General features: G+C 32.9%; 1 protein-coding gene across 1 annotated transcript; it reads left to right on the top strand.

The window, feature by feature from the left end:
• Nucleotides 1-31,076: 31,076 nt before the first annotated feature.
• LOC127841183 (uncharacterized) lies at nucleotides 31,077-46,672 on the top strand. The gene is made up of 10 exons (XM_052369844.1): nucleotides 31,077-31,095; nucleotides 32,168-32,266; nucleotides 34,543-34,647; nucleotides 35,829-35,933; nucleotides 37,933-38,003; nucleotides 38,289-38,414; nucleotides 41,065-41,213; nucleotides 41,576-41,799; nucleotides 42,660-42,814; nucleotides 43,238-46,672. Exons 2-10 carry the CDS (start codon nucleotides 32,187-32,189, stop codon nucleotides 43,324-43,326), a joined length of 1,104 nt encoding a protein of 367 aa, XP_052225804.1. The 5' UTR covers nucleotides 31,077-31,095; nucleotides 32,168-32,186; the 3' UTR covers nucleotides 43,327-46,672.
• The last annotated feature ends 25,417 nt before the right edge of the window (nucleotides 46,673-72,089 follow it).

Below are 72,089 nucleotides of genomic sequence, written 5' to 3'. Positions count from 1 at the left end.
TACACGAAAATTGTTGTAACTATTTCAGAACAACCTCTAACGTCGATGTACGGAAATTTACTAAAATGAAGTCATTCCATAAACGTTTCCTTAATTTGTGTGGGATTGGATTTATATATATATTTACGTCGTATTTTAGTGTCAAAAATTCAAAGACTTTGTTCTTCGTTTATTATGATTGTTTTAATTCTTACAGCGAGTAGGGACTTGGTATACAGAGTTTATGGCAATGTCATCGTGATGCGAATAATTTGAAAGACATTCTGAAATTGAACAATTGCCCAAGTCTCAAGAAGATATACCGGACCAATCAGGGAAATCCGACGATGAAGTAAGTCATGTTTTCTAAAATTTAAACGAATATTACGTGTCAATGTTGAGATTTACATTGTAACGGTTTGCTAAACGTTTAAACATGTTTAACTTTAATAGTATGTACTGCTCTACAAAATACTATGTAATCATTTATAGAACATGCCATCACTTTCACAGGTCAAATCAAAGGTGGAAATTCAATGCGTGTTATTTACCACACAACTGAAGGCCTGTCCAGTTAATGTTGCAGAACGACTCAATAGGCAGTTGAGGATAAAAACCATTTTTTGGATCGCCGTGAGAGGACAAACGAGCGCCTCTCAATTCAACAGATACATACGTAGCTCAACTTTATGAGACTCTTGTCAAATAGTAAGCACACCGAACAATTAAACATGTGATTTTTACAAGACTAAACACTATTTTACAATCATACATTGATGTATATACAAGTAACAAACATATATTTGAAACTCCAAATGATAAGTGTATATCTCAGTTTTATAAAATATCAATTATGTCGACTAAGTTCAAATAACTAATGGAACATGAAACTTGAAGTATTTTGTATAAATTCGAATAAGTCATTTTAAATGACATCTGTCCAATTGAAATATATGTTTAATTTTCAAGATTTTGAATGCTTTTAGAGTAGTAATACAATATTTCATTGATACTCATAATGAATTCATTACGTATACGTATGCATCACTTTGTTTAGGCAGAACGCATCACCGGAAACTGCGCACTGGCCATTGCAGAATATTTGGGTGGCTACAGATGAAGCAGCAGAAGATAATGATTCATTCAATCCAAAAACACGAACTTCATCAAACGAGTCTCACATTTATAAAGGTAAACCAAACTATGATATCAATACAAAACTACCTTTTGTTAGTTTAGGTATTGGAACTAAACACAATACAATACATTTTATTAAAAAATACAAATATAAACTGTAGTTAGGTTTACATATACTGATGTTACCATTCTCAGGATTAATACATACTATATGGGTTATCCACATAAAACAGTATTGCTATTTTACGCACGGGTTATACAACGTAGAGTTGCCCTCACATAGGTAATACAAACTATGATTTAAGGTCATAAATCGACATATCTGTACAAATAACATAAGGAATACATCCTTTAGTAAAGAACAAGCTACCTACGCGAAAACAAGTATGTCGGATCAAGCAAATTATTTTACGTCGAATGAGTTAAACATAAAACAAGATGCTATATGCCATTACACACAAACATAAGTCTCTGTTCTTAACGTTTAATTAATGTGTTTGTATTACAGGCGCAAAAAGAATAATTGACGTAATCCAAGACTTCATTCATATCTGCAACACGACATTCAAACAGTCATGCGGGAAATATGTGATAAATGCGAGTAGACAAACACATTGAAATTTAAACACTTTCTTTTATTTTAAAAGCATGATTGCTTCTTATGTGTTAACATATATTATTATATTTAATAGAAAATAGACGCTATGCAGGTGATCCTACAGTTGTTGTTGTTCACCTTATTTCGATCAGCCTGTGTTTGTATTGGTAGTATTTAAAATTTTATTCACCTTGATAAGTTTAGGTTATATCATATCAATACTATGTAAGAAAGTGTATTACCGATTTACAAGCTATTTAAGGTTGGTCTTAATTGCACCGCTAGTTTTCGGAGAAAATCACACTTACCGGAGTTGGGACTCATTCGCATATTAAGACTTTGACATTACTCATGATTATTAACCCAGACAACACACACACACACAAATTGTATCTTAAATAAACATTAACTTAATAAGCTTAAATGCATTATTAATAAGTAATTACTAAAGATAAGTATGTATGTATTTTATTATATGTTACATTTATTGTAAACGAAGAGGTAAAATATTATATTTTAGTGTTGATGTGCTTATAACGTTTAAAAAAATTGTATCACTAGTAACTTGTTTTGAAACTTGTGTTTGAAACGACAACTTTCATTAAAAATAACTGGGTATATACTACAAAATATCAAGAGTTATATATTGGTATTAGAACTGTTTTTCATAGTTGAAAAGTAATTTCGAGGTAAAATGGCGTCGAATGTCACTTATTTATGTGTTAGTTTCGGTGTTTGTTTAACAATTTGTTCGGGAAAAAAAAAGTTTTTAACTGAAAGTAGATTTTATATACGAACATTCACCAAAAGAAACGACTTTGTTTTTGTTGTATGCTTTACTGAAATAAATAAATGACATTACGCTAGAAAAGCTTAAATTTATCAGGTGTGCATAAGCACGTAATCACAGTTTGTGTTAAAGGGACCGTGTCACAGATTTTGTCGTATAATGAAAGAAAACAATGAAATACTAAATTGGGTTTGAGCGACTGACTTTTGGAGTAAACGTCTAGCATTTAAAACTGTCGACCATTGCAAATTTATAGTATAACTGTTTCCATGTAGATATCATAGCAACAACGAAAATTTGCGAATCTGACTTTGTGTTTAACTTTGAGCAATTTACCAAATGATGAAAAGGTCCCTTTAAATGTCATGCAGTAATGTTGTCAAAAGTATGGTAAAATAAAATGGAATCGCTGTAGCTAAATGTAGCTTTGATAATGTGTTAAATTTCTGTATGGTTATATATGTTATTTGCATAATATACTCGCATATGCTAGAAAAGTTATCTTTACTGGTCGACCGATGTTGTTATTAATATAGTTATTTTTCTTATGTCTTGACTACAGTCAAACATAGTGTATCTTATCGTTCACTGATATCCAATTTGCGTAACTAAATAAGCCAATAGACCATATAACTACTTATGACCCACATTTATTATGATAGCCTAAATCGTTGTCTTTTCTATAACAAAACGAGTATTATCGTTACCCTGTTCCTCTAATGTCGCGGGTTGTCAATCCTAACTACTATTTGACATACCGCATTTTATATTTTATCTCTTCCACACTTAATCAATTAATTCCTTATGACAATGTTTGGTGTGTTGTTTCTTTTTCAATATGCAATTCACTTATATGTAACATGCATTACTTTGTTTAACATGTAAGAAAACTATTTGTTATTTTCAAAGTATTTTCTCGCTATCAGTATTTATCCTTTCTTACAGACGAATGGAATAGTGCTTCGTTCTATAATAGTCTTATCAGCTTCTAGGGAGAGATTGCTATTGAAAACTTTTTAAACATGTGCATGCCTGTTGTTTTGATTCCTAGATGTATGCTGATATGACTTTATATTATGGAAATATAAAATTATATTTATATTCTTGTTTAGTGACTTTTTAATATACCTATTTATTTAAATTTCTGTTTAACAGCACACACAATACTAATCAATCGAAACACGTAGTATTGCATTCAAAAGGTATGCCCGCTATATGCAAAACATATCAAACACTTGATTTTTTCTGAACCATGCTTTATTTGACATTATCGCACATACCGCTCCATATCTGTATCTAACATAACCTTAATAAACCGGCTATGTTTGATTAAATTCCTGAATCGGTACAATTGAAAGTTTTTAAGTATAATGACATAAGATCCAAAGCTCATGAGGGCACTGAACACAAAACATCAGTCCGGACAGTATAAACAGTAATCCATCACATGGCTTAAGAATGCATTTTAAAACGCTTAGTTAAACACCATTTTAAACACCTAACCACTACAATTTCTAAAAGACAAATGTATACGAATGACAATGACGATAACTCATTCACATTACTTTAAAGAGGGTATGAGAAAAAATAACGTTATTTACGAGAATAAAACATGTAAACAGGCACATGTAATCATACAAATATACACAGGTCGTTAGCGGGTGGCTATGATATATATATATATATATATATATATATATATATATATATATATATATATATATATAAACAGTATTTTTTTTTCTCAGGGACGTTGTTTTTTCTTTATATTTCGATTATGTATCATTGAAAATTATGTTTTTACTAAATAAAATAATAACCACACACTTAACACCTGTGCAAAAATAAAGTACTACAAGTTCGCAAACTTTGGTTCATAACGTTTATTGCTATGAAAATATTTAAAGACTATCAGACCTATAGACAACAGGCACATGTATGCATAATAATAATATTGACAAAATAGCTTCTGTTCAAAAGGTTGTTAAAAAAAAAATCGTGTCTGCGCATATCTGTTTGGCGCACTAATTGCAATAGCTCAATGTTGGTGACATACATTTGCCAGTAGTGTAAAAACAAAACTAGAAGCCCATGATTAATAAATGCTTATGCTTATATCTAAAATGAATATACTTGAATGGAGGTTATTTCCACACTGGCATTTGCAATGAATAAGCTATAAGAATCATAACCGTGGTTAGTGTTTAAATTGTGTTTAATGTATCCATACTGTAAAACTGTGTTTATATTGTGTTTAATTTATCACACTGTAAACAATTTGATGTCAATATAAAGGTATGGAATCGTTTCTGGTCATTTGTTTTTCCCACATTTAACATGGTTCGTCGTTCAAATAACAAATTTGCCAGAATTCGAATACTTTTTATTTACATTGTAATTGTCTTGTGTCTGCATAAAACTTAGTTGATGTCCACGTTTTTTATTCGGTAGTCGCATTCGTTAAAGGTATAATTGCAGAGCGCAATTGTATAAGTTTAATTAATTACAGTGTTGTTTCATACTTGTTTATGAGGACCGTTAAATCTTTCATTCAGTATGCAGATATTAGATAGTCCTAAATACAGTGATCATTCAATGACCACGTGAGCGCTGTTAATTTGGGTATCGGCTAAATTCCTATTAGGTCATATTCCGTTACAAGCATGTGGCTATCACATGCTAAATTAGTAAATAGTACGAATTGTTCTAATGACATTCGCTTTATAAGGTTGTTCAGATTTATTTTTATCATAATCATACTAGCGATTGCATACGTATACCGAACATTTATCTCTAAAACCAATGTCCGAATTATTATGTAACTGTTAGCATACCAAACCATACATACAAAACTACTGACGATAGGTTTGTAAATAAAGACGAATGATAAGATGTTAAAACGAATACACGAACTAAAACGATCATTTTTTTAAAAGTCTTTGACATAAACGACAACAAAAACATCATAGTTTTCATTCGGTTTTAAATCAACATGCTTATCCTTTCATGTTCTATATAGATATTTTTTTAGTTTCAATCTCGTTTTTAATTATGTTCTGTATTGTACAAACAGTATTTAGTTTTCCGCAAACAAAGGATTTACGGTTGGAAATGAGAATATTGATTATAATAATGTTGAAGAAGTTATATTTCCGTTATATGTTAAAAATGTAGGTCGGTGCATAAAACATCGGTCCAATCCCTCTGTAAATCCAATGCAGTCGTAGACCGTTGACCAGGTATCTCAAGAACAAACTCACGCTTTCGATAAACTTGTGAGCAGTTAGTACTGCATCTTGAGGTCAAAGCGGTCACTTAAGGTTGTACGTACGTTTGAAAACACTCAGGCCATACTGCAAATGATGACTTTGACGTGCGTGCAACTTACGTCAGACGCACGGCGGTCGCAAAGGCACAGTGTCGTCAAAAATTTTGAGTATGACGCGCTTATGACGCAGTTTATTCGCATGCTTACCGCAACTCCCGTTTGTTAAAGCCACAATATTACAAAGGAAACATTTGTCTAAAATTAAATAACATCAGGTAACTGTTTTAAATTTAACAGATACACAATATATGTTTACTTATATATGACTACCTAAAGAATTTCGCTGGGAAAATGACGTCATTTCGTCAAAGAAAAGACGTCATTTAACATAAACACTGAAAATTATCGATATTTTTCACTGATAATTTTCATTGTTTGAAACAGTGAAATTATCAGTTTTAATTCACTGATATGTCTCTATAAACCACCGGAAAGCATAAAATAAATATAAAACAACAATGGAACGCAAAACCGTAAAACAGTTGAAAAAAGCTGCCAAAGACCTAGGTCTGCGCAGATATTTGAGGCTTAGAAAGCATGAGCTGATAGCGGCGATGCGAGGGCAACCGAAAGGGTTTCACTTCTCGACGAGCCTGTTCCGGTCATTGCAGTACCAGTCTTAAAGCCTGTGCAGGCTAAAAAGCCTAGTTTGATAGAGAGATTATTTAATGTTGCGAGAAAGAACACGCCTGAGCCCGTAAAGAGAGCAATACAGAAAAGCTATGATCGGATACTTAAACATACGCCAGAGTATGTAAAGAAAGCGATAAGCGAAAAGGTTGAGGCTCTTAGCAAAAAGATGAACGCGCTTAAATCTGAAATCGTATCTATTTATAAGCAAAATTAAAATAACACGCCGCAAATAAGAGAAAATAAAACAGCAATAAAACGTTTTGCGATACAACACGTTATTGATGGAGTTCAAGGAACTGATGCTATAACATTTTTAAATCTTTTTAGGGCTGAGGTTGTAAAGTTCCTGAACAAACATCGACAAATAAAAATGAATCTAGTGCTCGTGTGTGTAATGGAGCGGAATTCCATGTTACATGAGACTGTTGTAACCGAAGAAATACCGTCGGTTTCAAGAACTGAAATAGTATTGGAGGGAACTGATGTCGACGAATTGTGCAATACAGCATCAGACTAGATTTTAAAAACCCATGGCCATGTTTCAAATGCAGGGTAGCAATTGGAAACTTAAGTCCGTCATAAGACTGGAAATTAACACTATAGATTATAAGCCATTAAAAGGTAATTCCTACATACCATTGCCGGATAAGTTGGCAGCTAAAAAAACAATTATGAACATGAAGAATAGAGATGACGAATATTTCAAGTGGTGCGTCACGAGAGCGTTAAATTCTGTCGTAAAGGATTCCGAAAGAATAACAAAAGAATTGAAAGAACAAGCAATGTTGCTTCAGTTGGATGGCATTGACTTTCCAGTGGAAGTCAAGAAAAATGTGATACGTTAATTGGAAAGAAAAAAACAACGTTAACATTAATATATTCGGATATGATTCTGAACAAAATGTTTACCCACTCATAACAAGTAAAAACAACAGTGAAAAGGTAATAGATTTGATATTGATTTCGGATGGAAAAACAAAACATTATTGTTGGATTAAAAACTATAAATGATTGGTAGCAAAACGAACCGAAACAGGTCACAACACGATGCACTATTGTAAAAGATGCTTGACAGGGTATCAAAAAGAAGATGCGCTGAAAAGACATTAAGAATATTGTTCTTCGCACGATGTTCAAAAGTAGTTCTCCCTGAAGAGGGTTCCGACCCGTACCGTTTGAAACATTACTGTCGGTCTATGAGAGTTCCATTTCTGATTTATGCATACTTCGAATCGTTTATCGAGCCTATAAGTTCTTGTAACCCATATCCTGCAGAGTCGTGTACGCACAAGTACCAGAAGTATACGCCGAGCGCGTTTTGCTACCACGAAGTATGTTCTGATGGCTCATTGTATAGTCAATACCCCGTAGTGTTAAGGGCTAAGAATGAAACGGACGATGTTGCACAAATATTTGTTGAGACTTTTGAAAAGAACATTACGAACATATATGACCAGTTTAAAACTCAAAAGGATATGATCTTTCTAAGAAACGATAACACTGTAGACGATGCTGCGACCAAATGTCACATATGTGAAGGCGCTAGAGCAGGGTTTAGAGTAGGACGCACCGACGATAGCTTTAAGAAGGTTCGTGACCATTGTCACTTGACTGGAACGTTTAGATGAGCCGCTCATACAACGTGTTATTTTGAATACAAAATTCCAAAATTGTTCCCAGTATTACTACTCAATCTTTCTGGATATGACAGTCACTTATTTATTAAGAAGCTGAGAAGCGTTAATGGTGAAAAGATTACATGTATTCCCAAAAACGAGGAAAAGTACATCTCCTTTAGTAAGATGGTTGTTGTCGATAAGTTAACGAACGAAAACGATAAGGAAGTTGGTGTGACTCGAAAAATACGGTTTTTGGACAGCTATAGGTTTATGTCTTCGAGCTTAGATGTCTTATCGAAAAATCTGAAAGATTAACAGTGTCGTCATTTGAGAAACCACTTTCCAGAGGGTGAGAAGTTTCATCTTATGCGACAAAAGGGTGTCATGTGTTATGATTACGTGGATTATGTTGAGAAACTTTCAGAAACAACACTACCTTCTAAGGAAGCCTTCTATTCGAAGCTAACGGTTGCGGACATTTCTGAGAAAGATTATGCACGCGCGCAGAAGATATGGCATCTATTCGGTTGTCAGGCATTGGGAGACTATCGAGACGTGAACATCACCTCTGATGTCACTCTGTTGGCTGATGGTCTTTCGGGACGCTGGCCTGAACAATTCAAACTCGATCCCGCATGGTATTATACAGCACCGGGTTTAGCAATGGATGCGGATCGTAAGATAATGAAAGTTGAACTTGAGCTTATAAGCGACTATGACATGTTGCTCATGATACAGCAGGGTAACCGAGGCGGTGTGAGTACCATTTCAACCCGATTTGCTCATGCCAACAACACGTACATGTCGAAAGCGTTTGACCCGAGTCAACCTTCTTCGTAATCATATATCTGGACGCAAACAATCTGTACGGATGGGCCACGAGTAAACCACTTCCGACCAGAGGCTTCCGCTGGATGAGTAAAAAATAAACTCCATAATTGGAAAAGCATTTCGAATCAAGAAGGGCAAGGATGCATTTTGAAAAGGGACTTGGAGTATCCGGATGAGCTTCACGATATTCACAATGATTATCCACTCGCCCCTGAACGAATTGTCCCCGAGGGGTTAAAAGTTGGAAAGCTTATTCCCAACTTAAACAACAAATCAAGGTATGTCGTACACGATGAAAACTTGAATCAGTATGAGAAGTTAGGTCTTGTAATAACTAAAGTACACATAGGAATCATGTACAGAGAAGAAGCATGTTTAAAAGAACACATCGACTTGAATACCAAGCTACACACTTAAGGTGCCAATGACATTGAAAATGACTTTTTCAAGCTCATGAACAACAGCGTCTTTGTAAAACGATGGAAAACCTTGAAAATCGAGTCGATATCCTTTTGGTGACGAGTAAACCAGGGGCCTTAAAACTATCGTCAAAGTGCAACTACGATAGGTGCACCATATTCGATGAAAACTTGATTGCAATTCACATGAGACAAACCAAGTTGAAGTACGACAAACCCGTTTATCTTGGGATGGCCATTCTAGACTTGAGCAAGACACTCATGTACGATTTTTACTACAAATACATCAAGGCTAAATATGGAAATGATGCAAAGCTATTGTTCACAGATACGGACAGTCTGGCGTATGAAATAAAATATGAAGGTTTTTATGCCGATATCGCGGGTGATGTTGAACGACTGTTTGATACGAGTGACTATCCGAAAGATCACCCCTCGGATATTAAAACCGGAGTCAACAAGAAGATAATTGTTATGTTCAAGGATGAAGCTGCCGGGAAGTAGATTGAACAATTTATCGGTCTGAGATCACAGATGTATTCGTACAAAATGTTTGGGGGTAAGGAAACCAAAAAGTGAAAGGGGGTGAAAAAGAACGTTGTTGAGAAGACCATCTCTCACGACGACTATAGAAATACGCTATTGAGTCATGATAAGTTGTGTAGAACCATCCTACAAGCATGACCTATATACAGAACTGGTGAACAAAAAAAACTCTTAGCGCCAACGGTGATAAACGCGTAATACAAGAAGATGGAATAAGCACAATGGCTTATGGACATAACCGCCTAAGAAAAAAACAAGATGGGCAATAAATTTATGGTTGATTCCAAATTGAAGAAGTTTAAAAGCGTGTGTGAACCCAATATTCCCATTAACAGCACGTTCTCAAGCACCTCACAACTTATTGACGTTGCAAAGCAACTCAAAAGCTCAAACGTTAGAGTATGGTATGTCCGTGAAAAATATCCGCGTCAACCCAACATGCCGGATACCCATTGGACTGCATAGATACAGTGATGAACGTGTCACATTTGATACTTATAGTTTAGAGCATCCGATTGAAATTGTAACGTATCTTAACGATCGAATGAATAACAGCAAAACGACACTATACAAACTGAGTTTCAATACGGACAAGAATATCAATGTCGAAGGAGTTGTGTTTCCGAACGTTCCTCTATCCAACTTTCAGTTGATAGATGCCGCTAAACAATTGAACATTGAACACTTTAGGGATGCCTACGTTCGCGATGAACTTACAAAAAAACTAAAGAGAACGAGTGGGGTATTCTGAATCTGGGTTATTCAAAAAGCGATGGTACCCTTTGGACTGCCTGGATTAAAAACGGTCATGAAAAACTATACTTTGACAGTTATGGCTTAGCGCCTCCAGTTAAACTCGTAAGGTAACTAAAGGATCCTGTGTATTATAATAGCGAACGAATACAGACAGAAGGCGAGGTGTTTTGCGAACACCTTTGTAAGCGTAAGCTTTCAACATGTCATAGACTCATTAAATTGATTTAAATAAAGAACACGTGTGCAGATAAAATATGTCGATTAACATATTTGGTAAAGCCAACGCCAAATCATCGCAGCGAGCTGAACACATTAATATGGACAATCACACTCTAATCAATGTATCGGATCCTGCTCATGCTCAAGACGCTGCAACAAAAAATGATGTAGATCATCGAGCAGTTTCAAAGTCCGGAGATACCATGACTGGGGATTTAAACATGGGTGGCAGGTCGGAACACGGATTACCTGTTCATTATCCGACATTGTACAGTGGACATGAAACACCCAGTTGGATTTAAGTCAATAGTTTAGTGAATGAGGCAACTTCTTCTCATAAAAAGTATGTCGATGATCAAGACGCTGTCGCTAAACATTATGCTGACCACTTAACAAAAAAAATGTTATTCGGGTTATATTCAAGTTTTGGAGGAGAATATTAGTAGAACGGGATTTGTTGCCACTGTAAGTGCAGTGACTGATAATAGATTTTGAGCATACGGCGCATTTAATAGTCTTAATGCCGATGCGTCTAATGGAAGTTGGGCCGCACCTGCAAAAAAGGGATGGCTGCAAATTAAATGTCCTGAAGCCGTTACCATTTGGAGAGTGGCGATCAAAGCTCGATCTATTGATGGTAAAAATATAACTGCATGGGTATTTTCTGGAAGCAATGATGGAATAACATTTACACCACTGTTGACATCTCAAGTCATGTTGCGTGGCTCTGCTATTGCTCCTTCATTTTTCGATATTTCGACAACGACAGCATACGAGTATTATAGACTTGATATAACAGCGCGTTCTGATAAACCGAAGCTCCTCTCGGCGTTCAAGTGATGCAATAGTACGTTCTAACCACTGGATAACATTGACACTGAAAGCCTTATCGACCTGTCATAATCATTTTCAAACCCATGTTAGGGGTTAAAAGGAACAGTTAAAAGTGGAACTATTTTTTACGTGACACAATCGGTTGTTATTCGGTCGTCAGGAATGGAATGTTGTGTACATGTAGGAGGCTCGGCAAGAAAATTATATTGTTATGTCAATAAATCATTTGTCTTTCCTCGCTAAATCTCGCCCTATTTTCTTTTGCTAAGCCTCATCGGTTAACCTTTCTTCATCTCGGCGCCAACCATGTATTCTCTATCTATCTGATACTGAATTTTTTCAGAGCAGTTGATGTTTTGTTATAATTCGATTTTTTTTCATTTCAAAATAATAAATATTTTTACTAATTAATATGATTGCCACACGCTAACGACCTGCGGATGTAATACTGAGGAATTCTGGGTACATGGCACTGTGGTTGCAAATACCATAACAATCAACCTCATTTATATCCTGGATGAAATTATGGGTTTTTTAACGTTAAATTAAATAATGACTAACATTTAAGTCAGCTGTTGGACCTATTGTTAAGACCATCGGAAAGTCATGAGCCTACGTTTCATTTGACTTCGGTAAGTGTGATAAAAATCCGATTGAAACGACAAACATGACGTATTTTGGGCTTCTAAATTTACACCTACATCAGAAGAATTCATATTGAAAACGCTTCGTGAAGGGGTGTTTTGATTGCACGTGATTAACCTACAAGTCATAGTAAACTTCCATATGCTAAACAATGACATGTTATTAAATTCGCTGAAACGTATACTTCCGGTCAAGGTTGCTGAAGAACTATATTTTAAAATACAGAATTAAGCGACAACCTTTTAAACAAAGGACTTTGTTTAACGGTTATAAAACAGTTATACAACATTTTAATCGTATGTACTTTCTATGCAATTTTTGTTAGTATGCTGCAACATTTATTTATTTGAGAAATATTTACCGAACAATAAACGAAATTTTGATTTTAGAAAAATAATTTGTTTCAAATCGTTCAGTTATTTAATGTCGTTTAAGGTATTATTAACAACACTATTTGTTGGATTATTTATTTTAAATAATTAAACTAGCTCGGAAACCCCTTTGAATAAAACAAAATCCTTTCGAGGGATTCGATCTCGAATCTTCTCGAGGTTACTGCAAGCGGCCTTCCTCTACTTCATTTGATTTATTGTATAATGTCAAAGATAGCTATCGTGGTTTGCTTATTACCAAATGTTTGTTGTTGTACACGAATACGCAAATACATCGGAATGACTGATATACACGACATAAGTCGATGTCTCACAAGCTTTATTACATGTTATAATCGGAAATGACGTCCAAGTACAGAGGGTGACGATCACGATTGCGACGTCCAGACCGAGACAGGTATTTTTCGCCGTTTTGTACCCTTAATTACTTGTATAAATGTTGTACATGCCACTTGTTCTCCATCCGTATCAGCAAAAAAGTGAGTATGGTTTTACTCGTACTCATATTTGCTCTTTATTTTATGAGAACTGCGACATGCTTCCGACGCTGCCCGAAGCCAATCTCGCGTTCGCTTGTAAATGTTTGGATATCTACGCAGGAAACTCACGTGTAATGTATTGAGACACAAACAAAACAAACGTGCATTGTGCATCTCATTAAATCAATGTTGCTAGACATATATAGATATAAATGGCTGATTATTTTGGCACATACATGTCGATTATTAACATTTACAATAATCACAGAAGCTTTAATCAAGTTTACTTAAAGCAAACACATATATTTAGCACAAAAATATCACAGATTAAATTGGCTTCATGAGGTATTACTTTGAGATACATGTACATACTTTAAAGCTTTTAAAATTTTCACAGAGGTATAAAGCCAATTACCTTAAAAAACAAAAAAAACTTTTACATATATTACTTATATTTACAATTTGCACAGAGGCTTAAAACAAACACATATATTTAGCGCAAAACTATCACAGATTAAAATATTGTAGTCTGACAACATCTAGCGTTGAATTTTCGGCTTTTGCTATTAGGAGCACTGATTGTTTATGTGTTAACTTTATTTTACTAAATATTTGTCAAAATTTGTGTTGATGTTTAGTGTTGACTTGGTTTTAACATTTTCAATCAAGACATTTGCCCAAAGATATAATTGTTTCGTGTAGTGCGGCGTATGATCCCACTTCTGAGATTAAGTCATGTCTGACGTGTCGCAGAGCGTGGCGTCACACTTGATGTACAACCAGATGTCTGGTCCGGTCATCTGGAACGCTTGGAACACGAACCTGGTCGCATGATCCGTCTTTAACAGGAAGTGGTTGTTTTGATCCATTTTGCAATTAAAAAAAGCATTTAATTATTGGAATAGCGAGTATGTTGCTGATTTTTTAAGTTCTGAAATAATGACTTAATTATATTATGAAACGCTTGCTAACTAAACGCACTATATCATATGTTAGACACCAAAATCCTTTACACATATAACATGCACATATAAGTTTACACATATTCATTTTATATGCATAACATCATTACACATTCAGTATACTAAAGATTCTTCACATCATCGTATACTGTATATATAAGATTAGTTGGCATTTGTTTATCTGAATGTTACATTGATCGTAACTGTACGTGTCGAATATCGACAGAAGTTTTTTTTAAATTAACATAATAATAAACTAAACGTTTATAATAATATAATCATTTTTACTCGCATTTCTATAGCATTATTTAATGCAAATATGTAATTAAAAATATGTGTAAAACTAGTGATTACTTAGCTTAAATGATTTGCATACATTGTACGGATATAAAATTTTCGCACACGATTTTTCAGACCCGAACCGCGTTACATTCCCTTTGAAAGTTGAGAATTTCTGTTGACACGTTAAACAAGCCATGTTTGTAAAAGAGGTCTTCACAAAACTGTATCATAATTATAATGAGTGAAATAATAACTTTAACAAGGCGTACAACACATTGTTATGAATCTCGCGTGTGTGTGTGTTCCGAAGTTAATGATGTCATTTTGCGCCTGATGGTGCTTTATGTAAGGACCCGCTGTTTGTCCCAGCAGTCCTTCCTTACAAATACCATAACTTACACGACACACGAAAATTGCGACGAATTTCGAGGTTTTCTGCAATTTCCCTTTCTTTTTGTTTAAATAAAGGGCATTTTACTCTTGGAGTTTTCTTGTGCTCTGGAGAGAAACTGGAGTACAAAATCCGACCTAACAAGTAGGCTGATCTTTAATAAAGCGAAGTCGGGAATGGATAGAGTACCTGGGTTGCATAGGTGAGAAGCTTATTTACTAAAAACGTCTCTATTCGGACAGAAAAACTGATTATCGCTTGAGGTTTCATTCCTAAATTTTATACAGAATAATTTGTGAGAGCTACCTAAACGCATAACAAAGTTTTCACGACGTTCCTAGCGATATTTTACAAGCATAACAAATGATGATGATACCATATTGTCTGCGGACGACCTGAATCGATGATTAAGCAAGATAATTGGTTTTCAAGAGATTATTCAAAGTTCGTGAAAGCAATATACTTAATCCTTTTTGGCAAAGCTCTGAATACAAGGTTTTTAACGTTGTTAACATCCAATCAAATGTTAAGACAGTTTACCACCAGAATTCCCTATAACATAGATGAAATGTTCGAATTTGAGAAATAAAGAAATCAGAAAAAATAAAACGTTACGTGTTGTCGTCTTGTAAAGGTCTTTACTATTCAAGTGAAACAAATGCATGCAAATCTATAATTAAAGCTCAACGGCTGTGCACTTCATACGTACCAGAAACAGTTGTGGACTGTTATTTATAGGAGTAAACGTGTCATCGATGTACGTCCAGCATGATTTGGCGAAGCTACAATAAATTATAAGCCGTAAGGACCTAACAACGACGCGCATGTCAACTCTATAGGGAAACTGAATATCAAGTGTAAGCAATAACGGATCATAAGTATCTGAGATATTCGCTCGGAAACAAGCGAAACATTAATATTCCAATGGAAATAACTCCATGAACAATAATTGCAAGAGAGCGAAAAGACGAGGATGCACGTGTTCAACCAACTGGGATTCTGCATATTATACCTCTATTATGTCCTGCATCTTTCACTCTCCCTTCCGCTTCTCACATATTTCCTTATTTCACTGACTCACTCACTCACACACTCACTCACTCACTCACTCAAGTCCACAGAAGTCTACTCATCCTCTCACGTACTCTCTCGCACACACACACACACGCGCGCGCACACACACACGCACGCACGAACACACACACACACGCACACGCACACACACACACATACACACACTTTATGGCCGTGAAACATAATTAATATATTTGGACCCTCATATTTCTTTCAACAGAAACGTGTAAGTAATATTTAAATTAAACTTGTTTACGGGAGCTATTTTTTCTATTTGAATTTATTAGTAGTTAATGTGTCTACTACTTACGAGTTTTCATTAAGATTTCTACTTGTTGTCACTATCTTGCATTAATATAAGTTTTACAGCACACTGGAAGCCAATATCATACTTTGATTTTATTATAGACAATTTAACCGAAGATTCGTGTGCTGCATTAGTGATAAAACGACGAATACCACATACATTGTTGTATACACCGCAATTAATTATTAATTTATAAATATATATACATATGGGTCACATGATGGTCAATGAATATACGATGGCAGACGATTCAGACTGTAAGAAACAGTAGCACAAGGCGCTTTAAACACAAAAATACAGGACAGGAAAATAATTCCGAGCCATGTATTGTACGATATCTTGGATTAAGGTCATACTTTTCAAGCAGCCGGCAGGGAATCCGACCTCACCCGCTCCCCAAGCATGTTTAATAATAAATGATTAACAGATCGGAAAACAATTGAGAACAATGTAGTACAGAAAAAAAACACATTTGAAACAAAAACAACAATCACAACTCAAGCGATATTTCGAAGTAACAGATTAACAGAGTGAACACAAACAATAAGAATATGTTAATTTAACTCACCGAAGTTCACAAATCAGTCAGTAAAATCACCAAATACCAGTAAACTTCTCGAAACATATGGGATATAAAATCAATCAAATAAATTCCCAATAAAATTCGTTAAATCAACACATTGAAACAAGAAGAAAACAAAACACTGAGCTTCAACACACATGTATAGACACACAGTGAGAAATTAAAGCAATGCCCGTAATTTTTCAGCATAGAGGGTGCTCGACGAGGTTTGAAAACACATTGCGAAATTACACTTATTATACAAGAACTACGGGTTAGTCATTAAAGAGGTCAACGGTCAAATTCATAAAACATAATTACTTATGACATGTAATAACTGATACATTTATCTCTGTATGATAATGAAAATGTTAATCGATATGATTTAGCAAAAGTTTTTTTTACAAAAAAATACAATTAACATACAATTTACGAAAAATTTCTTTCTTTTAATAGACCCCTCAACACAAAAGGGAAAAAAAAATCAAGATACATTTTCAATATATTAATTTCAATAAGATTCACATGAAGAAAGCACAGAAACATTGAGTCGTGCCGATAAAAAAGAATTGTTTCAAACGTCTTAAAGAAAATAAAAATGATTTTAAGGCAGATTCTTTCTTGAACAAATTGAAGTGAACGTTTAAGGTAACTGAATGTTTTCCAAACAAGATCGAAACGGGACGCAAGAAGGTTTTTCCAGTAGTTCAAACGAATTAACACAAAAGAAATCAACAATGTGTGAGTTAAGCTGTGCTATTATATAAACTGATAGATAGAAACATATTCGACTCTTTTCAGCAGTTATAACATAACCTCCACACAAACAAATATGCAAGACACGTAACCTCTGCCTCGCACCACCACAACATGCGTTCGTCTTTACGACCGCTACCTATACGATGACTTGGAGCAAAGCGCGCCCCTCCATATGTCGCCTCAATAACAGCCGATGGAAGAGATGGAATAGCATCCCACATTCTCCCAACGCCGCTTAAGTTATATCAGATACTCAAAAGTCTCCCTCCAATTTAATTTCGAAACGCCATATCGATTCCATCCATCAGCGGTAAGTTAAGAAGTCACTTCGCATATATTTACGGATAAAACTGTACATAAATACTTACATTCCTGAATCAAAGTCTTGAAGACATTTTCTATAAAAATAAAAAGACTACAGATAATTATGACCACTAAAACTAATTGCATGTCAAGTGTATTCATTCCTTTAACATACAAAATTATTTAATCTAGTAATCACAAATCTCCAATACAGATTCAATATATAACAATGAACATCAATAAGCTGAGATAAACTTGAAAGACGAAGTCGCTTAACACGACACAATGCTTCCAAATACTAACATGTCATCAGCACCAAAAATAAACAATTTGGATTAAACGTTGAGTAGAAACAATCATATAAAAGATCACCTTTATTGTATTTTGAATGAATCCTTTCATACAATCTAATACATTATTGAAATACATATGAATAAGTTTATAAGCAAACAGAACGTCAGAAACAACAGTTAGAAAACCACACAAACAAAATTAAAAACAACGTTAACAATAATACCGACACAAACAGCAACATAAACATACAACAACATAAACACGCCAAAGCACTTTAAGCGAAATAAACAATCCCATGTAATTCACTGAAAACTAACTAGGCATGAAGAAGTTGTAATCTTATCTTTGAACAATCTATGTAGATATACTAAACTTTTCAATCACGTTATTTAAACACCAATTGTACAATTATATAAAAGGAATATTTATTTGTTTAACCAAAAGTCCTTCGTTTGAGTCTATTACTTTTGTATTAATGTCTTGTTTCAATTTAAAAATACCGGTCTAGATTTAATAAAAGGAAATTATGTTCATTTCACTTAAATATTTGTCGAGAACAATTTTTAAATAGGTTATGTTCCAAAACGCTTAGTAAGCATGGAATAAATCCCATCAGCTTGGTATGAAGGTTAAATGGTTACTCTTATAATTACTCGGATTGCATTTGTGTCGCTATGATTACAATCAATTTATTAAAAATTATTTTTTCATTTTATGGCGTGTTAATCCCGGCATAAATTCGTTAATCAACGAATACAATTCCTATATAATTTGGTATATTTTCACATGCTTCTGTGAATTACCGAATCAGATGCACATTGAGAATGATCATAAAAATTAATTTCATAAACCATCATCACACAGGTTTTCTGGCATGGAAATCAAACTCGAGCTGCTAAGATGTGTAGCCCAGCGTCCGTTTAAATGAGTTTACCGGCCTAGCAAAGCTTATCCATCCAGTATGAAATTATTTTGCTCTAAGCTTTGTCTTCGACATTGAAGACAAATTAAATCACATCTCAAATGTAGAATCTAATCTGTTTAGTTAATATTAAAGCCTTGACTAAGTTGAGATCAACACGTTGCATGGTTCATACAGTCATTTAAAAATGCACAGATCATATTTGTTGCTTTATGGAGATGCTATTTGAATATATACCTATGTATAACAAATACTGGTGTGTGTTGGGTGTCAAATACAAAGGGAAGACATAATTACAGTAACCTCCGCGCAGAGATTCGACTGGGTCCGAGCATAGCTCTTACAAATCACTCCCTTTTAAAGCAACCACGCGGAGATAGCCGAGCAACATGGTATAATGATTCACAATTGTTATTATTTTTCATTTTGTAATGTAGGTAATTATTTTTTTTATAATGAACCTAAACCTATACACTATTTTCAAAATATAAAAGAAAATGATACCACTTTGTACAATATAATACTGAAACAAAACCATAAAATCCATCCAAATCCGGAAAGATTTTTTTCCTGTGATGGCAGTGGTTATCGCCAGTAACCGAGAAGTGATAACCGATGCGTGCAGTTAATTAATTGGAGTCACTAATGTATTCGATTTCCGGGAACAAACTGGAAAATTGAAAGCCGTAATTAATGTACAGGTAACAATAACGTTGTCATGGTTGATATATTCCTCCGCAGTTTCACTTTGTTATTTTTTGTGTAAATAATACATTTTTATTGCTTTATTGACTTGCTAAGTTGTCGTTCATCGCAATTCTTAACTTTGTTATTTTATGTTAAGAATAAATGCTTTATATGTTGCTTTAGTGACTTGCGAAATTGTCTTTTATCGCAGTTATCAGCTTTTGTTACTTTTATTTAAAGAATACATGCTTTATTTGCTACTTTAGTTGCATGCTAAGTTTTCTTTCATCGCAGTTCTCAACTGTGTTTTTTATGTAAATAATAAATGCTTTATTTGTTGCTTTAGTGACTTGCTAAGTTGTCATTCGTCGCAGTTCTCAATTTTGTTGTTTTTATGTTAAGAATAAATGCTTTATGTGATGCTGTAAGAACTTGCTGAGTTGTCTTTCATCTCATAAATGTTTATGATAAATGGTTGTGTTTCGATTAGTTGTATCGAACAACTTGATTGTGTGAAGTTCTATTTCACTATTCAAGCGCGCTCGTGAATTATTTATCAATTATATGTTCAGTTTGCGCTTGGGGTATATTTTTTAATGCATCTCAATGTAATTTATGTACATTGAGTAGCCCACACCAGATTATATGAGTAAAGGCACATGAAAAATTGTGTCCAAGATGACGAAGACATATTGCAGTTGAAGTGATTCACCCAAAATAATCACTGACACTTCCAAGGATAATATCCACCGTTAGCGTAAAAGAGATCCGGCAAACGTTTATTGCGACAAGTTAGTTAATTAATGTAACGGTTTTTACTTTTAAATATGTTTTTGATTAGCTTAAAAAAGCTGAAGTTGTGCTGCGTATATTTGCGGTTTTTTTCTTCAAGAGTATAGCAGGCCCTGTGTTTTTCTCCACGTTCTTTACGGTACAGTGAGTTGGCTGATTACCTAAACTAAGGTATTAAAGGGACCTTTCTCGCATTTTGGTAAATTCACAAAATTGAAAAAATAACAGGTTTCGGATTTGCGAATGTTCGTTGCAGTTATGATTTTTGCGAGGGAATAGTATTACAGAACATTTACCACGCATTAAAATTATTATACTGAAAAAAAAACCACATCCAACCCCCAACAATTGCTGCACAAGTTATTTAAACTGATTTTGGTGGGGTAGAATGTCCTGTTTATCATATCAAAAATTTACCCAAATAGATTTTCCTGATCTCGAGAAATGCAACCGAAGATTACAACCTGCTCACCCTACACAGCTGATCTAACTCTAATGAGAAACATTGCCAATTGGATGGTGGCCTTGCCAGATGTGAATATTGATGCATTTCAGGAGGTTAGAAACAACAACATGATACGAAATATCAAAGGAAAGTCGACCTTTGCTAATAAATTAAAACAAAAAGGCAGAGCCAAAACTCTTGGGAATGGCTCCGCTGTTAAGGTTGCTAAATACCGTGCTATTGATTATGCCCTTCTGTTCGAGCGTTTCTTTGAAGTGTCAACATCTGAAGATCTTTCCCTAGAAGACGTATTGCCGTGTGAACTAAGCCCCATCCTCCTGCCCTCTTTGAAGCCAAGAATATACTAGGTAAAGCAGCCAGTGAGGCTGTGATGAACTGTATTCCTGAAAAGATAGTTTCGTGCTTGATAGTGGCTCTTTGCTTCATCGTTTACCATGGGAAAAGGGCGACACATATAACGTAATAAAGAAGTATGCAGATTTTACTGTAAGGCATTACGGTCAAGCGACAGTTGTGCTTGATAGTAAGAAAAACGGTCCTTCTATCAAATACAATATACACCAGAGACAAGGTCAAATCAACAGTAGGACGATCCCGTCATAGCATCACAACGTTAATCAGACCATCTCATTCCGCTCTGATGTAAACACACATTCAAAGGAACACATCGTTTAAATATTATCCTTTTGAAAATAACTTTAAGGAGACGAAGTGTGCAATGAGCTGCTCTTTGTTCACGCTAACGCAACCTGTGATTCAACAGGAATTTCAGCGTCGGTAAAAAGTCAGTCTTTCGGAAATTAATAAAACCTGCGCCAGACCGAGTCTCTTGAGGACATACCATATCTTGGCAAATGCTTTATGGTGGATCTCTGTGATGGAAAGCCCAATGGTTCCTTAAAATCACAGCGCCAAAATATTTTCACAAAGAAAGTTGCTACTGCTAAAGTATTTGTCACATCTGTGCAACTTCCCCCAACATCATATGCAACAGTTTTTTTCATTGCCATTGCGTATACTATCAACTCGTAGTGTGGATGGGGATTGCAAACAATATGATACCCACTGCGTGGATATGGAAACAGGAAAATGACTTATCATTTCCAATCATGACACAAAGCAATGCTGCAGTCGACGAGCTATTGAAAAGCAGCCATTGCAACAGTTCTATAGGATGTAAATCCTCTCTATGCAGCTGCAGGCACTATGGACTCACCTGCACAGCATGTTGCTCTTACCAAACTGAAAACTGTGACAATCCAAACAATTCACAACAGGTCTGTACTGAAGATGAGGAGGACAACATGGACAGTTTAAAGTCTCTATACCGTTCAAAATCAACAAAAATTTCGTAAAGTATTTAGTAAAAAAAAAGTTAACTCTTAAACAATCAGTGTGCCTAAAAGCAATGGCCACAATTTCAACGCTAGATGTGGTATGATTGCATAGATTTTTGTAAATACAAAATGCTCGTTTTTATTTATTTGTGACCACAATAAATTCCATGTTAATTTCCTGTGAATATATCTATTGACACGACACACGAACACTAAAATCGTAATTTGTTAAAACCATAATAAAAACGAGCATTTTGTATCAACAAACATCTTTTTTACCAGACAACACCTGGCGTTGGAATTTCGACAATGGCCAAAAGGAACAATGATTTTTAATTGTTTAGCTTTTTATTTTACGAAATATTGAACGAAAATTTCGTTGATTTTGAGTAGTAATGTTACTTTAACCTTCTGAGTCAAATGCTGCGAACAAAGTGATTGTGTATAAGTTAATAATGGACAGCTGAATGTCTGAATTGAATTTCATGATTATTCAACTGATTTTGATATCGAATCAAAGTGTTCTTTGTTTCAAAATATGATGCGTTTACATAAACAATCATCACTTTGAGTCGAACGTTATGTTGTGTGGTCCTTCTTATTGTAATGGTGCCTATTTTAGGACGCCATGTTGGATTTCTGTGTAACATTATAATTTCACACTATGTCTGATGATATTGAAGTATTCGTTTACCCCCGAAACCTTAGTTTAGACACCATAATCATCAATTTTGAGTCGATACTTACATAGTTATAGTCATAAGTAGGTTGTGGCGGCCATCTTGAAAAAACAACAACTTACCGGATGTCCATTTTCGGTAAATTTTTTATATGTTATAAAGTACCTTTTACCGTACCGGGATCATTCAATATATCTTTTGTAGCAATTTTGTGGGGGGGGGTCAAAGTGTATATTGACCTGTCTAATGCATATTTTGACGATTAAGAATCTAAAAATTATATAGCGTTGTAAACGCAAAACGATTGAATAATTGTGAATGTTCTGTTGTTATCGTTATATTCTTTTGTCATAACGAGGATTGCTTATATAATGTTTAAAATACACCAATCATCGTATGAGCACGGATGGCCGAGTGGTATAAGTGTTTGACATTGTTAACTTTAACAAAAAATGTATTCTTGTTTTTTTTTGCTGGAGCTATTTAGTTCAAAGGTTTACATTTATCAAATTCAAAGCATTTAATAACAAACATCAATACATGCCAACTCTGTGAAAAGGTTCTTTAATTGATGTAAACGAGTCGTTAACGTCCTATGCCACTTTGGAGGACACAATATGTTTCGATAAATCATAATTAGTAAAACAAACATTTGTATTTATCAGTATAAAAATGGGATTATATTCAACCTAGGTATAGGTATATCTTAACATAGCAACATGAAGATGCCATAACGTATATACATATCACTGTTGAAATGATAATTTGTTCAAGATGATACATGTATTTGGCGTAAGTTACAAAGAAATACGGTAAGCAAAGTTGTATTGTTTTGTTTGTATGTCCGGAAGTTTATTTTGTAAAATAAACTTAAACGTTTTGCTGCATACTTGATTTTTAAACTTAAGTTTAGCTACAATTAAAGATTACCATCATATTACCATGGGGTACGGTCGAAAGTCTAGTAGTGTAACAACGCTTATTTGTTTATCTTATATTGCCTAAAACATGATAAAATGGTATTGCAAAAATGTATTTGTCATATACTGTCAATTGTTTTGATAGGATATTATAATCGTTGTGTATAAATTTATATCACACAACGATACCTTACACAGCGCTAAGCAAAAGATGGGTCTTGTGCCTTTAATATGATATTCATGTTTTAATAGATTTATTATCATAACTTTGTACATTGCGATTATTTATGTATACCTTCAAGCTTGTTTCTTTCACATAACACCTCGGATTTACCATATGCAGGAAACCTTTCAAAACAGCGCGTTCAACCACTGCTAAAGTCTTACTATTATACGCTTTAATACGTAGTTTGTATATACTGTCATGGCAGTCGTCCGTTATTGCGTGTTGACGTGCGTCCGTAAATGAACTTTTGTATTCGAAATAAAGCTTCTGCTAAATCGCAAGGAAGTATATCACGAAAATTCATCGGAATGATCATTGGATGACTTTCTATCTATATTGTTCATATTGTTTTGGCCCGCTTATTATGCAGGTCACACAAAGTTAAAATAAATTTAAATTTTAATGCAGACTTTATTGAAACACGACTTCACACAGTTTATTATCTTAAATGACCAGATCTAGAGGTAATGTATTTTTTGTATGTACCAATTCTAAGTATTCAAGCTCTTGGAGACAAAACTGACCATGCGCGGTATGTAGTATATGTATAGCGACTTCACAATCCTATGATCTTTATCTGAAACCGCAACTTCTGAGGTTTAACGTAAAAGTTGTAGTCCTCTTAAAAGTTTATGCTCGCCATACCGCGAATGTGATATACAATATTTTTTCTAATTTTCTTTTCTACAAATAATGATTTCTTGGCTTCGATATTTGTTTAGTGTCTTTAGATAGTGGTTCGTAACAATGTTGCTCAAATATTGACCTTGTTTTCAAGTAGGTTTTAAATAATATAAAACCGAGATGTTTCATATGATCATCCAATGATCTGACTATTTTTCTTACTTAAATAATATACAGCTGCCTGGGTCAAACTAGTGTAAGATCATATACAGGGGAAATCGTTAACCTCACTGTATTCTCCCGTTTTGATGAATATACGCATAATCTACCAGGCAATGACATTTTAAGTATAAATTTAATATAGTTTTCTGCGCATTCTAGGATGAACACTAGACGAAAGCTTATATATCACTAAATTGCTTAGTATAAACATATGCTTAATATATCTTTAATAATATAGATTAGTGCATACATCATGTACGCATACACTCACTAATGTGCCAATAAATATCATTGTTATTGCTGATAAATTGGTTATCGTACTTGAATATATCGTGCATGACATATTTCGGTTTTGTGAGGTATGAACATGAGTAAAGCTAGATTTAAAGCCAATTATTGAAGTTGACAATTATTATCATAGTAATGCAGCACAATCCTCAACGCCATGCGTATTTATTTAGGGTCATAGTTTTAGAACTGGCTCATCTTGTATTATTCAACTGACACATTTACTCATGTAAGTACATATATTGAAATGTCTGTATCGCTCTTGTGCGAAGCGTTTATGGCAATGCGACTGTGTCACAAGACTTTCCAGGATTTCAACGTAATTAACTGCATCGATGAACTAAATTTTACTGCATGGCACACACTGTTTGTGGAATTTTAATCATACCTATGTCGCTCTATTTATTGATTTTCTTAAAGGTGAATTTACAAGCAAAAGTGTTGATCGTAAACATTATCGTCAACATTTTAAAATAATTTATAAAAAAGCTATTGGCATACTTGTTGAACTAGATTTGGTATTCACAAAAAAGCAAGAGGTCCCACATTACTTGTATAACGGTAATACAGTTGCGCATTAAGTAATACAATTAAATACATGTAACCAAATCTGCTATTCTTTTGTTAGTTTGCAGAACGCCAAAGTAAAACATTTAATGCAATCTTTCAATTGATTGTTAATTGTTTCGAACAGTTGTGTCGCAAGTATCGTGTTAAGTACACACACTACTTCTCTTAAAACATTTTGTTGTAATGAGGACATGGTCTGGTTTCATAATTTTATCTTTTTGTCGTCTCGTCCAGATCAAGATAGCTGGTGACACTTTATCTCAAGGTCACTGCAACCGTTTTGAACGCAATGTTTTTGATCATGTTATACTAGCCATTTTAACAAAAATATGTGATTCTTATTGGTATTTCAAATTGTAGTTTATATGATTTGAGGCGAGTTTTAATCCGTAGTATTTTATAACAAATCGCTGATTCAATAACGTCATTGAGATAAACATATAACGGATCATTATGCATAACTACTTGAGACTGGTTGGAGGTAGGTTTATCACGGCTGATATGGGTCTGAAGTGCAGGGTTAAACTCACCGATAATTTTCTAAAGCAATACCAATGACACCTTATGTTATGATATAGTTATGATATAGTTGTTTGGATAAACTTTGGTAGGTCTTAACCTTTATTAGGTTTTAGTAATTTCAACGTTCAAATGACATTGTGTCTTGTTTTTCGTACCCGCTTAACCAAAGGAAAATTACCTCGTCAATATCATTTTCATTTTAACACTGTGATCAAATGATATAATTATTTGGCGAAAACATAACGATTAAGAAGTTCAACAAAAATGAAACCGAAACATAAACAAAATTCCCATAGAAGTAGATGCACATTGGTTTCGACTTTTGGTGTTTTCACATTACAGGTTATATCAATTTGTGTTGTAATTATGGGCACTGAGTAGTATTTTCAGATTTCATGGGTTTATGATTTGTCTGGAAAGTTATATTTCGTACTGATAATATTGACACTATTTTGCCGATTTGTTTATCATAATAAACATACCGTTCTTATAATAATACGCAGTCAATTTATCCAAATAAATAATCAATAAATACATATACATAATAATTGTTTAAACAATTAAACATAAAAAAGAAAATAACGCAAATTTCTTAACAAATGAAGAATAAGATACTCTGGAGATAATTCAAATACCATGCACTGAAGTGATAAAGTGTTGGCAATCCCCTGTGATGTACTGATCTTTGTGGAAACTGTCTCCGCATTTCAATCCGCATTGACGTATGCCAGATAAATGCCACCATCATTTTATATCATTCAAGTTGGTGAATTAAAACGCTTTATAGTGACAAGTGTAAATAGGACATGTATTTGGTCCATACAAGAACGCCGTTGCGCTACCTGAAAAAAACGCCAAAGCATTCTCTCATTAAAGATAATTTTGCTCTTGAACATGTTTATTCTTACTTTATTAGAAAAAGCACGACATAACCCTTAAAACCAAAACAAGATATAACACTTAAAACAATCAAATATATTTTACAAATTTATGTTCCTTAAAATTCAACCATTACCAAAAACTACGGTGTATGAGTATATTGAAAGGGATTTCTCATCGGTGTAACCTGCTGTCTTCTCTTGTAACTTCAAAAAGCAATGGTAATTAACAATACAAGCTTGGTATCGTTTTAACATTTTCAAATTCAATATCGAGTGTTGATAAACAAGTGACTTATAACTATATTTTCAACATTAACTGCTATTTAGCCTCTCTTCTGTTCGATGATTTATTAAGACGAACAGTGGTATGACATGCATAAAATTATCATTAATATTAGTTTGCACTTTTTTCTCAAGATCCCAGAGTCGGGATATTTAGAAAGATATAGGAAATTAATTGCCAGATGGTTTTACATATTTTGTCATGTTTAGAAATCGATTTAATGAAAATCAATATTGTACTACAGCTGTGCAATCTTTTGGTTTGATTAACTACATATAAATCTTAACAGTTGAATAAATATTTCACAAATCAAAACAGGTAAAGCCTAAATTACCGCTGCACAATTAAAAGCGTGAATTAAGAAAACTAGCCCTGCATTAAATTCAATTTAATATGTTCGAATGTACGATTGGGTGAATAATGAGTCAATCAGTTATTGAGTACATGAGGACAAGAGTACAAATAGAAAATTTGATATCAGATAGTAACTCAAATGCCTAAAAGTAATCATGTAAGAAATATAAATGTATTCGGATACAAACACCTCATATAATTATATATAAATTAGCTTTCATTTTAAAAAAATATCGTTATAATAGGTAGTATATAAAATTATTAATGGTAAACGTCAAAGCACATAAGCAATGAGCTAGGATCGTCGTTAGTACGCCTTGAAGTGAATGAGAAATCCCTTGTGTCCGTCAATATTCTCTTTATACAAAATGCTTTCACATTTCCCGCGGAACATAACAATTCAGCTGGTCGTGTTCGTATAATGTACAACAATCATTAAGTACTTGCTGATTAAAAAATTTCGCACAAAGATAAGTAATAACGTCTTGTTTTTGTACATGTTCTCATAAGGCTTAGAAATTTATGCTGATTGTCGCTTGAAATAATATGATTTAATAAATATAAAAATGGTATTCATCTTCTATGTCTAGTGAGTTACAACCGCAATATATTATTTTATTTCCTTGCTCTGTTTGGTTATTACTGAACCTTCCCATTTGAATTCTATCAGGATTACAGGACATCTAAAGAAGTAAAAGTTGAGGCTTTTAGGTAAGACATCTAAATATTTTTAATTTCAAACGATAATTCAAATTCGTTGTACATTATTAATACTTGACTTTCGAGTGTGTAAAACCATTATTGTTTTAAACAGTTTACTACTTCATATGTTAACAAAGTGATAATTTTCGAATACGTTAACAAACCAGTAATCATTCAGGGTTGTTTACATTTGATATCCTTTTTTCTTGCCATTAATGAAGTTAAGTGTCAGTGTCTTTAATTTTAAACTAATATTATTCTTTTACAAAAATGCCACGATTTATTAAGATAGTACCTAGATAGTTAAAATCATCAACTACTTCAATATGTTTGCTATTATAGGTACATTTGTCGTTTGCTTATAACGCTCCGCGTTTTCGGAAAACCATTATTTGTGGTTTTGATGTATTTATAGTTTAACCCCATGTACATCAATATAAAAATACAGTTTTAAATGCCGAGTTTTTTTCAGGGTTTTTACATAATTATAATATCATCAGCAAAAAGCAACAAAATGAAAGTAAAATCATCAATGCTTAAGCCTGCATCGACGTTACACTGAAACAAAGTTTATATATAACATTTAATGTGGTACTGCTTGACACATTGTTTTATCTTTGCAATCGTTGTATATCGTTATCGCATGAATGAGGTGTTTAATTAACGTGCATGTATCTTAAAATCTAAAATTATTTTCAATCCCCAGACCAATGTAAAACTGATATCTTTAGTATGTGATTAATTTGTTTAGTCTTCGATTTATGATATGCATGCAATAGAAGGTCATAATTTGCAATTAACGTTTCGTTAAGTATACTAGGGGTAAATATTATGCGGAAAATGTTTTCGTTTTAATTACATTTCCATTTATGTAAAAAATGAATTTTTGGACATAATACATATACTAATTTTATTGTGTAAACGATTTTTACATCAAATCTTTTAGGTTAAATAATGAAGAAAATTTGTCTGCGTCACTATATACTTTATGTTTTGCAATAATAATTCGTTTTATTGAGGCTTTAATGCCACGATTTATTAAGATAGTACCTAGATAGTTAAAATCATCAACTACTTCAATATGTTTGCTATTATAGGTACATTTGTCGTTTGCTTATAACGCTCCGCGTTTTCGGAAAACCATTATTTGTGGTTTTGATGTATTTATAGTTTAACCCCATGTACATCAATATAAAAATACAGTTTTAAATGCCGAGTTTTTTTCAGGGTTTTTACATAATTATAATATCATCAGCAAAAAGCAACAAAATGAAAGTAAAATCATCAATGCTTAAGCCTGCATCGACGTTACACTGAAACAAAGTTTATATATAACATTTAATGTGGTACTGCTTGACACATTGTTTTATCTTTGCAATCGTTGTATATCGTTATCGCATGAATGAGGTGTTTAATTAACGTGCATGTATCTTAAAATCTAAAATTATTTTCAATCCCCAGACCAATGTAAAACTGATATCTTTAGTATGTGATTAATTTGTTTAGTCTTCGATTTATGATATGCATGCAATAGAAGGTCATAATTTGCAATTAACGTTTCGTTAAGTATACTAGGGGTAAATATTATGCGGAAAATGTTTTCGTTTTAATTACATTTCCATTTATGTAAAAAATGAATTTTTGGACATAATACATATACTAATTTTATTGTGTAAACGATTTTTACATCAAATCTTTTAGGTTAAATAATGAAGAAAATTTGTCTGCGTCACTATATACTTTATGTTTTGCAATAATAATTCGTTTTATGGCATATGTTGTGCACAACCATCATCCAAATATGGGCAAACAGTTGTGAAAACATGGTCGTATGTATGTGCAAAATATCGCCTTAAACTAACGGAAAAATACACTACTCGTCTATTAAATAAATGTTGCAATTTTAGTGATCTGGTTAGCGTTGTATTTTGTACCGAGTGGGTTCATACTTCAATAGTGGAACACTAATGTGTATTAAACTTGAAACGTATTTATATAAAAAGAACGTTATACCATCATCCACAAGTTTATCCCACTTAGTGGTTAACTATCAAGCTTAATGTATGGTTTCGTGTCTGTTATATTACTTTGTTTATAAAATTATAAGATTACATGGTAGACATGTTCAAATTAACATGTGTGCAAGATTACAATCCCGATCCGTATCTCCAATGTCAATTGCAAGGCCTGTACCCGGATAAAACTAACGACGATGACCAGAACGTATTATCAGAATGGTAGACATATAGGATAAGTATGTTTTTCTCATGATGTTTACACAATTGTTTTGAGTATAAACGTCAAAATATTTCACGGCTATAAATTCTTGTGTTTAATGCTCTAGATGTGGTATATTGCAGACTTATGTCAAAAACAGAGATTTAAAAATTACTAAAAATACAGACACGTACACAAGGGTAATTTAGGGATTAAGCAATTATATACGTTTTGTTATGATATAGTTGTTTGGATAAACTTTGGTAGGTTTTGACTATTAAGACATTGAAGGAAAGTATATGCAGGTTAATTTGATATAATTTAACAGGAAAAATGGTATTATTATCGTTTAGGGATCCTTTAAAGTTTGTTCAAATCATTCCAATAGATTCAATACTTGCCAAGCCCCAGGGGAACAAAATACTTCATAAAGACTATTATTAATTGCATACAATATATTTTCCTCTGACAGCGGAAAGATCAAAGCTTGACCAATTTGTGTTTGACATCGTACTGTGGTAGTCTACAAGGATTGTTGAAATCATGCAACTTCATATAGGGTCAAAACTGAATCTTCCTAGACTTCAAGTGATGTGTATAGGCCCACAATTAATAACTCGACCAATCTATCCAGAGATTTGTTATTTGGAATGTGACATTCCAATTGGCAATATCTTCCGGGTAGCTTTAGTGTTAGTAATTTAGAGGGGCCTGTTTACGTTTTGGTAAATTAAAATAATAAAAAAAGTTTCAGATTCGCAAATGTTCGTTGTAGTTATAATATTATTGAGGAAACAGTAATGCTGAACATTTACCATGCATCTGTACGATATAAAAACCTGAAAATTATAAAGCGTTGCAACGCGAAACGATTGAATAATTTATAGAGTTCTGTTGTTGTCGTTATATTTTGTGATACAACGAGAAGTTCGTATATAAACTATAAAATACGTGTATGCTTTATAACAGCAAAAAGTATATATGCTAACAGATGAAAACAATCGTGCGCGGAAAATGTTTGTTTAAGACGTACCCAGATAATATGTTCAATCGTTTTTTTTATTCATTTTTTCAAAATGAGATATTTTGTATACGTTTAATTTTAATGTTATAAATACTTATTTGCTGTTTCTTCTGAACCTTTCATAGCCAGTATTCAAAAGAGTTAAAATAACGTTTTATAAAATGACTTCGTTTGTTGAAATATGCAAACAAATTAGCTTCAATCAATTTATCATATACACTGAATGCACGCATGAGTCGCAAACGGTTATTAGGACATTGTGATAACGAAATGGAGTTTGAATTAGCTTAATCGAGTGCATTCGCTTTCAGTACAGTGTGCAATATAGAAATGGGCAATTGGTGTCCATACAAAAAGAAGAAAACGGAAGAAGAAGATCCCATAGATCAAAATGGAACTTGCGTTGACAGGTAAGAACTGTTTCAATGTCTTAAAATAAAAGTGTTATTTTTTTATTTTGTAAACGTAGTAATCTGATTATATTCGGTATATGTTTAAGGTGCTTTATCAGAAAAAAGAACGATAGTGTAATTATCCAAATCAAACGTAAAATGATAATCGTATAAAGAACCCGTTTATAACAGTTTAGTTGTATGGCTTCTACCTGTTTTGTCTAAAACAACAATATGTCGAAAAGTCATAATAAATTTATAACAATTTTTCAACATCCGCTTTTATTTTTGAGTACAAAAAGCTATGGATTCACTGAGATCATATCAGACGATGCCCCAGAAGGAGTCTCTTTCGATAAGTAAACGTTTTCAATTTCGCGACTTTTTTATAGTATAATTATTGCTGTATCGTATTATACTTCAACTGAACGTTATACCATTGTTTTCTGATTATAATGTATTTTCACTTATAAAGTTAACTCGTGTCTGTTGTTATATTTTGTAGTTAGTTTAAACCTATTGATTTTAGCTCGATTGCATCGAAAGCATCGAAGGCTTATCGAACCTCTCGTGTCCGTTTCCTGGGCCAAGAACCTGTACTTAGTGTCTTACAGGGAGATCTAAAGAACACTTCCACAGTGGAGATCGAACTCAAGAACTCCCGATCACTAGGCGGACACCATATCCACTACGCCACGGAGACCTTATTTTGTGGTTAATACGACATTTTAATATTTTGACAATTTGCTGATGATTTATAATAAATATCGCGTTCGAATGTCTTAAAGATAATGCACTATGTCGCTATAATACGCTTGTTTGACAGATGGTCAAATACTGATTTAAGCAGAAAATAGTTACCACCATAATTAATGTAAACAACTGGGTTTTTTTTTCAATACTATTACATATTTAGAACATATTGATAGTTTGTGTTTATAAACATATATAGGCCATAAGCATAATAATTATACAAATTACTGCGCTTACTACACATCCCAACTTTCACAAACATCAAGACAAAATCGTTAGTTGCGTGGGTGTAGACATTGGAGTAATTAAAAAACATGTGGTTGCACCATTCGCACCGCCAAACTATTACTCAGTTGTATATATGAATAAGAATGCATTACATTAAAGTAAGTAAAATGTGAATGGTAGGGCATTACTGTATTATATGGTCATGTAAACTACAGCTTTAAGTCAGCGGCATTCAAAACAACTTATCAAATGGCAAAACTACTGTGCACTTACTCCGTGATCTCCGAATGGTCGTATTTATGTATTGTTATACTTAATAGGTTAAATCGATGCAAGTCTTATATCATCATTTAAGTAATATTATTATAAACAAACAATTTCTACACTCAATCTATGGTATAATAATTTTTTATAAGCTCGTTTTAAGGAAATGTGTATTGCTAAAAATGCTAAATCAGATCGATTTGAACAAACACGTGAAATTGACAGTTGTATTTTGTTCATATTGTACATGTTTTTCACAAGAGGATATAACAAGAAAATAAAATAGAAATGAGTAATTCTTATAATTTCCAGTAACAATTTTCGATTTATGTTTAGAAATGCCGAATATTAAATTACCACTATTTATTTAGTTTCAAATTGTAAAACATGAACAGCTTTTATTGGTTGTTAAGCATGATATGATAACGAATACTAACATGGACACTATTTAAAGGTTTTCTTTGGCTTATTAATATGTAGACAGCGTTTGCCTCGATGTCTATAGGTATCTGGTTTGTTCGCATTGCGTGAGAAAGAAACATGATGCTGAATAATATATTATAAAATAGAGAAAGGGAACTGAACGTCTCAGAAAATAACAAAGCCAAAACAGTAAACGCTAAAATCGACAAACCATTTCAAGCTGATTAATTAATATTCAGATATAGCATTCGTTAAGGACGTATTGCTGAAGATATAGTTTTCCGCATTTAAAAAAATATAATTTTGATATTGGATTGGGTCATAGTGTAGGTAATACTTAAAACATTAATACTCTGTATATAATCGGGCGCAATAAAGAAATATTTTGTTGAATTATTGTGATTCTGACGATAAAATTGTCACGAGTTTTGTAATGCAAATTATGCTGTCGATGCGATTTTCAGAATTAACAATCATCTGAATTCGCGAACGAACACTGGCATGGAAACCAATTATACCTTTCTATAGCACGCGAACATAAAGTGCGCTTAACTTATGCCAATAAGTGCGTATTTTTTAAATTGTATGTAAACTCACATTGGTAATGATAATAATATTGTATATAGCATAAGCGAATCGAACGTCGCAGAAAATGACAAGGGCAAACACGCACAAACCAATGATGACGCAGTCAATCAAGAAAATAACACAGAACCGAAGCGTTTTGAAAGGTAAGTATTTTTTTTTAATTTCAAATAGCAAAATGTTTCTTTTTTAAATTTAACTTAATATGAATATAATCACTGTTCCGGTATACTCTTTCTAGAGATAATGGGTGAAAATAAAACGAGATCATATCAACAAAAAGCAGATATCAAATCATATTGGTAAATACTGTATCGACATGTAAATGGTCCATCCGTATAGGCCCTATATAGTCAGACTTTATGTATAATTTCCTTATCATATTTAAATAAAAGTCGATGCAGGTCTGATATGAACATTTAAGTAATATTACTATGCACAAAATAATTTCTTCATTCAATCTTTGGTTTTCTAGTTTTTATAAACACGTATCAAGGAAATGTGTATTGCTAAAAATGTATCGGATCGATTTGTACAAACACGTGAAATTGACAGTTGTATTTTGTTCATATTGTATATGTTATTCACAAGGGGATATGACAAGAAAATAAAACAAATATGAGTTATTCTCATCATTTCCAGTAACAATTTCCGAAAAGTATATTACCTTAAGTTATTCAGTTTTAAATTGTAAAAAAAAGAAAAGTATTTATTGTTTGTTAAGCATGATATTATAACGAATACTAACATGGAAACCATGTATAGGTTTTCTTTGGCTAATTAATATGGAGAGTAAGTTTACCTCGATGTCTTTAAGCATCTGGTTTATTCGCACTGCGTGTGAAAACATCTTGATACTGAATAGTATATTATAAAATAGAGAAAGAGAACTGAACGTCACAAAAAAAACAATAACGAAACAGCCTATGCTAAAATCGACCAACAATTTCAAGCTAATTAATCAATATTCAGATATAGCATGCGTTAAGTACATATTGTTGAAGATTAAGTTGTTTGCATTTTTATATACATTTAATATTTGATTGAATCATAATGTAGGTGTTACTAGGTGTTAAACAAAGAAATATAATGTTGGATTATTGTGATTCTGACGGTAAAATTGTCACGTTATTCAATACAAATTATGCGAATGCGTTTTTAAGAATTAACAGTAATTGGATTTTGCGAACGAACACTGGCATAAAAACCAGTTATACCTTTCTATAGCACGCGAACATAAAGGGCGCTTAACGTAATGCCAATAAATGCGTATATTTTGTAATCGCATGTAAACTCACATTGGTAATGAAAATAATATTTTTAATAGCACGAGCAAATCGAACGTCGCAGAAAATAACAAAGGCAAGCACGCACCAACCCATGATGGCGCACTCAATCAAGTATATAACACAGAACCGAAGCGTAATGAAAGGTAAATTATTTTGTTTAATTTCACACAAAAAATGTTTCTTTGTTTAATTTAAACTATAACATGAATAGTATCACCGTATCAGTTTACTCTTTCTAGAGATAATGGGTAAATACAAAACGCGATCATATCAACAATAAGTAGATATCAATTCATATTGGTAAATATCAACATGTAATGGTCTGTCCGTATTTGAAGTATGTAGTCCGCCTTCATGTATCATTTCCTTATCATATATATATAAATACAAATCTGCCAGATTGTAAATATAGTCACATTGCCAATGTTTCGATGGTACTACAATGTTCATTCCATAAAATATGTGAATGTTGTTTCAATACAGTTAATTATCGCTGTAGATTTAATTTGCCCTTTTAAAGCGAATTTCAAATTTTAATTGTCGGGCTTACGATTTCTGAGTCGATATGAGTATAAAATGGTATTTGAGTTACAAGTTAAATATAAATGATATGTAATATTATTGCGCATAGATTAATGATTAATGATATATCCTGTGTACTATAGGCATTAATTAGTATTTTATTAACACGTTGATATGACCAGTCTGGTGTTAAGCACAACTAAATAATTCGGTGAATATCCATAATCCCGTGATCAATATTATATGCAGACAAGTATGTGATCTATGATATGAAAATGAAGATTAATTGTGCACATGTATTGATTGTTTTGCGGCTCGATTTCGATGAAATTTGGAAGTCATTAGCCTCTATTACTTGGTTCATAATTTGCAAATGGTAATGTACCCCTACTAATCTGCAGCAAGTTAGTATTCATTGACTACTACACATATACGTTTATAAAATCTGAATAGGTATTGAGTATTTCTCATAATACAATAATTTGTTCTCATTCGGCAAAATGCATTAAATTCCCGTTAAGCATGTACTCCTATCGGTCGGCGCACAGTTAACATTTACATATGATCAGTTGGTCTTAACTGCATTGAGGAAGAAATGGACAACTATCAGCATGCGTCGTGTCAGGATGCTTATACAACCTTTTTTTCATTTTATAACTATCAAAATGAACCGATACTTATGAGCGTCCATAAAATCGTCACAGGTCTTTGACGATGTTAACTGCGTTAGAGAACAAACCCATATTAATATGTGCTCATATATCTTTACAAGAGGGTATTTAAGGTTATTTTCAGTCATTTTTTAAGACATTTAACGTTATTTTTTTACTACCAGACAATCTTCACCGCGTGCTTATAGGTCATACTTGTATTAATATAATAATGAACCCCTTTCTATCCGCTTGCAATTTATACTATATTAATCTTTATTTATGTTTGATCTATATGGGTAGTGAGCCTGATCTATATAGGTAATGAGCCACTTATTATATCACCAAAATAATTCCATACGCACTTACACGGGCTTAAATGAAGTATAGAAGTAAAAAGTCCCTGTAAATTCCGCGTTTAGAAAGTTTCACAGGTGCTTTTAGGTACGTTTAAAAAATTGAAGCGGGTGTGCCAATTTCTAATTTATCGAAGTATATAGTTTTCCCGTTCTTGCTTCTTAAATTTTTAAAGAAGCAAACAATTACAACATTTTTGATGTTTAATAAGCATAGCATTTCATAACTATGTGGAAATATTCTTGTTAAGAATTGTTATTTCAGAGCAATATCGATAAGTAAAAATGAATGTTGTTGTTTGAATTCACCCTGCAAAGAAGGCGGAATATAACATTCGCACTGTCAATATGTGTCAGGATACCCGTCCCCATCTGGCCACAACACAGTATCAAAATGATATGATACTGTGCCTTCATTCTTGTCAAATAGCATCAATTGATTAGAGTGATAATGACCGCATGCATTTGTTAAAAACAAACACAGAACAATTGCATATTTGAATGTAATAATCTTTGCAGGCGCACGCAAATACACATTGGTTCAGTTAACAAAATTGTCGTTACGAGTAATACAATTATTTCTGATGAGAATGTAAAAACTATCGTTTTTAAAGTAAACGGCCACACACTTCTACCCCGAAAGGCGATGAGGAAAACGACAAACTTCAAGACGGCGGGCAAGACGGTAGGCAAAACAGGCATATTTGAATATTTCGTATAAACAACATAATTAAGTTCCGATATCAGCTTCAAGCTTATGAAAATACTTTCGACATCAACTATAACATCGGAATAGTCATATTGAACGAACAAAACAAAAACAAAAAACTTAAAACAATACAACCTCTTAATATTATTATTGTTTTAAAAGTGTGTGTTGTTAATATGTACATGAGTTTGTTTTCCATGCAGTTAACAATGATTTATTGCAAGAAGTGAATACAAATATACTAATGGTGTTTCCTTGCAGCAAAGGATCAACTAAAAACTCAAACACCAGGCTCATATTATAGCGATGAAATTTTACAACCGAACTCAAACAAGTTATATCCAGTGCAAACACAAAAACAGGACCAACTTGCACGGCAAAAGGAAGGTGAATCTGATGTTGTAATTAAACATTTCATTGTGTAAACAAATGTTTTCTTTCCGTATACCATTTACATAGTTTGATCTCTTGAATTATATAAATACTGATTCAAAATATAATACAACATTAATGTAGTTCTAATTTCACTCAATATAGCATGTAAATAGTCCACTTGGTATTCGAAGAATATCGACGGTTAAAACTGTAGTTTACATTATGAAAAAAAGTTCGTTTTTCTAGTGTTAGTATGCAAAATTCCATTTACGCTCAATATAAAAATAAAATGATGTCCACGTTGGCACTTTATGTGGGCACGGGAATATCTCAAGTAGAAATGGAAGTATAATGATAATCGTTAGGAAGGAAATGTACATTAAGAACCGATATACTAATGCTCACTATCGATAACGGTACTTTAGTGTAGTAGTCTTTTTATTAAAGTTATTATTGTACGCGTGTGTTTGATTTTCCTGGGAGGATTTTGTTGAGTATTATGATTTATTTATTTAACATTTCATCGTTAAAAACATTGTTCTGCTCGAATATGTATTGTGTTAACACACATATCTATTTCGGAAATAGTGAAGATATACCCCCTTTAAGTCATTTCCTGGTGTATTTCACTCTGTATATTGTAGCCCTATAAATATGTTATCCGGCTTTTTAATTATTGTCTGCACTGTTTTCTTAGCAACTATCCAAATTGCAATATTTATTCGAAATTTATTAAAGAATGACATATAGTTTAAGGATATTATATCAACTCGACTGACACTCATTTTCCTGAATTATTACGTATACCAAATGGCATCGTATTAACATGCAAAACCGCTGTTGATCTACAGCAGGTTTATGTTTCATCAACCCTTCTGTGTGATAATCACAGGACAATGTCGCGTATGGTTTATCATAACTAAAGATGTGTTTACTGGTATGATTGACGTTATCTTCAAGTAAAGATTCTTTGTGAATACAGTGTAAGTTGTGTTATGCTAATAACTGTAATTAAGTTTAGCTGGCTTTGTTGATGCATCAAACATGCCATTTTGTGACATACGTTCCAACTATGTCTCCGATAGAGTGGGCATTCTTTAGCTTGAAATCTTTGATTAACTTTGTCTCTGAACAATGGGTACACAAGATGTATTGTTCACATAGTTTAGTTATAACAATAATACACACATTAAAGCCGTTATATCAAAACCTGTACTTGTTGTAATCAGCTTCTTACACACATGACTTGCTCATTTACATAAAACAATTGAAGCTGAATCCCATTGCTTACAGCGGGTTGCACACACACAAGGATATAAATTGGATTGTAGGCGGGACGGGTTACAAAAATAAGCCTAACACTAGGATTTCAAATTTTACATATTTATAAAATCGGCAAAAATATCAATGCGTTTTTACAACTGACAATAAGGCTTGGACTTGAATGCAGCACAACAGAAAATACATTCAAATCGTTTCAATATATGTCTAACGTAACTGTCAACTCGAATTTATTATATTCTTGACCCAAAATAACTTCAAATTTAATAAAAATAAATCACTTTTTTGATAAATTCCATCATCGATTCATACTTAATGAAGTAACCTGAAAGTTTCGCACGCATTTGGTTTTAAAACAAATGTTGAAACGTTTAATACATCATTGTCAACAGGACAGCGGTCCATCTATAATAAAGTAAAAGGCTAAAAATGACAAATGACCGCTCGCTTAGTTGAATTCACAACTTTTATGTTCACGAGAGTTAAAGCGTTGTTGCATATGTTTTAAGATAAGCGATACCAACAAACAACAGCTAACAGACGGGTAAAATCCGTAATGATGGCATGTTTGTTGTAACGCGTCATCAACAGGGAACTTTGGCACAATAACTGTTTGTATCCTATGATTTGTGAAAATAATACATTTATATTGCTCCGCTATAGCCTGAAAGGACATAATCTAAATAAGATTGTTGGTAATCTGTTATTCAGAGAACATATGTTTGATAAGTTATTTAACGAGGACACATGTCAAATTATATATATTGGCTGCCACGCTGGCTAACACAACTTTAAAATAATGGTACAAAAGCGCTTCTGTAATGTTACTTGAAAACTGCTTTCGGCATGACTATTTGCAGGGTACATACTAGTTTAATTCCGTCTCAAATGTTCAATATACGCGATCTTGTTTCACTTTACAAAAACAATTGTGTCAGCTACTTGCGTCTCAATAACACAGCGGTGATATACTTGGTTAGTTAAAACGTAAAAACATTCCAGCAAAACATTCCAAACGTATAAAAGTAGTACTTTTTTAATGTACTTCAAACTCAGGGCAACAGTGCATAATTGAAATAAGTCCATTAGAGCTGTTATGGTGTGAAAAGTGAAAACTTGCCTTTTCAAATCTGTTTTAATAATATAATGTTTTTTAATGAACTGAAATTTGAGAGTGTAGTGTATCCCTTTTAGCAGTGATCGTTTACAGTCGTTATCTTTTTGTCGTTCTACATATGAACATATTAACATTAATGCAAACGCAGATACGAAAGCAGCTAATAAATTAATCATGTTGGCACTGTTTATACGCTAACAAATATCAACATGCATAATCTCTATTGTGTATTCAACTACTTTATATGTATTTATATTTCGGCAGCCAGTAAGGAAATGCTGTACAGAGTGTATGAGAACGTTATTGGAACACTTGAAGAATTCGAAAGAAGATGTAATAAGAGGCACACGAAAGAAAAGCTGGTTGTTTCTGAGATTGATTTTCCAGACCAATCCGACAAAAGCGATAGAGACGTAATTTATTGAGATTTGAAACATGTAAACTATGTAACTTATGTATCAAACAAAAAGAACGAATGAAAGTTAAAAAAGGTTCTCTGCATGTATGATATCGACATATATGATATATGATAAATGTTAATCTAATGTTTTAACGAAAATTTGGACCTCACATGGCCAAGCCCATATTTCAGAGTTTCTTTACGTTATACTATACTAATACATTTAGTTGTGACTTAAAGGAAAAAAACAATTCTAAGTGCGCATTTTTACGATTGATAACTGTAATTTTAAATTGTAATCGTTTGTTAATAAAATCGGACTGAATATATGTTGCAAACTTAAAGCTGTTTTAATGCCATCTATTTTCCCGACAGGTAAAGGCTAATATGGATGTTCAACTTTTGTTGTTTGAAGAGCACAGAAAATCATGTCCTCCTAAATTTACCAAGGAGGTAAATGGTGAATTGAGAATGAAAACCATTTACTGGGCTGCAGCAAGAGGGGAAACGGAGCTCGATGAAACGGACGAGTATACAACTAATCTGTATGAGATTCTTGTAAAAGATAAAACGCATCACGCCGTACTTGATCAACCCAGGTAAACAACGACGGATCTTGTAATTATGAGCACCAAATACTACTAGGTGTAATTCGTGTTTGTATAACACTTTCATTGTAATCTTGATGAAGAAAACGTTTGTAGTTAATGTTTGCAATAGGTTGGTCAATCATATGGAAATATGAGAGTGTTCTTAGTTGCTATATTTTTCCTTAAGGGATCAATGGATGATTTGCAGTGAGCTAACATTGTTAAATAATAAATACAAAAAATATTCGCTTACTGTTTTGAAAGTTTATTATCCCCGCCATCGGCAGAGGGATATTGTTTTGGCGTTGTCCGTCCTTCCGTTCGTTCTTCCGTCTTTCCGTCCGTCTGTCCGTCCATCCGGAGCTATATCTTGGAAGTGCTTTGGCGGATTTCATTGAAACTTGGTGTGAGTACAGTCGATTGGTGTATAGCGGATTTTAGTGAGTAACGGATAGATTAAACGTTTTTTGCAAAATACTTGTATTTATGTTAAGATTTATAGTTTAGAGAGACACGTTGAAATGAGACTCGACGTCCTTAGCTATCCGTTATACACCAACCGACTGTATATATGGATAAAGGGATGATGCACGCCAAATGGCATTGTACACCATCTGTTAATAACGGAGTTATGAACCTTTGTGTCTTGAAAAATGCTTTTGTGAGTGTCAAATATTACACTTTTGTGTCCAGAAGCATATTGGCGGGGAATATCAATTCAACGAATTTGCTTATTTTATGTATATCAGATGTTAATCTATGTTAGGTTTGGTATGTGGAATTTTATTATTCGTAAAATTGTTAAACGACGTTAATGCTTGAGTTGCAAGCAAACCCGATATATATAAATTGCATTATTGTTTTTACAGACAGCCTGTTGAACATAAAACAATGCGACAGACTTTGCAGTTTATTATGAAAGGAAATGCCAAAGCGATGGAAATCGAATGTGAATATCAGACCGACCCAGATAAAATGGCAAAAGACCCCAAAACGCGGAAAACAGCAATACGACCTTATGTTGGTAAGATCAAATTTTAATCATACAATATGGGAAAATATGGAAAAAGAAAACTGGTTCCATTTTTTCCAGAATGCGAAAAATTAAGAATGAATTGTTATTTAATTACAGGTGTAACTGAGTTGGATAATGCGTATTATGTAATTAACATAAGTTATAGTGATAAAAAGACCAATAAAACTTTAACTGGAAAGTAAATTTGCATTTTTACTGAGATAACGTATCGACTGAAATTAATTTTAAGAACACTAAGACTTTGTACTTAATATTCTGTTATAAGTATTTTTAAGCTCAATTGCACGTAAGTATACATTTAGTATATGTATTAGATTGAGTTTAGGAGAAATTTAATCATTAGCATACCCTACGAACTCTACAATTTTCAACATTTTGAAACCAAATTGTGCTTTAATACTTTTGATACAGGTGCCAACAGAATATATATGTGTAATACAGATCTTCAACCTTACCTCGATCAGGACGTGCCTGGATTTTTGGAATCGGACATTAAATAGTCTATATCAACTTACATTAAATGTGAACCCCCTTTTTTGTTCTTATATTACTAGCTCGTACGTAGCGTACAATTATTCATAACTTGAACATATATTTATTATATTTTAGTTGATCTTAATTTGTACACATATAATTAAATCAATTAGGTTTGAAAACGTATTTATTAACAGATACTTATTACATTCAATATATATCTAGTTTTTGAAGTAATGTTAAACTCAAAAACTGCATCTGATCGTCGAAATAGCCATCATTCTGTTACATTACCGGACACAGTTTATTGTATGTGGCGCTGCGTACTCGGCCCAACAAGTTAAGTAAAATTAACTATTACATTTAAAGTATGTATATATTTAAAGTAGAGCTATTATACGCAACAATAATTTCAAAAGAATTTTGATAAACGTTTCTTAGATTTTAATCCTTATATATGTTTGTTAAACGTATGATGTTAATATCAACATATGTATGTTCCGAATATATTCATCTTGTTAAGTCAGTAAATAGTGACTGTGATATATGTTATATCGTACTCAATTTAAACAATGTAATAAACTTCCGATGGCCATTCAGGATCACAGAATTTAACACAACAGATAGAACCTACATGCTGCTTTCATTATAAATGTTAACCATACGAAACAAACAGTTATTTTTTTTATACGTAGATTAAACCACAAGAAGCTTATACACATAAATATTGCAAACTTTCATTTCTCGTTACTTTTGAAGGCGGATGCAGATCTCGTATAACAATTAATTATTTGTAGACATAACTAAAACATACGTGCACTTGATTCAAAATACACAACATTACGATCTGTCATGTCCAAATATACAAATCAGGACTTGTATTCGGCAAAAGCTGTTAGCTAATGACTAAACGTGTACCTTTCAAGGACGTATGCTGCACTTTTACTGAAACTTTTGTTATGACTAGAGTTTTATAATTTGCGGTATTAAGCAAGAACCATCTGTTGTGGATAGAAAACAAATGAAATAAAAATCATGTTAATTTTGTTGTTAATTTTCATTTGCTTTTGAACAACAAGCTTAATTCAGCATAAGAACAATTTACAAATAAGTAAATAACTATAACAATTGAGTAAATTAATGAGAAAACTTTTAAAAACAACTTCTATTTATTTCAATATATGTACTACTATTTTAACTTTATTTCAATTTATGTTTTTTTAACATAATTACATAGAGTGATTCATGTTGTTTTTTTTTAAACAAAAACATCAGAATTTCACATATGAAAATTAATATTATGCCTATCAGTCATTTTTATATGTATATGTCTTCACATACCTCGATTTTGTCCAAATGTACCAAAATGTTTAATAAGTTATAACTTAATTAAAATATAGAAAGAAAAAAATAGGCCACCATGGCCGTTTGTTCAGAACTGCAGTTTAACTGCATTTATTAAAATACAATTACAAAAGTGGAAACATGTTCATGGTACTGGCAAAAAACATACTAATACATGTATTGCTATATGCCAATGAAAACGTAGATTGTAATGTATATGAAAACACATATCATGTGTAGGAATATCAGTAAAAGTAGGTTAATACAGCGTCCGACTAAAAACAAGACGTATACTATACATTTAAAGGGGCATATCGACGGTATTAATTTCGTGTCATGACTTGACCAATATTTTGTTGAAAGTAAATGCAAAATAAGAATAACCTTTTAAATGAAAACACAAAAATGTAGCAAAATCAGTTAAAGTTAGATTATACAGCACCACAAACTAAACAGCAGCAAACATGGGAAAGAATCATGACTTCATATAACTATATAATATTAATTGAAAGAACACATATCATATACGATTTAAAGCAACAACTGACAATAACTTACGCAACTTTCAATACATAATTCTCTAACTTACATAACCTGTATAAATGCATACCTGTATAACAATATATTAAAACCTTCTAATATATGCTCATTCTGTGCTAGTTATAAAGAAAGTTTAATACATATTAAGTATAAATGTAATAGTGTACAACCAATATGAGAGATCTTGAATACTATTTAGAAAGCAAAGATATAAACTTTGACCTTAACGTGCTTTTCATAGTTTTTGAGACACAAAAACGTGTGGCAAATACTATGGTAATATACTACATACTGATTCTTATGAAAGAGTATATATATTTTGTATTAAAAATAGACAGGAATCTCTAAATATTGAGATTTTCAAAAAAACTCTCACAATGAAAATGAAATTTGAAGAAACTATAGCATTTGAAAGAAATAAAATATACTTACACTAACACAAATGACAGAAATTTGTCACACTCTAACATGATTTTGCCTATATCGTAGTATTCCTTTACGTCTTATCTTTTCTATGTTATTTCCTACTGAAACACCTCAGGAAATTTACTATCGTCCTTCTCTTTTTCATTTTTATATGACATTTTCGCATCATCTCTAAAAATTGGCTTCAAATTTTATGCAGAAATTGAATATACTATGAAAATACTTTATTACCAATAATTGTTATGTTGAAGTTGTCAATGTATAACCTTGTTTTTCATATGTTTACGAGATGTATGGATAAAATTGAAAAAAAAATACAGCACCTAACAAAAGCATAGGTATACAATACATTTAAAGTGGTATTTAAACGTTACTTAATTGTAATTCGTTGCATGACTTGACCAATGTATTGTTGTATGCCAGTTTAAATTTAGATTTACATTTAAATGATAACAATAATAAATACTGTGTACCGAGATCATTAAAAGAAGGTTAAATAAGTATCCAACTTAAAACAAGACTTAAACAATACACTTAGAGGGGCATTTCAACGATTTTAGTTTTAATTCTTGACATGACTTTACCGATTCACGGCATTCTATTCTTATGCATCAATTCTATTAACAGTATTATTTTATTGAAATTGCTATAAAATGTATGCACAACATTATTATGTTCAAGTTTGTCTACGAAAAAACAAAGTCCAACAAACGTATTGCAATTTTATGGAAACGTTTACATGCTACACAAAAGTTGCGTGTGTCTTATATGTTAAACAATGATTCACTACATAAATGAACTTCGTTATGTATAAAAAGGTTGTAAATTATAATTATCTATTAGTCTTTGATACGCCACTGAATTGTAATAATACTGATATTGGTATTATTGTTTTTAATCTTCACTTAATTTACTGCACATTTTCTTTAGTACTGATGTCATTTGAAAGACGTGCGCGGCAGTTCAAATTATTAGTTTGTTTTGTTACACATATACTATTTCTTGATAGTTTGATGAAGCCATCTTTTGCTAATGTAAAAGTGAAATAAAACTCGAAGGTGATCGGTTGTTTTTGTTGTTCTTTTGTATTGGGCCTTGAATAATTAGTTGTGGGTTCACCTAAAATTATGCCTATAAGGGCAAAATTGAGAACAAAAGTAAGAATATGTTCAAAATAGATAATTCTCGGTGTACATCTATAACTATTTACATTGAATTTCATATAATGAAACCTCAAATGGATATCAAACAGTGATACGTTTTGGGGTAAATTAAACCATACAAACTTAATTGCACCTTTAAAAACCTCCCCGCTTAAAGATTTCATCCAAACCTACCTAAATTAATGGGTTATCAAACAATTAGAAAACGGAGAAAAAAACTTAGTCACTAGGTTAGTTTGTTCACAATTACAGTTCGAAATAAAACTCGCAGTCAAACAATAAATGCCAAAAATGTTCCAACACAGTAAATCAAACTGAAAATGCACTAAATAAATAAATATCCGATCTTGTTTGCTAAATATTATGCGGGTCATTGTTCTGGTCAATGTAAGACAAATATAGATGATTGAGAGCCAAATAAATGCTAGCATGTTGGAGGCTGTTGTTTCCAATTCAAGAATACGGGCCTTATCAAGTTCCCGTATGCCACACGTGGTTGCATGTCACAGTTCAACGTGCCACACAAATAGAACGAAACATTTAACAATATTTAGATATAAACATGTCGGTAGTATCGCCAACTTAGTTTTCTCTGGCGTTGTATGAGTTTTAAGTGGGGTGCAGGTGAGGTACCAGCGTGTGATGAAATACTTTTTGCTTAAGGATCGACCATTTGCAAATGCAATATTGTACATCAATGTTTCTTTCAATCAATGCCAAACCAAAAATAACCAAAATGTTGTTTTTTCTTATCGAATTGGTAAGAAAGGAATACACATTTGCACAAACACAAATCTATAATATTGGCCTATATCGTTTTGTACGTGCGGAAATATGCAACCCATTTCGTACATGGCTCAGACGTATCAGAGCGTCGTTGATGCATGATTGTTATTCATCAGGTATTCTATGTAGTACATGATCTCAAACAACACTACATGGAAGTTGATATTTCAAGCCGTTGTCTGAAAACAAATGATAAAAGTGTCCGATTTATATTTAGGCATAACATTAAATTTACAAAAAGATTTTGGTTATAATTTATATGTAATCAGATGTATTTGATACCATATTTTAAGCATAGGATGATTAAATTACAATTTGCTTAGTTTTATGGAAAGCTATCCGTTTTAAACACGTCATACTTGTCACCAGAGATTGTATGGAATGAGTGTTGTATTGGACGTCATCATTGATGACGTTCAATCGAACGAATGATAAAGGGGGCTAAAATTCGTTAAGCTCCAGCGTATAGCAGCGATTTGGGAGTCTTGAAAACTGGCCCAACACTTGTGCTGAAATTTGACATGTATATGGACCAGAACTCGATCTACACGATGGCGTATTCGTCATATCTGGGAAAAGTCCAGTTTTTGATAAATTTACGAAAAAGTGGTGTTTTTTATTGCGCAATCGCTATAAAATGAGTTCTCGCCGGAAGCGTTAATAGCGTTAATAGCAACCCAAACACAATTCAACCCAAGGAGGCAATTCACGCGATAGACACTTCAAATTTGATTTTAATTAATACATATTGCGATTTTATTCCCAAATTAATAAATAAGTTCATATTGTGTTTAACATACATAGCTGAACCCGTTTAGAAAATATTAACAAAACAAACAAAAACAAACAACAGTTAAATTTCATTGATGTAAATATGGTAACCTGATTACATATCCACTAGCGTACACATGAAAAATAGTTCGCAAGTAAACAACAAACAATCAAATTTAAACGCAAATAAGCGAACAAAATATATAAAATAAATCCGAGAAATCGATACTTAAAACTACAATTTCTGCACTTAAAACATTTTTGAGAGTCATTAAAACACATAATTTCGGAAGTATACAACCAACATTCAAAATGGCTGCCAATGCGTTCGAAAAGAAAGCGAGAAAGTATTTACAAAATAACATCATCAAAATAATTAAAGTGAACGCTACTTCGCCGTTTTTTAGATAAGTATACGATCTATTGAAAAACACTAGCATTTGACATAAACACACCCGTGGATATGGAAATAGACATCACGCGGCTCCCGCATTTTGCGCTGTGTACGGTTGTTCAGAAAACTTGGTAAGTGTCATTGTGTTCTTGAATTTGTCCGATGAGTTGAATTTTATATACCATTACCATACAAGAAAGTTTTCAAACACATTTATTTCTTACGAAACTTAACATAAAAAATAAACAACACAAATATAAGTGGCACGAACTGATAGTGGAACGAAACGGCAATCAACCGTTAAAGTTCAAGGGCATAATTTGAATGGAAATACATGTGTTGAATATTGGATAAATTAATTGTTTTGCCGTTAAAAGGGTAAGTTTTTTTTGGTTTGCTTTGCTTATTTTTTTATCAAAACACAAGTTTTATAGTTTGATTTCTGTACAACAGTTAAGTTAACGTTACATCTTGAATTTATAAATATCGAAATAGATGTCGGAGTTTGCACATTTCGGACGTTGCTATGCAAGTTAGTTCTCGATAGAATATACTGTTTTACCTTTTCGCATACAGTTGTGCAGCTGTTTTCCATGTAATGATGCAATGTTTTACGTCTGGAATACCCCCCTCGATGATTATAAATCATTAACTTCTCAAATTATAAGCATCGTCAACTTGACAAGGTTCTGTCAAGATTTAATTTTTTTATTTAATTAATAATTAGTAGAATATGTAAAGCTGAGTAACATTAATTCAGACTGATTTCTGATTAGGGCAGTGGTTCACCTGATTCTCTCATAAGTTGACCACACCACAATATATAGCAGTACAAAAACAAATAGCTTGTAATTATAATTGATAAATGTGAATGTTTAATTTATTTGTTTGCAACAATTTGGAACCTTTTGGTTTGAGCATTGTAAGCCTAGTGTATAATTGCCCCTTTGTTCAGCACACATGAATTGATATGAAATACAGCTATATCTCGTGTGGCGTATTTTCATTTAAACTCTGGATTTTAATGACTACAAGTCAGTCGTGCAGTTAAATATGTTTTAAAGCATAGAAAGAATCCAAAATTATTTTGGATTTTGTGTTTGCCATGCATAATTTAAATTTTCATAGGAATAAAATAACTTACAGCGACAGGATTACGGCTTTGTTATGTTAAGCATCGTATACAAATGTAATTAAGAATTAGTGTGGTTGTAAATAAATTTTGAGAAATGGAACGCAAAAAAATCACAGAAAATGGAAGTGCGTGCATGTTACTGTATCTTGCAACTTTATTGTTTTTAGAATTGGATTAAAGTTTAAATTTAGGTAAGCGTGTTGCTTATACTAAATTTAGTTCTTTATGTCTCCTTTGCTCTAATATGGTATGAAATGCGTATCTTGTGTAACGTAATTTCATTAAAACTCTGGATTTTAATGACGACAAATCAGACGTGTTATTTTATTTAACAGTAAAATATTTTTTAAAGCATCAAAAGATTGTAAAATATTTCCGATTGTATTTTTGTCATGCATAATTTAATCTTCCATAAGAATAAATAACTCGCTGCGTAAAGATTTCGGTTTCCTTAATCATGTTTTAGGTAAGAATGGTTAGCATTTGATACACAAATTTAAAAAAAAATAGTGTGGTTTTTAATAAATTTTGAGAAAGAGAAGGATGACCAAAATTATAGGTTCATATCTTTGTAACTTTATTGTTTTGAGCAAAGGATTAAAGTTAAAATTGATGTACATGTAAGCGTGTTGTTAATACTAAATTTAGTTTTTTTATGACTCCTTCGCTTCTGTATATACAATGTATACACTACGAGACCCGTGATTGTTGCCTAATTTGCGGAGTCAAGGCGGACAGTTTGCTTTTTGAGTGGAAAATCACCGCGATTTCGTGTGATTCGTCACATTTATATCGGTAAATATGTCTGAGAATTTCATTAACAGAACCATATGACTACGCCATTTTTCAGAAGTGTAAAGAGTACAGTGCATAATGCGGGACGAGCGTATTTAAAAAGCTTATATCATATTTCTCGTAAATTACCAAATTATTAGTTTTGTCTAAATCAAATACCATGTATAGAGAAACAAGGTATTTATAACCGACCAATGACGAAACACTATGCAACTTTCAATTTAGACAGTGCTACATGTATATGGCAACAATATGGAATTTGAAAAGTGGTAGTGTATTTGGGCCTGGAATATATTTAAATAATGTTTACATGTTATGTTCAATAATTATTGCATGATCATTCTGCGCTGTTATATTAATTTGGAGCCGTTAAAGCTTCCGACATTACTTCATCAAATTCATGTCGGAACGGGAGTATTTTAGCTAATACGCCCATTGTATACAACAACAACAAAAGCTTTATTATTGCAATGTATAATGTAAGTGTATACATAATATATGTTACATGTACATGCGGTGATGCGAGAATCGCGGAAAAAATAACGGGTCGCGTAGTGTAGTATGAAATACATATCTCGTGTAACATAATTTCATGTAAACTCTGGACTTTAATGACGACAAGTTGGTTGTACGGTTTCCCATATTGTGTTTAAGGTCATAATGGTTAGCATTTTATACTTTTATAATTAAAAAATAGTGTGATTTTAAATAAAATTTGAGAAAAGGAAGGAAGAACAGAAAATGGAAGTTCATATCATTGTAACTTTATTGTTTAAAGCATTGGGTTTAAGTTAAAATTGAGGTAATTGGTTGTTAATAATAAATTAAGTTTTTTTATGACTCCTTCGCTCTTGTCAAGTATGAAATACGTATCTCGTGTATCGTAAATTCTTTTAAACTCTGGATTTTGTGATCGCCTTTTGTGTGTCGTCTGTTGTTAGTCGTAACATTTACCTTGTTAACACTTAAGAATGTAATGTATTGCAGATTCAGAGATGTCTGTTCTGTTTTGAAGGTCATGTGAAAAATAAACTTATGGGATGTTTGCATATTTTAATAACATATAAATATTGTTCAAATCTATTTGTTGATAGATTTAAAATAGCTAACTTTCCTCTTACATGCCCTTGTATTTCAAGATAGAATACTTTCCTTCACAGAGGAAAGAGGTCTGAGTTTGAATCTCAGTGGGGGCTTCAGAGGATGATTTATTTGTAGAAAAATGATTATATATGCTCAACTTTGTAAATGACTTAAAGCCACACACCTAAAAATTAACTGCATGGCATAGTAAATTTATGTATAAATAATAAACATATTTTTATCTTTGCCATTTAGAATATATCTGGTGATTACAAGGTAGAAATCAGTCTTTTTTGCGCTTTAAAACTTAAAAATAATTGCATTTGTCGAAATAGACATATATGTCTACAAATCCTACTTTCGGTTTAAAAGCGGTACCATTTAAACAATAATATATTATTTTCTAACTAGGCTATAGATTTAATTTTATCTATGCCAATTAGAATATACACATGTAAGGCTATAGATTTAATGACAATTTTGCACACTTTCAAATTGCATCTTTATGTATTGATTAACATGTATTTCATTTCAAAGTGTGTGGCTTTAGTCTAAGCTATGCTTAGCGCGCATGTCAGGTATTAGTCTGGTCAATACAGCCTAAACTTACAACGGCCTCGATAAATGACAACCGGCCTGTTTCACGCATGGACATTGATAGCCAAGATAATAACGGTTTGAATGACAATGATCATTATTATACATTACTATTGCTATTAAAACCACACAAATTGATTAAATTGTAATAATCAGATTTATGATTACTAGAGTTGCGACACCTTAAGGGTTTCGCGGGATGGAATGAGTGGGAACTAAAAAAATGTGGGTTCGAAAATTTTGGGTAAGAAAATGTGGGAACACAAATTTTGGGTACTAAACAAATGTGGGTACGAACATTTTGGTTACGAAAAAAAATGTGGGTACGAAAATTGTGGGTACAATGGGTCAATGTTAAGGTTTTAGCATGGCGGACGCCGGACGGCGAAAAGACACGACACGACACGATGAGCTAGCTATGACAATACCTCAGGTATTCTCCGAAAACAGCCGATCGCATATGCATAAGTCAGTGAGTAATACTCAACAAGACTATTGTCAAGCAAATTATTTTGTCCCCTACCGGCTCCACCATTGTCAGAATTTATTTTATTTTTTTATTTATTGCCATAGAAACCAGAATTTTTTACATAGGAGCAAAATGAAATCACGTGCATAATGTCCTTATTGCCATCTATCCATGTTTCAAGTTTCATGAAAAAATATTAAGAACTTTTAAAGTTATCGCAGGATTCAGAAAAGTGTGACAGACTGACTGACTGACTGACGGACACACAGAGCACAAACCATAAATCCCCTCCGGTAAAACCGGTAGTGGACTAATAAAAGCTAGGCACGGCGTATAAAATCAGAACCACTGGGTCGAATCTGCTGAAACTTGGCCACATTATAGATTATAGTCCAAACAAGCTACAGAATGAGCGTTTTTAGACCTGACAGCGTAAAACATTAACCAATAATGAACAGCACAAAATGGGTCATTTTGTACAAAAAATGTAAACTTTGAGTGGCATTTAATGACCTTTAGACATCAGAAAGTTGCAAATTTTTAATATTCTGCACACTTCGACTTGTTTTTTTTTACAAATTTAGAAGCATTTATGCTTGGGATGTATATAAACCCTGTTATTCAGTGTCAAATTTTGCCAAAAATCACAATACAATCCCAAAAATGGCTAAGCAGCAATGCCCCTTTAACATTATTCCTTATATTTAATTGTATTGTTTAAAAAGATAACTGTGTATATTTTATTATAATGGCTCTGTATATCACACATGATAGGCCACTACTGGGGCTTGAACCCAGAACTCATCTCACATTGTAAGATGCGTTTTTCAATTAAACTACAATGACTGTATCTTGTGAAGTAGAGCCAACATACACCCACATACCGGTAAGTGAAAAAATCATTCTGTCCATATATTTGTACTGGGCAATAGTGAAAGTGAAAGTCTTTTTCCAGGTTTTCCCTGATTTCCAGGTTGGCTGGGAACCATGTTTAACTATGATAAAATGTTCTTTAGATGCCATGTGTATTAATATAATAGGTCTATTTTTCTGAGATATTAATGAAAATGCCTTTGGGTATGTGGCGAATATTAAACAAATCTGCAACTTGATATATGGTGCTAACACGGTAAAATTGTATGAGCCCAAATTATAATAGATGAATGCGTATTATGCTTCTCAGCTTATACTATGACGACATGTTCATACAATGCCATTTTCATTAATATACATGTATATGCCAAATTTAATGAAAAAGACTTGAAAATGTGTGTCGCAAGATACCAAGTAAGAAAAAAAAACAGCATTTTTATGTAGGGTCATCACACGGTAAAATTATTTATGCCCAAAATAATAATAGATGAATGCATATTAGGCTTCAATGTTGCTTATACTATGACTACTGGTTCATACGATGCCATTTTTATAAATATCTATGCCAAATGTAATGAAATAGACATGAAAATGTGTGTTGCCAGGTACCAAGTAAGAAAAAAATCAGCATTTTTATCTAGGGTCTTCACACGGTTAAATTATTTGTGCACAAATAATAATAGATGAATGCATATTAGGCTTCAATGTTGCTTATACTATGACTACTGGTTCATACGATGCCATTTTTATAAATATCTATGCCAAATTTAATGAAATAGACTTGAAAATGTGTGTCGCCAGGTACCAAATAAGAAAAAAATCAGCATTTTTATATAGGGTCTTCACACAGTAAAATTATTTGTGCCCAAGTAATAATAGATGAATGCATATTAGGCTTCAATGTTGCTTATACTATGACTACTGGTTCATACGATGCCAATTTTATAAATATCTATGCCAAATTTAATGAAATAGACTTGAAAATGTGTGTCGCCATGTACCAAGTAAGACAAAAATCAGCATTTTTATGTAGGGTCTTCACACAGTAAAATTATTTGTGCCCAAATAAGAATAGATGAATGCATATTAGGCTTCAATGTTGCTTATACTATGACTACTGGTTCATACGATGCCAATTTTATAAATATCTATGCCAAATTTAATGAAATAGACTTGAAAATGTGTGTCGCCAGGTACCAAGTAAGAAAAAAGTCAGCATTTTTATGTAGGGTCTTCACACAGTAAAATTATTTGTGCCCAAATAAGAATAGATGAATGCATATTAGGCTTCAATGTTGCTTATACTATGACTAAATGGTTCATACGATACCATTTTTATAAATGTCTATGCCAAATTTAATGAAATAGACTTGAAAATGCGATTCGCCAGGTACCAAGTAAGAAAAAAATCTGCATTTTTATGTAGGGTCTTCACACGGTAAAATTATTTGTTCCCAAATAATAATAGATGAATGCATATTAGGCTTCAATGTTGCTTATACTGCAGGGGTGGCGAAATCTCAAAAAACTAAACTTGTCCACGGACAACCATTTAGGAAATTTAACTTGTCCGTTGCTGAACAACACTTGTCCGTTAATGTTTATATAAATTATAAACGCATTTATTGATTAATGTAAAACACTGTGGAATATACCAAAATGAGTATGATTTTCTTATTTTGTTTATAGTTGTATTTCAATAGTACATTCATTATAGCAGTATATTATAAACAATATAAAGACTTTCTAAAACTTTTAATCTTGCAAAGCTAGTGTAATTAAAACATGTGTTGAACATAGTACATCGTAATCTTAACAAATTAAACTAGTCCAATATGTGGACCTCATCAGACCAGGGCTCGAAATTAACACTCGCACACTCGCAAAATGCGAGTGAAAAATACTGATTGCGAGTTAAGTTTTAAGCCACTAGTATTTTTTTGCGAGTAAAGAAATAGTGGGAAAAAAACTAGTAATATAAATGCACTCAACGTCATGAACGCTAAACCGTAGGTCAATTTATAGAACGTCTATGTATGCAGAAGCGCGCACCTTGTATGTAGACTGGTATACTTATAGTACAGATACGCGGATAGTATTGGAACAAAGAACGTTAAACAGTTGACTATTCACATTTGTTCATTGAACTTGCACAGACATGGCGTCGAAGCCAAACATAATTAGTTTCATTTTGCCTACAGACGGAAATAAAAATACAAAAGATAAAGTTAACCGTTGATTTGTATTTTGGTGACGTCGCACTCAACACACAATATCATAGCTGATTTTTTTCAATATTTGAAAACCCATTAAAAATATCCCAAACTAACACTTAAACTTTGTTTTCTGAGTGAACACACTGCAAAATTTGCGAGTCTGTTTTTGATTTTGCGAGTTGGTAATAAAGCAGCTCGCAATGTTTTGCAAGTAGAAAAAAAAGTTAATTTTGAGCCCTGTCAGACTGAGGCTCCGCTACTGGTAGCAATTTGATTATCATCAACTGGTACATGTGTAATCATTGAAAATCTGTTAGCCAAGTTTCTTGAAAAGTTCTGGTGCGTTTACTTAGATAATATTTTTTATCATAATCTTTCTTAGTTTTTTTGGGAGGTGGACTGCTCAAAGCTTCGGGTTTCTGCTCCGTTGTTGAAGATTAAAAAAAAAAGTTCCATTTTTTACCATTAAAGTCGTCTTAAATAACAAGGTAGACCGTGTTTTGATTATCTTACTTTGATACTTTTTATTTCCGTCTGATTGTAAAAATAAAGAAACCAGTCTGTACACTGTCTAACAGTCGGGCCAAATGTTTAAAATGCGGCATGCTCCTGGTCTCTTATAGAATTAGGGAGATCACTGCGCAGGAGAGTGCCCGTATTAAAACTTGATTGCTCCGCAAATAGCACTGACAATGTAATCGCATGTCAAAATCCGGTTTTGTAAAACTTAATTACAGCTTTAATACAATGTATTTTTTTTGTATACCTGGACCCGACTTTTAAAAAACTTGTTGTCCACGGACAACTTAATTAAAAAAAATCAGTTGCCCAGACAAGCAAATGTACGACTCGGGCAACTCGGACATTTGATTTCGCCACCCCTGATACTATGACGATATGTTCATAACTTCATACAATGCCATTTTTATTAATATATATGCCAAATTTAATGAAATAGAAATGAAAATGTGTGTCGCCAGGTACCAAGTAAGAAAAAAATCAGCATTTTTATGTAGGGTCTTCACATGGTAAAATTATTTGTGCCAAAAATAATAACAGATGAATGCATATTAGGCTTCAATGTTGCTTATACTATGACTACTGGTTCATACAATGCCATTTTTTAAAATATCTATGCCAAATTTAATGAAATAGACTTGAAAATGTGTGTCGCCAGGTACCAAGTAAGAAAAAAATCAGCATTTTTATGTAGGGTCTTCACACGGTAAAATTATTTGTGCCCAAATAATAATAGATGAATGCATATTAGGCTTCAATGTTGCTTATACTATGACTACTGGTTCATACGATGCCAGTTTTATAAATATCTATGCCAAATTAAATGAAATAGACTTGAAAATGTGTGTCGCCAGGTACCAAATAAGAAAAAAATCAGCATTTTTATGTAGGATCTTCACACGGTAAAATTGTTTGTGCACAAATAATAATACATGTAGATGAATGCATATTAGGCTTCAATGTTGCTTATACTATTACTATGACTACTGGTTCATACGATGCCATTTTTTAAAATATCTATGCCAAATTTAATGAAAAAGACTTGAAAATGTGTGTCGCCAGGTACCAAGTAAGAAAAAAATCAGTATTTTTATGTAGGGTAAAATTATTTGTGCCCAATTAATAATAGATGAATGCATATTAGGCTTCAATGTTGCTTATACTATGACTACTGGTTCATACGATACCATTTTTATAAATATCTATGCCAAATTTAATGAAATAGACTTGAAAATGTGATTCGCCAGGTACCAAGAAAGAAAAAAATCCGCATTTTTATGTAGGGTCTTCACACGGTAAAATTATTTGTTCCCAAATAATAATAGATGATGCATATAAGGCTTCAATGTTGCATATACTATGACGATATGTTCATACAATGCCACTTTTATTAATATATATGCCAAATTTAATGAAATAGAATTAAAAATGTGTGTCGCCAGGTACCAAGTAAGAAAAAAATCAGCATTTTTATGTAGGGTCTTCACATGGTAAAATTATTTGTGCCCAAATAATAATAGATGAATGCATATTAGGCTTCAATGTTGCTTATACTATGACTACTGGTTCATACGATCCCAATTTTATAAATATCTATGCCAAATTAAATGAAATAGACTTGAAAATGTGTGTCGCCAGGTACCAAGTAAGAAAAAAATCAGCATTTTTATGTAGGGTCTTCACACAGTAAAATTATTTGTGCCCAAATAATAATAGATAAATGCATATTAGGCTTCAATGCAGGGTTGGCATATTGACCTGTTTTGGCATCAACAAGCTTTATCAATTGGCCCTCAAATTTTGCACATAAACGCTACACGATCAACCAATATGCCTTTTCATTTCAAGTTGGAAAGCAATTTAGCCCTTATTCGGCCATAATAGGGTGGAGGATCGATTTAAAATACAACTATTCCAGATACAAAAATATTAATTCATTTATTTAATGCACTTATTTTCTTCTCTTTTGCTACGAAATGACCAGTCATATTTTGCACTAGCAGATAATATTTCTTTTTTTACATATGAAAGGTAAAAAGAAATTCAAGCAGCATTTTATAATATAAATTTAAAAATGCACTAAATCATGCACTTAAAAACAATATTATTGTGATTCTGTTATTTATAATCATATTAATAATGCCTCATTTTTCTCCATTTTATGGTTTACTATCTATTTTTCCCAATTTTATGGTTTATCTTGCTTATTTTCTGAATTCAAAAGGCACTGGCTTAAAAAAACTGTCTATGCATGTAACTGTATATTGAAATCTCATTATGAGTGATTATAAATGCATGATAAAATTCTAACATGTTATGTTATAGATAAATCTATATTGTTTGTATTTTTCCTAAACATTATTAGCCACCGTTGTGGTCAAACATATTTTTTTGTTTTATTAATGACGTTGTTTCACAGATTACTGTAACAGAGCTACAGATTAGGTGCGCATTTGTGTAAATACTCAATGTAAAATTGCCGATTACGCATAGAAAAATAAAACCATGCGTTCCGAAACCCAATTGAAATTGTCGATTAGGCATATCATATTTTTCCTTTGCATAACGAGTAAATCTGTCCCGGAAATACCCTGGTCCGAAATACCCGGATTCTTTCCGCTTAAGCGCTTTCAGTATACGTGTTATTGTTGTGAAAATGTAGATGTTAATGTTATACTTGTTATGTACAAACTGACTTAAAATAAAATTTGTATTTGTATATTTGTATACCATGTGCTCAAGTGTTTTCAAATTCAGAATGACATTTCCCGGTATTTTAAAATATTCTGGCTTGTGTTGTTAACAAATTGTAGTGTAAATACAAACTCAAAGTAAATATTTAAAACTACCCGATTCACACTGAAATCAGTTTTATAATCCACCAGACGTATGTTGTTAATCACAAATAATAGATTTCAGAAAACAAAGGTAATGTTTACAATATCAGCAAAAGATGTCAAGGATGATCCGACAGTATCCAAATGAAAACTAGTCTTGGACAAAGCGACAATGGCTTCAAAATTGTGAATTTCAGACTGATGAGAGTTATTTTCATCTATTGTTAGATGCATTTGAAACATTTAAACCTTAAAATATTCCTCGATGCAGTAATTTATATTCATTCACCAATATATGTAGAAATGTATCCAAGAAAATGAGTATTCTTTGATTTATAGCGTGACATAAATATGTTACGACTCTGGTTGACTTTCGATACAGAGTTTGCTTCAAAGTACAGGTATGTCAATACCATATAAATTGTACGCTGAAGTTTCTTTAGCTAATATTTTTCTAATGTTGACAGACCATTGACATTGCTGGGGTTTGTTGATTTAAAGACTTATTATCATCACGGGCAGAAGAACATTATAGATCTAGACATTAAACAGCGCGTCATTAAGTAGACAACAGCAGCACAACTGTATGGTAAAAGGTAAATATGTATCTTAATAATTATGTTGACAACTAGCTTACGTAGCAACGTCCGAAAATATGAAATATCCGACATGTATTTCAATATTTAAAATTCAAGATATAATGACGACTGAACTGTTTTACTTTAAGTAAAAAACGGTAAAACTATGTTGAAAATGAAACACAACAAACTAAATACTTATCTGTTACGGCTAAACGACTAATTATCCCAATATAACACTGTCATTGAATCGCACATTTCAATTATAATTATTCCCCTTGAAAGTTAATGCATATTGATATAACGAATTCATCAAACGGTATCAAACATTAGTAATTTGAATTGCATCGGATTCGCACAATAATATGTGGATGTAAATCCGATCCGGTTGTTGTTAATGTGTCAAGCTCATTTTGTCAGTGAGATATAATAAATTTCCTGCGTAGTAAAATCTACTGTAAAGTACACAATGATACTTACATAATTCTGTTGTATCCGTCTGAATAAACATACGCTGCACAAAATATAGACATTTGTATTAATGATAATTAAACACAATCATATTTTCTGTGCTTATTGAATTAATAACACTGAGTTTCTTTGTCGCGTTACAAGATGGCGGATGTCTAACGCTGTTTGTGAAGTGACGTCACAATGTTTATTTGAGCGCGTGCCCTTTCCCATAAAAATATTTAAACGCAAAATACTCGAAAACTAGTTTTTTCCTAGGTATAACGCCTACGCCAACAGGTAGATCGCATTCTTGTCCATATACATGTCAAATTTCAGCAAAAGTAACCGACTAGTTTTCAAGCGCCACAAATCGCGACTATATGCGCCAGCTTAACGAAACTTAGCCCCCTTTATCATTCGTTCGAATGAACGTCATCAATGATGACGTCCAATACATCACTCATTCCATATCTTGTCAAGCGACTAGGCCGTCATGGATTTGGACCGTCCTGACCCGCATTTTAAGATGCACATAAATAGACCATGCAATCAGGTGCCCTCGGAAAATTCCGTCAGCACAAAGAGCGTTGGTACGGAAAAGCACGTGTATAAAGACGCTATTGCTATTTTTGCACCTCAGAAAACATTCAGAGCCATAAACAAACCTATACAAACCTATGAATTTGTTTTTGTTTTTTTTACCGGACAATCAGTCCTGTAAATTTGACAGACAGGCCGTCGGTCCGGCCATGTTTGGCCAAGACTGTATACTGTCTAACTCCCCTTTCGGGTATTATTGACAGGTAATAGATATGACAGATTACTCTGTAAGTATAATTGTGCACTCGAATTTTTTATGACAAGTTGAATTATTAGTATTGTATATACCATTTCCATGCGATAAATTTTAGAAACCCATTTATTTCTCACAAACTGGGGTTGAAAAGTAAACAACAACGGGGTTTGATTTTACATTCATGAGTTTTTTGGGGTGTTTAATACATGTATAGTCATTCAAATTACTTATGTTTGATAAGGTTTTATTAATTCTGGGTATAGTTAAAAATGTTCTGTCGGTTTAAAACCATGGCCGTTGAGGGCATAGCAGTTTTCTTTATATGGGCCAGTGGCTATAGTAAAATCTTGTTACCACTCTAGAAATCACATTTACTGTGCATCCTTCAAGAAACTTGGTCAGGTCATTTGTTCTAATGATGACTTGGCTGAATTTGAAAAACTGTTTCGCTTTCTTAAATTTATGCGCAAATCTTAATGAAGTTTGGTCAGAAGATTTGTATAAATTAAATCTCAGCCAAGTTTGACACTGGGTCATTTGAGCTAACAAAATTGGTTAATATATTAAACAAACAAAAAGCATGTTTATACCACAGAAGTTACACTGTTAGTCTAATCTTCATCAACATCGGTATGCATATTTAACTTCAAAACAAATATTGGACCAGCGATTTCAATAGAAGCAGAATCCTGCGATTTGACGCGAGCAAATTAAAAATGACTCATTTTTGACGCAACCCTTTTTTCTGCCGTGTGTCATTTTGACGCATCAAAAATTTAACCCGAGGGTCAGTCAGTTAACATCTCCATGTCCATGGTAATATATCCGCCAGTGCTCCTTATCAAAATTAATGTTTCAGTATTTGAAACTCGGTCTATAATCGAGGGAATAGAGGTCTACCCCGGGCGTTGTTTTTTATACTCTCAAGTCATAATACTACACATAAACATTCAGGGTTTTTTTCCCACTTTTTGGGAAGATAGCCCATGGCTTTGGAATTGGGAATTTTATCGGCATTTTCATGAAATTGGGAAAATAAAATTCATTAGCCTTTTTATTCCAAACAAACAGTCCACTGATTAGGGAAATACTAAATTTGATATAACTCTTTATAATCATGTTTTTTTTTGGAAATTGGGAATTTTTTGTCACATTTTGGGAAAAAAGTATCCTTTTTGGGATTGGGAACATAGCCGTATTTCGGCTATAAAATCGGGCCAAAAAAAACCCTGACATTAAGAAAACACATTTTCTCAATTAGATATAAATTATCCGAGTAGAATTAAATTGCAACGTCTTGACCTTTGACATTGTAATTGGCGGACGTATTGTAAATTAACATTAAACCCGCGTTCAATTAAAAATATGGCGATTCAAACAACAACAACAATTCAAATTACAAGTAATGGTGATTCAATGATGGAGATAGCATTAATTGGATTTAACGAACATTAAATAAGGTTTCTTAAACCAGATAACAACAAGGAAATTTTGGATTATTAAAGTTAAACTACTACTGGTAAGGCATTCTTAAGTGTATATATTTCCGACATGTATAGTATTCGGATAAACAGCAATAGATATACATGCATTTAGATTGTGTTTTTGTACAAAAGCTATCATAGGGATGATGATAATATAACAAGGATAAATATGTGATGAAAAGGTGCTACAGGTACATATCTTAAATTACTTAAATGTGTTATGATGAAGTAGATTTTAATGAGCATTTATTGTTTTAACAAATAAACATAGTATAGTGATAGAAATAATAAAAGTTGTAAAATGAACATGTTTTGTTTTTGAAAAACTTAAAGTCGATATTGTTCGCACAAATTATTGATATTTTGTCCTTATCTTTGCGTACCAATTCATTAAAATATGCTGTGTTATGTATCATGGTATTTTTATTTAATAACGCAGTATATCTTTTTTAGATACATTTGTATTGTGTAACTCTTGGAGCATGTTTTTATCTAAAAAAATTGAATAATACAGTCAAAAACACAATTAACGCACTTCAAAATTGACCCCAGAATTTTTCAATTTGACTCCTCAAAATTTCAGTCCAGGGGTCATTGACTCCTGGTTTTTATGGAATGAGTGCTATATTGACGTCATCATTTGATTTTAAATAGAAACAAATTCGTACCCATATTTCGTAACCATATTTTTTTCGTACCTATTTTTTTTTACCCATTTTTTCGTCCTTAAATTTTTTTCGTACCCTCATTTTTTTTTCGTACCCATTTTGTTCGTACCCAAATGTTTTTTGTACCCTAATTTGTTCGTACACAATTCTTTTTTTGTCCCCTTTTTTTTCGAACCCAAATGTTTTTCGTACCCATTTTTTTTTCGTACCCAATTTTTTTTTTGTACCCAAATTTTTTTGGTACCCAATTTTTTTTCGTACCCATTTTTTTTATACCCAAATGTTTTTCGTACCCAAATTTGTTCGTACCCAAAGTTTTTTTCGTACCCATTTTTTTCGTACCCAAATTTTTTTCGTACCCATTTTTTCGTACCAAATGTGTCCGTTCCCAATTTTTGTCGTACTCAATTTTTTTTTCGTACCCATTTTTTTGGTTCCCAAATGGTTTTCGTACCCACATTTGTTCGTACCCAAAAAATTGTTCGTACCCATATTTTTCGTACCGAAATGTTTTTTGTACCCAAATTTTTTCGTACCCAAATTTTGTTTCGTACCCATTTTTTTCGTAGCCAAATTTGTTTCGTACCAAAACTTTTATTCGTACCCATTTCTTTTGTACCCAAATAGTTTTTTCGTACCCTAATTTTTTTCGTTCCCTATATTTTTCGTATTCTATGGAATGAGTGATGTATTGGACGTCATCATTGATGACGTTCATTCGAACGAATGATAAAGGGGGCTAAGTTTCGTTAAGTTGGTGCAAATCACTGCGATTTGAGCGCCTTGAAAACTGGTCGTTAAATTTTGCTGAAATTTGACATGTATATGGAGAAGAATGCGATCTACCTGTTGGCGTAGGCGTTATCCCTGGGAAAAATCAAGTTTTCGAGTATTTTGCGTTTAAATATTTTTATGGGAAAGGGCACGCGCGCGTGACGTCATGAAAAGCGCTTAGGCTAGCTTCCATCTTGCTACGAAACAAAGAAACTGACGTTACGCGTTATTATTTCAGTTAGGCGTTTAATCGGTAAACAAAGGCGTAATAATTGTGTTTGAATATCAATCGGTAGTACACATGCATGTCTTTTGTGCACATTGTGGTTTTTTAATGAACATGACATAAATCGATGTGTTATTCAACGTATTGAGTGCGACGAGTTAAAGAAAGGTTTACACGGCTAGGCTTTCCGAGATAAATGTAAGTACACACTGGTATTAGAATGGTATTCTATTTATCCGATAATATCTTGAATATAAATGATATTCAGACAATTACATTATAACGGTTTAATAATTTATTATTTAATCAATAAATAAACGCAAGCAGCAAATCAATTTCGTTTGTAGTGGAAACCGAAAGTAAACAAACCAACCTTCAAAATGGCTGACGACATAGCAACGTAGGAATTAACGCTCAGAAATTATTTACAAAATAAGATCATCAGAAATGATGTAAAGTGAACGCTAATTCGCTGTTTTGTAGATAAGTATACGATCTATTGAAAAACCATAACATTTGACATAAAAACACCCGCGGATATGAAAATCTTCAGTGTAACGAAATAGCAGACATCACACGGCGTCTCTGATTCTACGCTGTTTGCCAAGGCCGGTAATGAATGGAAATGCACAAACTCAGTAACTGGCAAGCATATATGCATTAGTATGTTGTTTCGTGATTATTTAGAAACGACTACATAATTCTTTTGGTTCAGCCAGTGCAACTTAACAGAAATAAGTATAAAAAGTTTCTACACCTGACAACAATGTGCCAACTTAATACAAGGTAAGTTGTTTACATTATTTAAAATATTGCAAGCTTACAGTATACAACAATAAACAGCCGGTACAATGTAATGTCATCATTTTAATTTTAATAAGCCCGTGGTTAATTACCCTTTTAAATCTTATGGATCAATGCATCTCTAACACCTTCAATTGACTTGTTCGTGAAAAATATACACCCTCAGTGCATGTTATCCCATACACCATCACTCACTTACTAAGGCTCGATTGATCATTCTCGGCTCGGGTACTACTTACCGGTACATGTACCCCGGGTACTCTTAATTTTACTTACATGTACCCTGGGTACGGTAAATAAACTTAAACATACCCGCAAATATTAGATTGTATCCGAGTTGTATATCCGCCAAAAATCCGATGTCGTTAAACATGTTACCGATTAACGTAAAACAATATTGTTTACCTTAAACAAACTTCTCTTTAAAAAAATCTGCATCAACATGCTTTTTAGTATGAGTGTTGAGAGGACGCCGTAGGAATAAGCAAGTAATCAAGAATACGTCTCTGTTTCTGCTTTTATTTCCTTCATGTATAATGACGATAAGGATTGACGACTAACATCGACGACAATGATCACAAGCATTTACGACTAACACTGACAACAAGCATTGGCGACTAGATGTAACATTGACGATTCTCTACAATAAATGAAATTAACAGTAATAAATGAATAATAAGATTATAGTACAACAGATATGCTTTTCAAAGTATAATATAATAGCATACACTCATTAGAATAAGAGGTTTCATAAATAACAATTTGAAACATTTTCAATAAATATCGAAATATCTTAAACAATATTTATTACACAGCATTAATTAATTGTTAAAACATAATATAAATACCGAATATGGTGTTCCCCATTTAACGGACCTTGGTAACCAAATAATGTTTCTTTTAAAAAATCTATGACGGTAAAAAGTGAACGTGCGATGTCGCGGAAAATATTATACTTGACGACGTCATACAATGACGCGACTTTAAACAATTTAAGATTTAAAATTAAATCACATTATTGATTTTAACAATGAGTTTTGATAATATAAATGCCATTTAACAGAAAATTTACATAAATGTAAACATAATTAATTTTTACAAAATAGCCAACAACAACCGATTTAGTGTTAAAATTCCCGCGTACGTTTTAGTATATTTACCGTACCCAGGGTACAAGCCTTACTAACTGTATTATTATTATATCTCACCGACTACAAGGTACCTTTACCTTGTTGTGTTTATCAACCTGGAATTTATGTAAAATCCGGCTAATTAGTAACAGATGTGATACATTGAGATAAAGATATTGCCTTAGTCCTTATGTATTTGAGGCTGTTTCCATAAATAATTAAGAAGTAACTTTTTACAGCTTTAAAGATTTTTTTAAAAATAAATAACTCAGAAAAAAGTTTATCAATTACAGAATAATTATTGATTTGATATAAAATGGCTCCTTTGTAATGTTTAAATGCTACAATTTTCAATCGACCAGTAATGACCAGTATTGACCGGTTTTAACCAGGTATTGACCGCCGGCCCGGTCAATACTCAATTGACCGGTCAATATGCCAACCCTGCATTGAAGCCTAATATGCATTTATCTATTATTATTTGGGCACAAATAATTTTACTGTGTGAAGACCCTACATAAAAATGCTGATTTTTTTCTTACTTGGTACCTGGCGACACACATTTTCAAGTCTATTTCATTAAATTTGGCATAGATATTTATAAAATTGGCATCGTATGAACCAGTAGTCATAGTATAAGCAACATTGAAGCCTAATATGCATTCATCTATTATTAATTGGGCACAAATAATTTTACTGTGTGAAGACCCTACATACAAATGCTGATTTTTTTCTCACCTGGTACCTGGCGACACACATTTTCAAGTCTTTTTCATTAAATTTGGCATAGATATTTTAAAAAATGGCATCGTATGAACCAGTAGTCATAGTATAAGCAACATTGAAGCCTAATATGCATTCATCTACATGTATTATTATTTGGGCACAAACAATTTTACCGTGTGAAGATCCTACATAAAAATGCTGATTTTTTTCTTATTTGGTACCTGGCGACACACATTTTCAAGTCTATTTCATTAAATTTGGAATAGATATTTATAAAACTGGCATCGTATGAACCAGTAGTCATAGTATAAGCAACATTGAAGCCTAATATGCATTCATCTATTATTATTTGGGCACAAATAATTTTACCGTGTGAAGACCCTACATAAAAATGCTGATTTTTTCTTACTTGGTACCTGGCGACACACATTTTCAAGTCTATTTCATTAAATTTGGCATAGATATTTTTAAAAATGGCATTGTATGAACCAGTAGTCATAGTATAAGCAACATTGAAGCCTAATATGCATTCATCTGTTATTATTTTTGGCACAAATAATTTTACCATGTGAAGACCCTACATAAAAATGCTGATTTTTTTCTTACTTGGTACCTGGCGACACACATTTTTATTTCTATTTCATTAAATTTGGCATAGATATTTTTAAAAATGGCATTGTATGAACATATCGTCATAGTATAAGCAACATTGAAGCCTAATATGCATTCATCTATTATCAGGGCTCGAATTTAACTTTTTTTTCTCCTTGCAAAACATTTCGAGCAGCTTTAATACCAACTCGCAAAAACAAAAACTTTCTCGCAAATTTTGCTGGAAACATAATTTAATTTCGTTTTTTTTTATTCAACAGTTATTGTGAGTTAACTTTGCTTTATCTTTCGTATTGTTAAATCCATCTGTAGGCAAAAAGAAACTAGTTATTTTTCGCTTCGACGCCATGTCTGTTCAAGTTCAATGAACAGTACGTGTGAATTAGTTGACTGTTTAACGTTTCGTTGTACCAATACGATCCTCGTATCTGTACTATAAGTATACTAGTCTATATTCAAGCTGCGCGCTTCCGCATATGGGTATGAGGACGTTCTATGACCTATGGTTTAGCGTTCAGGAAGTCGAACGCATTTAGCAATATAACTTTTTTTCACTATTTCTTTACTCGCAAAAAATTACTAGTGGCTTAAAACTTAACTCGCAATCGGTATTTTTCACTCGCATTTTGCGAGTGTGCGAGTGTTAATTTTGAGCCCTGATTATTATTTGGGAACAAATAATTTTACCGTGTGAAGACCCTACATAAAAGTGCGGATTTTTTTCTTACTTGGTACCTGGCGAATCACATTTTCAAGTCTATTTCATTAAATTTGGCATAGATATTTATAAAAATGGTATCGTATGAACCATTAGTCATAGTATAAGCAACATTGAAGCCTAATATGCATTCATCTATTCTTATTTGGGCACAAATAATTTTACTGTGTGAAGACCCTACATAAAAATGCTGATTTTTTTCTTACTTGGTACCTGGCTACACACATTTTCAAGTCTATTTCATTAAATTTGGCATAGATATTTATAAAATTGGCATCGTATGAACCAGTAGTCATAGTATAAGCAACATTGAAGCCTAATATGCATTCATCTATTATTACTTGGGCACAAATAATTTTACTGTGTGAAGACCCTATATAAAAATGCTGATTTTTTTCTTATTTGGTACCTGGCGACACACATTTTCAAGTCTATTTCATTAAATTTGGCATAGATATTTATAAAAATGGCATCGTATGAACCAGTAGTCATAGTATAAGCAACATTGAAGCCTAATATGCATTCATCTATTATTATTTGTGCACAAATAATTTAACCGTGTGAAGACCCTAGATAAAAATGCTGATTCTTTTCTTACTTGGTACCTGGCGACACACATTTTCATGTCTATTTCATTAAATTTGGCATAGATATTTATAAAAATGGCATCGTATGAAACAGTAGTCATAGTATAAGCAACATTGAAGCCTTATATGCATTCATCTATTATTATTTTGGGCACAAATAATTTTACCGTGTGATGACCCTACATAAAAATGCTGATTTTTTTCGTACTTGGTATCTTGCGACACACATTTTCAAGTCTTTTTCATTAAATTTGGCATATACATGTATATTAATAAAAATGACATTGTATGAAAATGTCGTCATAGTATAAGCAGAGAAGCAGAATACGCATTCATCTATTATAATTTGGGCTCATACAATTTTACCGTGTTAGCACCATATATCAAGTGCAGATTTTTTAAATATTCGCCACATACCCAAAGGCATTTTCATTAATATCTCAGAAAAATAGACCTATATATTAATACACATGGCATCTAAAGAACATTTTATCATAGTTAAACATGGTTTCCAGCCAACCTGGAAATCAGGGAAAACCTGGAAAAAGACTTTCACTAACGCCCAGTACAAATATATGGACAGAATGATTTTTTCACTTACCCGTATGTGGGTGTATGTTGGCTCCACTTCACAAGATACAGTCATTGTAGTTTAATTGAAAAACGCATCTTACAATGTGAGATGAGTTCTGGGTTCAAGCCCCAGCAGTGCCCTATCATGTGTGATATACAGAGCCATTATGATTAAATATACACAGTTATCTTTTTAAACAATACAATTAAATATAAGGAATAATGTTAAAGGGGCATTGCTGCTTAGCCATTTTTGGGATTGTATTGTGATTTTTTGCCAAATTTGACACTGAATAACAGGGTTTATATACATCCCAAGCATAAATGCTTCTAAATTTGTAAAAAAAAAAACAAGTCGAAGTGTGCAGAATATTAAAAATTTGCAACTTTCTGATGTCTAAAGGTCATTACATGCCACTCAAAGTTTACATTTTTTGTACAAAATGACCCATTTTGTGCTTTCCATTATTGGTTAATGTTTTACGCTGTCAGGTCCAAAAACGCTCATTCTGTAGCTTGTTTGGACTATAATCTATAATGTGGCCAAATTTCAGCAGATTCGACCCAGTGGTTCTGATTTTATACGCCGTGCCTAGCTTTTATTAGTCCACTACCGGTTTCACCGGAGGGGATTTATGGTTTGTGCTCTGTGTGTCCGTCAGTCAGTCAGTCAGTCAGTCTGTCACACTTTTCTGAATCCTGCAATAACTTTAAAAGTTCTTAATATTTTTTCATGAAACTTGAAACATGGATAGATGGCAATAAGGACATTATGCACGTGATTTCATTTTGTTCCTACGTCAAAAATTCTGGTTTCTATGGCAATAAATAAAAAAATAAAATAAATTCTGACAATGGTGGAGCCGGTAGGGGACAAATTTGCTTGACAATATTCTTGTTGAGTATTACTCACTGACTTATGCATATGCGCTCGGCTGTTTTCGGACAATACCTGAGGTATTGTCATAGCCAGCTCATCGTGTCGTATCGTGTCTTTTCGCCGTCCGGCGTCCGCCATGCTAAAACCTTAACATCGACCCATTGTACCCACAATTTTCGTACCCACATTTTTTTTCGTAACCAAAATGTTCGTATCCACATTTGTTTAGTACCCAAAATTTGTGTTCCCACATTTTCTTTCCCAAAATTTTCGAACCCACATTTTTTTAGTTCCCACTCATTCCATCCCGCGAAACCCTTAAGGTGTCGCAACTCTATAATTTGTTTTCGTAACCAAATTGTTTTTTTTTCCTACCCACATTTTTTTCATACCCATTTTTTTTTCGTATGGAATGAGTGATGTATTGGACGTCATGATTGATGACGTTCATTCGAACGAATGATAAAGGGGGCTAAGTTTCATTAAGTTGAGGCATATAGTCGCAATTTGAGCGCCTTGAAAACTGGTCGGTAACTTTTGCTGAAATTTGACATGAATATGGACAAGAATGCGATCTACCTGTTGGCGTAGGCGTTATACCTGGGAAAAATCTAGTTTTTTTATTAAATCACGAAAAAGTTTCGCAAGTTTGACAAAACCGGAATTACAAAATGCGCTATGTGGATATACCGAATTCCTACCGAAATCCCCGAAATCAAACTTTGATATAAAACAATATTTCATTAGTGATTTCAGTGTATTTCGCAACAATCTATATTAAAATACGCAGTTTTTCGATAAATAAACAATATTAATGGGGATTTCGTGGGATCTCGGGGATTCCTGGGGATTTTGGTAATTGCGGGAATGTCGGTATTTTTTCACACCCGTCAAAATGGCCGACTTCTACAGAAAGAACGCTTAAAAAGTATTAACAAAATAACATTATCACAAACGATGTAAAGTGAACGCTACTTATCCGTTTTGTAGATAAGTATACGATCCATTGGAAAACACTAACATTTGACATAAAAAAACGCCAGTGGATATGGAAATCTTCAGCTTTCGAAATAGCAGACGGCGTCGACCAATGGCTGCGAAAAGAACGCGAGAAAGTATTAACACAATAACATAATTCAAAATGATGTAAAGTGAACGCTAATTCGCTGTTTTGTAGATAAATATACGATCTATTGAAAAACCATAACATTTGACATAAAAACACCCGTGGATATGGAAATCTTCTGCGTAACGAAATAGCAGACATCACACGGCGTCTCATCTGACTGAGTCTACGCTGTTTGCCAAGGCCGATAGTATAATGTAACTGGCAAGCATATATGCATAAGTAGGTTGTTTCGTGATTATTTACAAACGACTACATAATTCTTTTGGTTCAGCCAGTGCAACTTAACAGAAATAAGTATAAAAAGTTTCTACACCTGACAACAATATGCCAACTTAATACAAGGTAAGTTGTTTACATTATTTAAAATATTGCAAGCTTACAGTATAGAACAATAAACAGCTGGTACAATGTAATGTCATCGTTTTAATTTTAATAAGCCCGTGGTTAATTACCCTTTTTAATCTTATGGATCAATGCATCTCTTAACACCTTCAATTGACTTGTTTATGAAAAATATACACCCTCAGTGCATGTTATCCCATACACCATCACTCACTTACTAAGGCTCGATTGGTACTAAGGCTCGATTGGTCATTCTCGGCTCAGGTACTTCTTACAGGTACATGTACCCCGGGTACTCTTAACTTTACTTACATGTACCCCGGGTACGGTAAATAAACTTAAACATACCCGCAAATATTAG

The sequence above is a fragment of the Dreissena polymorpha genome, chromosome 8 (assembly GCF_020536995.1).
Source record: "Dreissena polymorpha isolate Duluth1 chromosome 8, UMN_Dpol_1.0, whole genome shotgun sequence".
Taxonomy (NCBI): Eukaryota; Metazoa; Mollusca; class Bivalvia; order Myida; family Dreissenidae; genus Dreissena; species Dreissena polymorpha.
The sequence above is the reverse complement of the archived record's forward strand: the minus strand, read 5'-3'. Positions and strand labels throughout refer to the sequence as shown.

Excerpts from the sequence above, each read along its gene's own strand:
- LOC127841183 (XM_052369844.1), top strand. The coding sequence starts at position 32,187 with ATGGGCAATTGGTGTCCATACAAAAAGAAGAAAACGGAAGAAGAAGAT. Across the intron at positions 34,648-35,828 it reads GAACCGAAGCGTTTTGAAAG|CACGAGCAAATCGAACGTCG; the intron begins GTAAGTATTTTT and ends TATTTTTAATAG. Across the intron at positions 42,815-43,237 it reads AGCAATACGACCTTATGTTG|GTGCCAACAGAATATATATG; the intron begins GTAAGATCAAAT and ends CTTTTGATACAG.